The following is a 72,089-nucleotide window of genomic DNA, read 5'->3' on the forward strand; positions in this document are numbered from 1 at the left end:
TACAATTCTTAATGAAGAATTATCTATAAATAATATAATAAGTAACGAAAACAGAAATACGGATTATTTCACAAAAACTCCATATTTCAAACCTACATTCAACATAAGTAACTACACAGAGGACCAACAGAAATTTTTAACAATGTTTAATTTCCAACATTCACAAATAACACAAGACGAATTCGAAAAGTTAGCCAAACAGCTAATTAAATATTCATCAGTCTATGCGACATCAAAATTCGATGTTGGAAAAATCAGTTCATCACTACATCTCCCGTTAAAACCCGACGCAGTTTTCAAAAAACAGAGAGCAAGTAAAGTACCAATTCACTTACATGATAAAGTGAACAGATTACTTGACATTTTAGAACAATACAACATTATATCACCAGTTAATAAAGAAGAACAACCAAAAGGGAACACATTCATCAACCCCGTTATCATTCTAGCTAAAGGAGAATCATTAAAAATCGTTCTCGATGCTAGATACCTCAATTCACTTATAGATGAATCAAAATGTAATTGGCCCATTGAACCAATACAAGTTATTTTAACAAAAATAAACGGCAAATACTTTACAACCGCCGATATGAATAGTGCATACAATCAAATGCCACTAGATGAACAATCACGACGTTTAACACAATTTGTTATCGGAAACCAACAATATGAATTCAACCGCTTATTCTATGGAATATCCATAGGACCAGCAGCATTTTCAGCTTTTATGAGCAAAATTTTTAGACCACTAATACTCAAGAAAAACGCAATCACCTATTTAGACGATGTTTTTATGCAATCACAAACAAAAGACGAAATGTTCAATGTTTTAGAAAAATATCACCAAATACTTCAGAACGAAAATCTGAAGGCCGCCCCCGATAAATCACACTTCTTTTTGACAAAAGTTAAATTCTTAGGACATAATATAGAAAGAAAAACAATCACTCCATTGAAATCACGCATTGACGCTATTCAAAAACTTCAACCACCAACAAATAAAAAGAAAATCCAAGAATTTCTTGGAATGTTAAATTTTTTAAGTAAATATGTTTATAAAATGCAATTATATCTACGACCATTTTATAACATCCTTAGACAACAAAATAATTTTGAATGGAACACAGAACATCAAACACGATTTGAAGAAATAAAGATATTAAAGGACCAATTTCACCCTCATCCGAAGGAAACTCCTATATTATGGTAATTGTTGACGCATTTACACATTATGTAGCACTTAACCCAGTACCACATTGTAACGCTTATTACGCTTACACAACACTCTATGAACACTGGATAGCAAAATTCGGACTACCAGAAATTTTAGTCACAGACAACGGTACAGAATTCATAAATAATGAAATTATCACACTATGTCATTTATATAACATTAAACACAAACCACGTACATCTCATGCACCTTGGACAAACGGCTTAGTCGAAGGTATGAACCGTTCATTACAAGAATATCTTAGATGTATCATCAACGGAAATGATACAAAATATACCGAATGGTCAGCAGATGTAAAATTATTTCCCTTAGCGTATAATTCACAAATTACGACAACTTTAGGAATGTCACCATACGAAATGGTTTTTAACCAAAAGCCACGCAAACCAATAATGTTTACAGCAAATTCTCATAAAAACGCACAAGGTTATTGTCAACCAAATAAAGACTCAATTTGTTATAACCTACCTTTACATACACACGATGAAGATCATTTTCATCACCCACAAATTCTTAAACTAGCCTCCGGTACACACACCGAATGGATTCTAAATAGAGATAAAAAACACAATGAAATTTATCAAAAAATAACAAAAAAGTTATTACAAAGACAAAACATTAATGAACAAATCAATTCACGTTTTACACCAGCCTCCGAATTAAAAATTGGAACATTTGTTTTAATACCTAATTTTAATACTCAAAAAGGAATTTCTAAAAAATTACAACCCCTTCGAAAAGGACCATACCAAATAATTGCAAAACCCACTGATGTCACATATAAAATTACCGACTCAAACAAAAAAGAAATCGTTCAACATCGAAACAACCTATTACCTTATTACCCAAAAGAATACGCACTCCGCGAATTAACTCAATTATATTCTTTCACAGGATTAAAAATCATTCAAAATGAATCACATCTGAAAAACACAGAACAAAATGATAACCCCACCGAAAATCAAAACACAAAACCAATCGCCACCAAAAACAATACACAAAACCATAAAGAATCCCCAAAACAAAGAAAAAATAGAAAAATGACCGAACAAATAATACCCCAAGAACAAATCGACAAATCAGAAAAAAGAAAAACAACAAGACTCCGAAATCAACCACGTAAAAACTATAAAATATTCATCCCCCAATCTAAAATTTTAAAGAAAGTGGAATTTCAAAAGTAATTTTAACATTATACTTCATATTCTTGAAACCTCCGAAACATTTTTCATTTACATTTTTCAAAATAACATGCTGACAAGTACGCAATAATTCTAGTTCAAAATAGACCAATAGGATTCATCCAATCCGTCACTTTCTCTAACTCAAACTAAGACCAATTAGACGAATCATATAGAACTCCAGGCACATCTATAACTATAACTTTACGACCTCCAGGTCAAAAATAAGCAAACCACTCCAACTTGACAACTAAAATAAATATCACCATAATACCGTACCCCTCCCTTATCTAATAACCCAAAGATCAACAATATTTCCCCAACTCAGACCACGAATACCCCCAAAACAAATTTGTTAACTTAGCCTAAAGTAACAAAATGAACATTGTAATTAGCCTAAAGTATAAAAATCTCACCATACCCCGGATCATTTGACAAACAAAAATAAAGAAAAAGACGACCTCCCAATCACCATGAAAATTGCCTCCAACAATTTTTTACAAAACTCAACCCACTTGTCAAAAAACTAATAAATAATCCGACCACACTAGAAAATCGCCTCGAACAGCAAAAAATATTCGACCAAGAGATCATTTCTTAAATGCTCTTCTCTCAATCAGTTACTCAAATACTCATAAATTTTAAACATTTTTTTACAATACTTGAAACCTTTATAATATTTCTTTTTGATATAATTGAATCTTTTCTAATAATCCTAATCATTTTTGGTAACATTTTTTAAATTTTCTACACTATACTCGAACTATTCCTCCAACTTTCCAAAACCCTTGATTATATCCACAGGTACGATTTATATAACTTGTCTAAATGATACGAACAATTTTCAGTAGAACTGATATTTTTTTATTGTTTGTAATTTTCATAGCATTCTTATCATCCCTCATTTTGACCATATGTAAATGTATAAAGAAAGCAATCTTCACATTTGCCCTAGCAACAATCCTCCTAATTCTTTTTTTGGAAGAATATTATAATAAACATAAACCTTCCCACTAAAGTAACAATTCAAAAACCCATCAAAAATTGCTACCCAACAGTCACAGAATCAGTCTTCACCGACATCATCCCAAGATAACCCAACACCACCTTCAACTACTCAAAATCCTCAAACATCTACACGAATTTCTTTTCAAGACAATCCATACACTTTTGAAGAACGACATGCTCGTTTATCAGAACCACTAGAACCAGTTCAACGACAAGCACCTCTAAGCGAACCAACATATAACCTATACCCAACACTACCACAAGAACTAAGTAGAATAAGAAATCCTAGTCAAAACCAAAATACAGTCGAAATTAATAGACAAATTATACATCCTCGACGAAACAGAAATTTTCAAACTCCCCGAGTTCATTTTGATATACCTCAATCCCCATCACAAAACACTCCAGAAAACCCCATTGGTATTTTACCAGAAACCCCTACGCTTCTTTCACAACGTAGCACCTCAAGCCTACCATCAGATTACTTAGGTTCAACACCAACATCTGAGCAAATACGTGAAAATCCTTTCAACCCCACAAACCAAACATCACGATTTCCATATTGGACTACACATTCATTTACACAAGGTGAACCAAATTTAGTCAATGACCCCATAGATATTTCTACGGATACAACAACATCCTCATCACTACCAGAAACATTATCACTACCATCAACACCATCAATAAGCCAGATTTCACCACCACCTTTTAACTTAAATTTTCCAAATAATCTCGACGCCAGATATCGAGAACAATCATCAATAAATATTCCTTTAAGACTAGATTGGAATACATTTACAGCACCTCCACCATTATTTGGACAACATCAAGAAAGTAACCGCCTTCATAACTGGGCACTTAATAGATTACAATATCGCCAAGATATTCACAACGATATCCGTGATCACAATATTCAAATACTCCAACAAAACAGTTTACAATTAAAGTTTGAAATCACAGTTAAGTTAAACAATATTACCCAACATCCCTACCCATTAAACCCACCAAACATAACAGCTCAATCACTACCACCACCGTTTATAACTACTGAAGTAATATACAAATACGACAGATATACCAAAAACACAATTGGCTACATTACATTTTATAATCCATACTCAGGATTAACATACACATGTATATTCTAAAATTATTAATTTTTCTCCAACTCCTTTTTCTAGTAATCTCAAATCAAAACATAAACCCTTCCCCTCGTACAGGACCACAAGATTTATTAGTAACACATTACGATTGTGAAGAAAATGAACAAAAAACACTACACAAATATGCAATATATCAAGTATCACAATGTGAAACAGAACCACAAGCTATAGAAACCACAAATGTAATAGCAACACTCTATTCAAAAGCCCGAGCAACAACAGTTACAGGTTATAAATTCACAGCAACATTTTCCGAAAAGAAAGTACATTGTTCACAAGTCTCGAACGGAAACAAAAACCGACTTGACCATGAATCATTCTATCAGAGTAATATAGAACGTCTTTTACATCTCAATCCCGACGATTGTAAAAATGAATTACTTAGACTAAACATCACACAAAATAAAAACTCCGAAAGAAGGTTAGTTAATTTTCAAGTTTTTTCAGACTCTGTACATCAATCACAACTTGAAAGACACCAAGGACATATAAAACTAGACGAAAAATACCCGTATAACGGCGCACACGGACGATTAACCTATGACATACACGATAAACATTGGATACCACACATTGGTATAAATGACCCATCAAACTGCAAAGCAGACACAAAAAATAAAGGATACCAAGAAATAATGTTTTTCGATTGGAAAATACAACTCGAAAAAATACAACTAACACGAGATTTATCAGATAATACAATGATCTATCAAGGAATCCGATTACCTTGTAAAAATGATCAAGGTTATTGCGATCCTACAACGAGAACACAAGCAACAATTGTTTGGTTCCCCGAAGACACATGTTCAACATTTCAAGTAGCAAAAATACACGCTCGTATGATAAAATTTCACGAAAAATATTTTATACAATCAATTCCATATGAACAAGTCCATCCATCACGAAAACTAAGTTCTAATTTTAGAAACATAGACAATATAGAAAATAAATTGACACGTTTTCAAATATACCAAGAAACAGAACTTGCATGTAAATACAGAAACCCACTTCACAAAACACAATACTCCGAGATATTAGTTGAATACGAAAAAGGATTCGACATGACCACTGGAAAAGTAAAAATCGACCCATATGCCACAGGTCATCCTCCAAACGAAGGAACATCCTATATACCAGTTAATTTTGAAAAAAGCAACGGACAACCTGGTGGACATCTAAAACCCCATGACACCAGAAGCACACGCTTACAAGAATTATCACTAATGAATACTACATATTTCGGTAACATCCACTATGATATTCATTTAGATATGAAACTAGATTATACAATTAGCCGAATTTTTCAAGAAATGTCACTCTCCGAATTAGAAACACTACACCAACTATGCGAATTAGAACGAACACAAATATTACAATCACTTGCACTAGCAGTATTAAAAATACCCTATGCAGGATACTTATTATCTGGAAATAGATCAAATTTTTTAGACTATGAAGGAAACATCTTATGGTTTTATACTTGTACTAAAAAAGTATCACCACTATACGTTTTTGAAGATAAACGATGTTATAAAAGAATCCCTATCTTTTATAAGAATAAAGTACATTTCGTGGATACACTTTCACGAAGAACCTATTTCTGGGATACCGCAGTCCCATGTGGATCAGAAAACAGCCACAATGTAGTACAACTAAACCCTGATGAAAATAAATATTATCTTCTCACTCCATATCCCACATTAATGCAATCACTCAAAAAATTTTCACCAGAAAGCATTCGCGCTATTGCTCGAAACCCAAATATAGACTTACAATCAATAGGAATCTATTCAAAATCAGATATTCAACATCACATTAGAACACAACAATTCCAAGAATTATTAACACAAATGGACACTATACAAAGACAATCAATAGACCAAAATTTACGCAAACTTGCAGAAACCGCAGGATTTGCCGATATCTACACGCAAGACTATAGCGGATATTTTAAGGACATTAAAGATTATATATATCTAAACGGTGAAAAATACCGTCCCCAAGATATATCACCAATTAACATTTTTAGCTTTGTTACACTCAAAAATGAGATCCTCGACTTTCTAGGATGGCCCTACTACATCTTAGAAAAATTGACTATTTTATACGCAATGTTTAACTTTATTGGATTTCTTTTCTCACTTTTAAAAGGAATCTACAACACATGTGCTATACACACACAAGTAAACAGACAAGCAAGCGTAGCACGCATACTCTTTGCAGGATTTTTTGGAATCTTTTCTACATCTATAAACAAAATTCTTTTAGACGCACAAATAAAAGAATATAACACAAAAATAGCAACACGACAAAATACATACGACGAAGAACATAACAATGTAGACATAACGCCAACGGCACCACAATTACCACCCCTACCAAATAACCATCCACTATCCCTAGTCCCACGAAATTTTCGAAATTTAGCCATCACACATAATCCAAATTTTCGACTCACCACATCACAAAGTCCCATCCAACATATAATGACACACCAGTCACAAGATGATAATACTTATGAACAAATTATTGAACAACCCCATACCACCGCTTTTCAGTCTCAAAATAATCATTTTTTTAGCCCACGATGAGCCGCCAACTTGGATCACTACACCGATCAAATTCCCACCCAACCAATCTTACCTCTACAATCCCAATAATACCACTTTTTGCTTTTCCGCCACCCGATTTTCCATCTAGTAATGTAACATCAGGCATGAATTCCGACACTAATTCACACATCTCAGTTTTATATTCCATCTCACAACTCAATAACCCGAATATTGAAACCCCCGATGAATTTGCCGACTCAGAACCATCCCCATCCAATAATTTTCATAACTCTTCTAATTTTTCTCAACCCCCTTTTCAACCCATATTATCCAATAACCCTGACCCCATTACTCCCACACCCTCTTATGCTTCCCAAGTTACCCCAACCTACTCCTCATACCATTCTGACCAATCATCTCATTCTCCAGACACCCCCCGAATCTCCCCAGAGCTAGATAATTTTATTACCCTTCAACAACAACCCTACCACCTCCATACCCCAACCATAAACCAAATCTCCTCCACTATAAATTCATCCAACCCCCCTACCCCTACACCCTCTTCAAATTATACTGAATCATTAGCACCATCATCCACATCAACTGAATCTTCACTCAACACTAATAGAGCTTACCGCACTTTTAAAAGAAAGTTCCCCAACCATCCTTTCCCAGCAAAACCAGGAACAGCCCGTGAATACATCAACCACCCCAAGCATACTAACACAAAAGAATTTTTAGCCATCACCTTACCCTCATTCTCACAATACACCTTAAACACCCCCCACGACACTAACGAAACACGCAACTTTGTAGATGAATACGTTTTAATGCCCACTCTCTCTTGGACCTCATATTATCATTTTACTAACCCTCTTTGCTTACCTTTATCTAACACTCACATCGATATAGAGCGAAATACGGACATGCTATATCGACTCACTACACCACTAACCGCTAGACAATTTACTTACGTTGGATATAAAAAATCACTAAAAACACACACTGCACCTAGAGCTAACGAATATACACTCGAATACTATGATCACAACATCATCAGAGCTAACCAAGATCAATTCTTAGACGACGATCGCTTCGCTAATCCACAAATTACCGAGAAATTTTTCATCAAGACACCATATATATTTACACTAAACATCTTCGACCGAAAGTTTGATCACATTATTTCAGAAGCACTAACAGACACACAAGCATACGAAAGTTTTAAAGAACGCTTCCAAATATTTTCACTAACCTTTCATTTCCTTGCACCACACGAAAGAGATCTGCACTGCTCACACGATATTATGTTGCGCACTAAACAAACCCACACATATAGTTATTATCGCTTCATCCAAAATCACTTTGACCTACACACACCCTCTAGACAACCACACCATCGCTTTCAATTCATTAATTCCAAATACACTTCACCATTTTTCCTAAATTTCACATATTGTATTAAAGACACTAACCTCCATGGTATTCTTCGTAATTATGACCCCATAACCCAAATGTACATCTTCTGTCCCATCACCAAGACCTTCAACGCCGAAGAATCCCGACCCTTCCTTATCCCGCAAGAGTTTGTACAACCCATAGAAATCCCAATTTTAGAATTCATCCACAACACTAAATTCAATCACAAATTATATAATCTAATCCAAAACACACCTTATGAGTTTGCAGTTGGCACTGAAGAACTAACCACTATTAAGGCACTTCAATTGCTTTGGCCACTGCTTCAGACTAAAAATATCATCCGCATCTTAGCTAAACTACTAACAACTTCAGAACTAATTCACGACATCTTCCCCCACGGTTTTTTCCCCGACGACTAACAGGTAAGTATGAATTAAATGAATATTACTAACTAATTAAAATATTAAAAAACTCACCATACTTTATCCATGTTTTCTTTAGATTTTTAGCCTTCATCCGACGATCACCTACAAAAACCACAAAAAAACAAATAAAAATCGCAAATTTCATCAAACAGATTTCAAATATTCTATTAATCTCTTACATGAATTTATAAATTTAATACCAATGCAGTAAATTCATTTCTAAAATTTCCCCCACAAGCAGTAAATCTAATAATGATGAAAATTTGTAACTTAAAAATTCCCCCATAACTAGCAGTAAATTTCCAAATTCTATGCAGTAAATTAATAAAATGCAAATGCAGTACTAACCTTTTGATATTCTCATTTATTCGCACAGAAATTCTATCCACACTCGCACAGCTCGCCCACGAAGAATTGTTTAAAATAATGAATTTCAGTTTCAAGTTTTCACACTCAACAACTCTAACATATAATAACATGTTTCAAACTTTCCTTTAACCCGGTTGGAAAGGAATCATATACTAAACAAAACTAACCAACTCAGCTTACTAAATACCACAAATCATAGAATAACAGCATGACTAAGAAAAGGAAACCAACGGTACCCAAACCGGATTAACCCAGTTTAAAACTGGATAATTTATTCTTTTGAAGACTATTATAAAGTCTAAGAAAGAAATAATAAAACACAAAAAAGTCGAAAGACAAACCCATACCACGAACAATTTGATTTTTGAAAAAAGGACACAACCAACAAAACATAAGAAAAACCACAACAAACCCAACATAAAACGTTGTCACATAACAGGACCCCTCACAAAAACCGCATGAAATCATACTGCCACTCCTGGCCTAACCCACCAGGAAGGACGTCCTGAGCATGCTCTATAGCCGGCCTAACCCACCGCGCTACATCCACGCTTTGTGACCACACCTCTATTTTTAATAAGAGCTACTCAAGTGTGAGTAACTCTTCAAAATAACCGAACTAAAACAAAAAGCTTTTGTGAAAACAACTAACTAAAATCATAATTAAAAAATATTAAACTAATAAATGTTTTATAAAATGTAAATTACATTATGCAATACATAGATCAGAATACAACACCAAGGACGAACATCTAAAGACAAAACGACCCCACTACACTCGAGAGAGAATGACCAACCACAATCGATATGCCACTCACAATCACAACTCAAAGGATTTAGAGTACGACTTGACTTCGCAGAAAAGGACTTCATTGAACTAGACCAATGACCACCTCGATGTTCAAGTATACGTACAGATCCGAGTAACCAGGCATCCCCTCCACGCACAATCTCCACGCCATTCCCAAACTAGATCAGACACAAAAGAAGTTCTCCACGCAGAACAGAAAAACCTGACATAGCAAACCATTCTGAAATCAGATTTGAGTTTGTTGCAAAGACTTAGTCGTTGTCACTAGAAGACACAACGTCTTATGTCTCTAACTCCAGCTTCCTGGAACTTCTTTAACAAAGAGGAAACAGAAGAAATATGATGTTCGCCAAACACCAACGTCCATCATCCATCCTTCGAATTGCAGAAGAACTATTCTAAAAAACTCTGTAAAACCCGGATGGGTGGAACCTGATCTAGACTACATTTTATGATTGGATAATTTAGATATTTTACCAATGTAAAGTATTTAATATTAACCAATCATGATCCATCTAACTAACAACCCACTTATTTGTAAGTGCTGAAGTTACTTGTAATTTCAGCACCAGAGAGATTTGAATTTAACTTAGAAATTAGTTGGACTCTCCCGAGCACTTCAGCAGCCGCAATAAACCAGTATACCCTAGATCTATTGAGCCTAGCAGAGACTAGTTAAACAACCTGAGACTAGATAGTATAAGAGTAAGATTAGGATCGGTATTAGACTAAGAAGTTGCACGAATCTATCCGGCCGAAAATAAGATAGCGTGACGAGCAGACGGTGTACCCTATCCGAAATTACTCTATGAGTTAACCAACTCGGTCCTAACTCAAATTATCACTTTTGAAAATTATCAAAAAAAGGTCAGAGAAAGTAAAAGGCGTTAAGCAGTCAAATTTGAAGCTCAGATAAAAAAAATTGAGAGAACCATGAGAGCATAACCCTATAATATTGAGTATTTGAAACTTTGCAACGATCTTGAGTAGATCTATTTGTTTGAAAAAATTGGAAAAGCATAAACGGCATATCTCGGAAACTAAGTTGATTTGAGCAATTAATCTTCCAAGCAAGATCTACAAGCTCTTAGAGTACACTGAGACCACCCCCATAGAGTTGGGAAATTTATTTTTTAGAAGTTCGCCTTTCATTCATTTTTTTAAAACTTTGAAAAATATTGAAAAAACGTCATATCTAGGAAAACAAAAGCAATTGAGCAACCCCCGAGAAAACCTCGACAGCACCTGACTACAGGGTTGAGAACTTCAAAATTTGTGAAACTTTTTAAATCTATGTTTACTGGAAAAAAATTTCAGCAGTCATATTTTGAGGCAAGAGTTGCAACCCCTGAAAGTACCCTGGCAGCACCCAACTTAAGGGTTCAGTGTTTCAACGTTTGTCAACAATTTATATCTAGGTTCTTTGAAAAATTTTGAGAGAGAGAGAGAGAGAGAGAGAGAAATTGAATAATGTCTTGACTGGACAATATTAAACAAACATATCTACAAAGCAAAAGCAATGAATAGAATAGACATTAGAGAACACATAGTTCACTGAGTTTGGTGTATCATGTGTGGGTTATGGTAGAGTTGTAGCACTTTGTCCCGTTCCGTTCTAGTTTGTATGTCATAACAAGTGAGTAGGTCAAATTTCCCGAAGATCGGATTGTCGCAAAGTTTACAGATGCAAATGCTTGGCTCCTCGGGACTATAGCAGCCTTCTGTGCGGCTTATCAGCTGATGTAACCCGTAGGCATAAAAAAGAGCAAATGGCCGTCTGTTGCCGGGTTTTGCACCCTGAATGTTTAGTAAATCGTCTTCGTATAGGTGCTTTAAGAGCTGTCTGTTGGTGTATAACTTGGAGATATTGGCACAACGCTTCCAGTATCGACCAATGACGCTTCTATAGTGGGTTTCAACAGATTCCTGGTTGTCCGATGAGGAAAAAACAGAGATGCCATAGTTTGCCACGGGCTTGATAACTGCTTCCAGCAGCCTGTATGCACTTCGAAAATAGATCTTATTGAAATCGACCTTAGACCTCAATGAATTGGTAGCTTTTATGCATTTAAATTTTAGATGGTTCAAGTGCGAGTTGAGGTTCCAGGGTATACAAACTGGTTTACATGTTCTATGGGCTGGCCTGCATAACTGACTTTCTCTGTTTCGTTCAGGCGTCCCCCTTGTCGGAATTTCATGAATTTCGTCTTAACAGTGTTAACTTCAAGGACATTTTCGGCACAGTAAACGGACAGACTAACCATTGCTTCGTGTCTTAAGTCAATAACGCGAGCTCCTATAACAAGGTGATGAAACATGTCATATCGCGCAAAATAAAAGGATTTGAGCATTCATATTTGGAGGCAAGATTTGCAAGCCCTGAGACAGCGCCCAATTACAGGGATAAAAATTTCAAGTTTTGTGGAACTTAATGAAGAAAAATCGTCGAATCTTGTAAACTGAAAATGTTTGCGTGTTTAAAAGTGGGGGCCAAATTCGAAACCCTGGCAACATCAAATACTCACTGAAATCAAACTGGAAAATCGAAAAAGAATTTTTAACCGCTGCAATATACGATTTATCTTAAATGTGAAAAAAAATAGTTCGTGTAACATGCAAAAACAGTATGTTAAAAAGCCCTCAACATGGCGAGATGATGTAGCCCGCATTTAAATATATAATAGATGTGAAAAATTGAACATGAACTGAACAAATTCCAAACGGTGGCACGAAAAATTATGCAAAGCAGCCTAATCGTCTGGTAATCGAACAAGGAGTAATTTATTCTAAGACGATACAGGTCAAAATGAACATAAACAACACTGTTTGCCAAAACATATCTGGAGGGAAATTAGAAGTCCACTTTACAACTGATAAACATACAGGAAAGATCAAAATATTAGAAGACTTCAGGAAACGCTTCTACGTTCATGGTCTCAGTGAGTTTCTAGCAAACTCTACAAAGTCACCAGTGAAGAAATTCGTTCTCACTGGAATTGATGTATTCTCGAAATACCGTTTGCAGCACCGTTGACGAAAGCCAGCGCAGCTACTGTTGCACGGAAGCTCGCAATTTTTTTTATTGCACAGTTACATCTCGAAAAAGATATTGTTGCAGATCTTGGAAAGACAGTCACGACAGATCGTATGCATGAACTGACAATTATTTTGGAACTTCTAGTCAACCATGCGACGCTGAAGCAACCACGGACAATTAGTCTCGTTGAGCGATCTGATGGATACTGAAACTGAGCAGCGATCAAGAACGGTCAGATTGGCACAAATAAGTCCCATTGGCAACATTTAATCGCAACACATAATACTCTTTATCAATTGGATGCTGTCTCAGCTCAATTTTCCACGGAAGAGAGCCAACAATTCTTCTTGGTCTATATTTGATAGAAGCAATAGAAGCAGTAACACTAGAATCAGACTTTGCTAGTTCAATCTGAGATGCGATGCTGCATAATTGCAAAGAAACAATGAATTCAATGTCATCTTCCAAAGAAATCGAAACTTCTATGGTCAGAAAGCATTCGCATAGCCAATCAAATTTGATTCATTCTGTCTTTTACTGAACTCTCTGTTATTTAACCAATCAGACTTTGGAAGTAAACCGATGCAACTTTGGATACCATTGCATAGATTTCAAAAAGCATTGATAAATTCGAACTACATCATTTAAAAAATTGGAACTAGTAACGCGCAGTGCTTACATCGTCCACGTCTCAGATCCGTTGATCCACAGCATCAACAAGATGATATCGTGGTAATTGACCCACTAAAGTTTGTAATGGATCCATCGCTAGAAAAAAATTGGAGCGAAACGGGGCTGTTTGACTATTACGTACTAAAGCTTCTAGATGATATTCAACCCCAAAGTTTTAAAGAAAAAAATAATCCAGATGCACCAGCCAGAATTCGACTCAATACCTTCCGTAGGACCAGCAGCAGCACCAATTGTGGCATCAGTACCACCAATTGTGGCATCAGTACCAGTACCAGCACCAATTCTTGCACTAGCTCGAGCACCGATTCCACCACCATTGCAGCAGATGCTCTAATGCCTGAAACCAAACAGATACCATTGATACTGACGTTAGCACAAGACGGAGCGTCAGTATACATGCACATACCATCTCAAAACAAATCAGTCATCAATTCAATTACAAAACCAAAATTTGCTGATAAACCGACTTACAATTTGCCGTGAAGATTCAACTGCATTAATAAACTGCTTCTATAAAACCGGATAACGCAATTTGCGATACAATTCTGTTTCGACAAATTAAAAAAGTAGAGTTTTCAGCGCATTTAGCGAAGTTTTCGAGAAAACTAACAACAACATCTTTATTTACGTGTAACTCACAAACGACGATGATGTTTAAGAAAACTCCAGCATGCATTTGACGACAATTATGTTACAAAAGCAGTCAAAACCCGTTTTTCGAAAAAAATATTAAAAATCAAGATTTTATAATATCAATTTGCCCAGAAAAAGTCACTGCCGAGACTTCTCACTGACTTTACACCCAAGGCAAGCAATCTGGACTTGCTATTCGATCAGCACTTAAATTAAAATTAAAGTCGCTACAAAAACACCTGAAAAATCAAATTTCCATCCGCCATAACTTTTAAAGCAAAAACTTCGCAGAAGACAAGATTAGCTTGTCGATCCTTTCGTGTCTGTCTATACCTGTTTGGCTGTATGATTATCACATTTTTTAATGTACCCCAGTACAGACCACTTTCTAAAACCGAAGAACAATATTCGATAGGTTCCATAAAACATGGCTCGCTCTGAACCCTAACTATCCCAAGTTGCCCTAGAGCTATGGTAAGGTATACCACACAGTTTGTTGCATAAAATAGTAAGCACTCATGAAAAAACGGAAAAAAATATATGGCCACAGAAAAAACGATCGCAAAAGTCTGCAAAAATAAATGAAAACCGTTAGTTGACTAGTACCCAGCAACCCTATTGCTCGGAAAAGCTATCAATCACAGTGACAATAAAAAAAGCTCTTACAGCAAAATAAAAAAATTGAAGAAAGGCAAAATGAGCGAAAAAAAAAGAAGTAGGAAGTTTTCCTGTTGAGAAATTTTTTTATGGCAAAATCTACATTTACGATTCTTTTATCAGGCGTCAATCTCTTTTCAGAGCTCATGAAGAACCCATTATTACTGGAGAAAGCGTCATAACTAAAGTTAGCGTAACAAAAAACCTTTAAGATAAAATGTACAAAAAAAAGAAAACAACCTTCCTCATAGCGATCAAAAGCTATTCGGAAACTGGTTCAATGGGCGTTCAATTAGAGCTTTGAAGAAGCTGCAGAACTATCTGACTGTCAATCAAACGAAGCTAAGCCAAAGGAGGCTGCGAAATTTGTTTTTGATACTCAAAAATATCAAAACGACAATTAAAGTGGAGTGAACGACATGATGTTCCGTAGTCATCTGAAAGTTATCGGCTCATATAAATTCAAATACCTTTCTATCAGAAGCTTGCGCAATTGCGAACAAACAGCCAACATCGCCAATACTACATGAGTCTGCTCTCACAATTGAGAGTCCCACAAAAAATGTTTTGCAGAAACACGCAAAAATATATATATAAAAATGTAGATCTCTAACTCATTGAAACCCGGAGCCGAAGTGCTCTTTCAGCAAGTAAGGCTCGAATGAGGCGCGAAATGCAAATTACAAATTGCTTTTACAGAAGAAAAAAAAACTGGTTACTTGCGGCAAAAACAAATTGCGCTAAATTCGGCTAAAACATTACAAAATTAATTTGTTGGAAACAAATTTGCTAGCAAATGAAGATACTACCTCGATAAATACGCCTCACTGAGGAACAAAACTCCAAAACACAGAAACAATTAAGGAAAATGATCTGCTACAAAAACAGGACAAAGAAGCTCGGGTAGCTTTTAATAACGACTTTTTGCTGAGCAAGTTAAGTTACACTTGCTAATATAATTTCATCATAATCCCTTTTGATGCCATAAAGCTAACATTAAAACATGATTTCATCATTAATCGCTTTTTTCCATAACACAAATCAAAGTGGCTTAACAAAAACTTCTCCTATGAACCATTACGATGCATGCGATTCTTTTTGCTCGAAGATGTTTCTATAAACTTGCTTCAAAAATTATAGCCCTGAACCCTAGTGTCAGTATACTATGAAAAAGGCAGTAAACTTTATCAAATTTGATTTTTTTTTTTACCTGAATCATTGTAATTTTATTCAGTTGAAAAACTCAAGATGAGAGGTTGTATGACGTCCCTGCCTCACGTCATGCATTCAAAATTAGCTATTTCAATTAAAAAAATGATATTGTAATTCACCTTAGCATTAAACTGGAGCTTTAACTTACAGTTACGTTACTATGTAAACATAGTTAATTGATTCTACCACCCTCTGAAAGATTAAACCGATCTGTATTACAACCGGTCAAAAATCGAGAAAAACAAATATTCCGATTATTTTTTGACTAGCTCCGATCGATCACATAAAATGTAGAGGAAAAGGTCCGATTCAAGCATCCCTCAGTTTAAGATATGCCTTACCGCTCGAAACATATTAAATCAAAAATAAACACTGATAGCTTGTAGCTTTGATAAATAAAATAACAGCTAAGGAACAGCCTACAGGGGAAACTATATCAGAGAGAAACTTTCCCCATAGAAAAAAATCACTGATAATCACAATGAATTGTGAACTATCTACGTAAACAACCTCATATATTGACGAAAATTAAAATAATTGATCAGATAGCTGGAAAAGAGAACTTAGCAAACCGCCACTTTTTTGAACACTGTTCAACTATTGTACTCGACAGGAAAAACCGCATTCTTCTTAAACTCCTTAAAAGGTGAAAAATACAAATATACATTTTTCGGTTTCCGGCTTTTCATTGAGCTTCCGTGAAATGAAAGTGTTGCCTCAATTCTTTTGTTTTCATGAAGTTATGGATTATATCCGAATCAATGGCGCAAAAATGATTCAAACTTTCTATCGAAAACGTTTTTGAAAGGATTGGTCTCATGAAAGGAAGGGCGTTAATACGATACCTACAATCTAAGATTTGAACCCGAGCTGTTTTGTTTTCTGAAGCACTTTTAAAGCAGAACTCGTTCGAAAAAAAAGCTGATAGGCATGACATGGAAGCAAAAATCAAACTATTTTAAAAACTATAGAAAATGGAGATTAACAAATCCGCGCGCCTAAATTCCCTATATCATTGTTCTAGTAATTTCGCAAAGAAAAAAATATGAACAGGTCAATTAAGTGAGTATTTTGCAGTTTCCGATGCGCAGGCTTTGCACAAATTTGCGAGCTGTCAGAACCATAAAACTTACGCTCGACACAGCGGACATTATAATACACTACGCTTCGGTAGAGCAGCCACGACTTGATCCAGCAACTCAATCGGATAAAAATTCAGGAAAAAATTTCTCGGCTGAAGTACGAAAACAGCAATTGAACATAACTTTTGTCTATAACTAGCAAGTTTTTCTCCAGTAATCAATCAGCTCGCAAAAAATAGTTGCTGTTCTGATCAAGCTACAAAACTTCGAAATCTCAAGCTGAGCCAGATCGTAAATCGGTTTGAAAACTTTACGTATCATAGAACGAATCAGTTCTCAAAAAAAGAAACTTAATCTGAGCAAGCTACGAAACCTTAAATAATTCAACTTAATTTCGTGAAGCGAATCGGAGTCCAAAAAGTTTTTCTAAGCAAGCTGTGCAAGTTATCAAAAATCAAAATTTCAAGTAATTTCATGGGTTGAATTGGTTGGCAAAAACACTCCCGCTATACTGAAGCAAGTTAATGAAGCTATAAACAATTGAAAAATTTCGAATTGTTTAGATCAAAACTTTTTAGGAAAAATTAGTTTTTTTTAAGCGCGCTAATGGAGCGAGCTAATAGAGCGAATCAGTTCGAAAAATAAATCAAAATTCACTTAATCAAGCTATTGTAGCTAAAAAATGATATATTTACAAGTTATTTATTAGAAGGAAACGTCTTGCGAAAATAAGTTTTTCTGCGCGAGCTACTCCTGTGCGAGAAAAAGTCCAAGCGGTTCGTAGACCGAATAGTTTCACCAAAAGTTACTTTTCTAAGCAAGCTTTTGAAGCTACGAAACTTTGAAATATTTCAATTTAGTTCATAGAATGAATCAGTTCATGAAACAATTAAGTTCTTCTAGGCAAACTTTCTCAGCTCGAAATTTTGATATAATTCAACTTTTCTATAGACCGAATCAGTTTACGAAAAGCTTAAAGTTTTCTAAGCAAGCTATGAAGCTTTGAAAATTTTGAAGTTATTCCGTGAACCGAAGCGGTACGCGAAAAGTTTCAGTTTTTCTAAGCAAGCTTTATAGTTATAAAACTTTGAATGATAAAGCTATGAAACTTTGAAATGTTTATATTTATTTCATGGACCGCATCGGTTTTCGAAAAAAAAAGGTTTTTTTTTCAGCATGGAGGTTGCTGTCTTCAGTTTATTCGTTTCAGAATGAATTAGTAAACGAAAAATTTTGGACAAAAATAGGCAAGTACTGCCTAGCCTTGAAGTAGGATCGAGTTCATCTTTCTCTGATGGTTGCTTTGAATGATTATTAAACGTTCTGCTCGATAGAAAAGTTAAAACGTTGCGTCCATAGCGCATTAAGACTTTCATTTAAAATATAAGAGTATTCTCTGAAAACCAATACTCAAGGATAAATTATAAAATGATTATTTAACAGCATGAGCAGTGTCACAAGAGCAATAACAAACATAAATTTATAACACCAAAACATTTCTAAGTATATTTCTCATTTATTCAAAATCAAAATCAACGGTTTTTATTGCACAGCACAGAACAAGTCTTTTTCGGAATTTATTTTTTCAATCAGAAGCGTACTTAACAGCGAACACTTCGAACTCATGCGTCCTGCGCAAGTTCATATTCTCTCTCTCCAGAGCGTTTTGCGGTGCAACGAAAACGTCAAGGCCTCGATCCAGCGAGACCTTCCATTTGCGTCCGAACCGAATCCAGGGCTTCTTGTTCAGGTCTAGATTGACGCAGAAGAACTCAAATTTGATGCCAAGAGGTTTCACTCCCCTCTGCAATGCCGCTAAATCGTGCAGCACTTGGGATTTGGTCACCGTTCTTGGACTCGTTTCTAAGATGGCCTTCTTGATTTTGGTCCTGTTGTGCAGTAAGTTGATGAAGCGGGCGAGGTTGTGCGTATGATGGGGAAAGATAAAGTTCGGGTCATAAATGTAGACAAAATCCATCTGCGGGTAAATGAACTCCTTGAACAAGTTTCTGTAAGCCAAGTTGGTACTTCCGGCTGAAATTTCAAATCCGCATTTAAAGCTTGGCGAATTAATTGTTATTGCTTCTAAGGACAGTACAACAACCCGTAATAATTATTGCTTCTAGGCCAGTACAAAAACAATCCGTATTAATTATTGCTTCAAGGACAACAATCATCCGTATTAATTATTGCTCCAGTACAACAACCCGTAATAATTATTGCTTCTAGGCCAGTACAAAAAAATCCGTAATAATTATTGCTTCTCAGCCAGTAAAAAAACAATCCGTAATAACTACTGATAACGATCTGCCAATAATAACCCTGTTTCACTAAAGCCTTATATACTTGGCGACTTGGTCACACATTAATGAATATCATAATCTTCTGGGAAAACTTAGGGTTTCTAAGACATTAAAAACTCGAATTACTCACACTTGATCTTGTACTCGACATACTCATCGACCTCGTAGAAATCATTCTCAGCATCCTCCGCTGTGAACTCACACTTAGCCTTTAATTCATAATAGTCGATGTCTGAGGGTCCCATTGACATCTCATCTGCCAGTCGCTTAAAGCCGCGATGATTCTCCATTGCACTGCCATACTGCCCACGAATATCACCAAGCTTCGCATGAACTCCGGAACCGGAATACATTTCTGCCGACGACTGCAGGTATCCCGTTGTCAAATCTTTGGCGAATTGCCGTTTTGGGATCACAGTGCCCGACATCAAAGTCGGTGAAATTCCTGAGTGCTCCGAGCGATGTTCAAACTCCGCTCCCAGTCCGTAACGCGTGTCAATGTACGGTGGCAAGGAAGATTCCAAGAGCAGATTGTTGCGCATTTTCAGCATTCGCAGTTCTTCCAAATCACGCAGTTGTTGCAAGTTATTGTCAACCTCTTTAAACTTGCGGTTCACTACGAGCTTCTCGCGCGCATCAATTGTTCCCGATAAATCGCTGTTCAAGCTCCCATGAGAACTGTAAGCCGAGCCACTTTCCGATTTAGGAAGACGGTGTTTCAGCTTCCTTGTGCTCAAAAATTTGCCACTCATATTTAACTTCAAATTAAAAATAGTTCCAAGAATGAGAAAACAAATTGATTAATGTTAACTAAACTTTTAAGGATCTTTTCTTGATTTTTCAATGATCTTCCAGTGATAATTACAACGCAACTTTCAATGACTAAAGGTGTATAAAATTCAAGAAAGAAAATAATATAAATTGAGCTGTGGTTTCTAAAAAAAATTCAGGCAATAATTAGGAATTAGGTCAATTTCGAAAAAATATGCAACCGAACTATGGCAGATCCTGATATAATTAGTAGCAAAAAGTTCGGACAGACAGAATTAATTAAAATGAGCAAACAGTGCTTTTCGACGTTTTTTTGCATGCAAAATCTGAAGCCGGACAACCTTGAATTTTTTGTCAGACCAAATTCGAAATGCGAGATTGTCGGTTATCCGATGATTATGCTAGCCTAATTATTGAATACTGCGATGAACAACCAGATTTTACTATAAAACAGCTCGACGCTTCGGATGCAATTGCCCGCCGTGGTTATAGATTTTGAGCGAAACTCGGATCTACTTAACAATCTCCTCCCCTTTCTTGAAAGTGGGGATTGTTAAGTAGATCCCGTAATTCTGCTTTATGAACTTTCGATGTTATGTTTATTTCAGTTTTAATTTCAGTTGATGTCTAGACAGTTGCTCTTTTTAATTATTTCTGTCTGTCCGAACTTTTTGCAACTCTCTATACAACAAAATGAACAATGAGCAAAATATCGAGATAATTATCAGCACTTTATGCGCGACCTTGACATTTGTTCAGAGCCTCTTGCAGTAACTTGTCATTATCGGTGACCTTGGACGCATTCAACCATTATATTCAATGCCAAAATGTTGGAAAATCCTTTTAGGCCACCGAATCGTGAGCGAATTAACTAAACTAAAAATGCTCATTTTGTCGTCTGAAATCAATGTTCTAATCACTTCAACCGTAAAACAGTGTAAAAAACATTTAAAAACCTATAACAACCGTTTTTGAAGGTTTAAATTGCTCAAGGTCACCGACAGTGCAAACAACTTGCCCTTAAATATAATTCAAGTTAGCGTAAAGTTTGATCTAGAGCTGCAAAATGTTGCAGCAGAAAAAGAATAATTAAAAAGAGCAATATATATATAATTAGTAGCAAAAAAATCCGACAGACAAAAATAATTAAAAAGAGCAGCAAATGACCCTTTTCAGACAATTCTTGCATGCAAACGCTAATTTTTTAGACAAACTATAATTATAGAGAGTTGCAAAAAGTTCGGACAGACAGAAATAATTAAAAAGAGCAATCGTACCATTTTGACAGATTTTTGCATGCAATTTCGTTTTTCATACAACCTTGAGACACAAAATCGGACTGAAAAATTAGATTTTGCATGCAAAATATTTCCAAAATAGGTCAATTGCTCTTTTTAATTAATTTTGTCTGTCCGAACTTTTTGCTACTAATTATAGTAGCAAAAAGTTCGGACAGACAGAATTAAGTAAAATGAGCATTCAGTGCTTTTCGACGTTTTTGTTCATGCAAAATCTGAAGCCGAGCAATCTTGATTTTTTTTGTCAGACCAAGTTCAAAATGCGAGATCGTCGATTATTCGAGGATTATGCTAGCCTAATTTTTAAATACTGCGATAAACATCCAGATTTTACTAAAAATTAGTTGGCAAAATTAGTTGAAAAAACGAAATCTAGAGTTATTTTCAACAAAAAAAAACAGACTAGGCTGCCCCAAAAAAAACTAATGGCAGTGAAGATGATCAAATCATTCAAAAATTGGAAACTAATCGCAGAAAAACATTAGCCACTCTGATCAATAATTTTCTTGTTTCGAGGTTTACTGTTCGACGCTTCGGATGCAATTGCCCGACATAGTTATAAGTTTCGAGCAAAACTCTGCTTTATGAACTTTCGACGTTATGTTTTTTTTTTTCAATTTTATATTCCGTTGATCTCAAGACAGTTGCTCTTTTTAATTTATTCTCTCTGTCCGAACTTTTTGCAACTCTCTATATGTCTCAATGTGGGGGCTAGTCTCATGCGCGAAGGACCGAATGGGCAAAAAAACTTGAAGGCCAAGGACCGAAGACAAAATTAGCCGAAAGTCAATTTTTAAACAGAAACAATCGCCATTCAATTAAAATGAATTAAATGAAGCAATATTTTGCTTCTTTCATAACGAAACCCTAGAAATATAAAATTTGTCCCAATTTTGCGGCGGTCAATGACAATTTGACAATTTTGCATATTTCTGCAGTTTTTATATTCGGCCAATATCAATACTCCAGTCCCTGGAAATGTTTACTTTCTTTCCAAAATTTAGATTACTGAAATCTGATTGGCTAGTTTTTGTTTTCGCGCATTTGGTCCTTCGCGTATGAGGGATTCCACCTCTCAATGTCACCTAAAAATTCAAATTTGCATGCAAAAAATGCTCAAAACTGGCAGATTGCTCTTTTTAAATATTTTTGTCTGTCCGAACTTTTTGCAACTCTCTGTAGAGAGTTGCAAAAAGTTCGTACAGACAGAATTAATTAAAAAGAGCAACTGTCTAGACATCAACGGAAATTGGAACTGAAATAAACATAACATCGAAAGTTCATAAAGCAGAATTTCGGGATCTATTTAACAATTCCCACTTTCAAGTAAGTGGAGGAGATTGTTAATTTAGATTACTTGCAGCGAACTTTCGACCAATCAGAATGCAGGAAAATTCGAATTTACATTCAATGCTCTAATGCGGTATTTATGCTAAAATTTACACGGGTCTCAATGTGGGGGCTAGTCTCATGCGCGAAGGACCGAATGGGCAAAAAAACTTGAAGGCCAAGGACCGAAGACAAAATTAGCCGAAAGTCAATTTTTAAACAGAAACAATCGCCATTCAATTAAAATGAATTATATGAAGCAATATTTTGCTTCTTTCATAACGAAACCCTAGAAATATAAAATTTGTCCCAATTTTGCGGCGGTCAATGACAATTTGAAAATTTTGCATATTTCTGCAGTTTTTATATTCGGCCAATATCAATACTCCAGTCCCTGGAAATGTTTACTTTCTTTCCAAAATTTAGATTACTGAAATCTGATTGGCTAGTTTTTGTTTTCGCGCATTTGGTCCTTCGCGTATGAGGGATTCCACCTCTCAATGTCACCTAAAAATTCAAATTTGCATGCAAAAAATGCTCAAAACTGGCAGATTGCTCTTTTTAAATATTTTTGTCTGTCCGAACTTTTTGCAACTCTCTATAGAGAAGTGCAAAAAGTTCGTACAGACAGAATTAATTAAAAAGAGCAACTGTCTAGACATCAACGGAAATTGGAACTGAAATAAACATAACATCGAAAGTTCATAAAGCAGAATTTCGGGATCTATTTAACAATTCCCACTTTCAAGTAAGTGGAGGAGATTTTTAATTAGATTACTTGCAGCGAACTTTCGACCAATCAGAATGCAGGAAAATTCGAACTTACATACAATGCTCTAATGCGGTATTTATGCTAAAATTTACACGGGTGGATTTATTCAGTAAATACAACAGGGCGGAGGAGATTGTTAAGTAGATCCGGGTTTCGCTCAAAAACTATAACCACGGCGGGCAATTGCATCCAAAGCATCGAACTGTTTTATAGTAAAATCTGGATGTTCATCGCAAAATTTAAAAATTAGGCTCGCATAATCAGATAATCGACTATTTCGCATTTTGAATTCGGTCTGACAAAAAATTCAAGGTTGTTCGGCTTCAGATTTTGCATGCAAAAAGCGTCGAAATTAATTGATTGCTCACTTTGATTAAATCTGTCTGTCCGAACTTTTTGCTATTAATTATATATAATGAGCATGGAATTTCTATGTTTGAGACAACCTTGAGACTCAAATTCAGTCTTAAAAGTTAGACTTTGCATGCAAAATGTTGGCAAATTGCCATTTTAACTAATTCTGTGTCCGATTTCGCCTAAAAGTTCATTATTGCACGCTAAAGTAGCTCAAAAAAACGGTAGATTGCTCATTTGAATTATTTCTGTCTGTTCCAACGTTTTGCAATTTATTATACCGAGTTTCAACAAAATTTGCATGCAAATTTGAATTTTAAGGCGCCTTGAATCAACTTGTCCAAAAAATTAGCTTCAGCATATAATGAAAAGACTGCTCGTATCAGAGCGAAGCCCTGAATTTTCCGACTGCCTTTTAAGATCTATGGAGCAGTAAAAACATGAAAAAATTAAATGATGTAAGACAAAAAAAGGTTTTTTTTTTAATTGACTTTTTTGTGAAAACCATCCCCCCACCCGCCATACAAAGTAATAGATTTAGCTCTTAGTAACAAATCAATTAAGGCAAATAAGCTTCCTTCAACCAACTTAGAACGATTTCTAAGACGGATTAAATCTCCGCTTACGCGTTCATAGCGCGAAATATATATCGCGTGTTATTTGTCCCTAATTGGCCAAACTGGCAATGTTTAAAGACCCATTACTTTACAAAAAATTATAACAGGTGAAATATCTTTTCAAATCTAGGCTCAGGACATCAATAACATGCGAATGACAAAAAAAAATCGTCAAAAATGGCTAGTTACAAAGTCTTTTTTTTGTAATTTGTCTGAAGAAAAAAACCACCCCGACCACAAATATTCCGTTACTTTCGTTTCGAAAGTCGGAACAATAAGATGCAACAAGACTGCTCGTATATCAAGCCAAAGCCCTGAATGTTCCGATTGTCACCTTAATTGATATGGAATAGTTTTTAGGAAAAGAAAAGAATGAAAACCTATAAATTTTAGACAACATCAAAGTGTGAAACTTTGAGTCGTACGAAATTAATACGACTGATTAGCTAGTCTCAATTCAATTTGGAAGTCTCAATTCAATTTGGAACAATTTTGTTGTCCGGGATAGTTTGCCACGCGTAAAAAATTTGCGGGACGCTCTCAGCAGAATGAATAAACTTTTCAAAATGCGCATAATTTACTCCAGAACATGGCCAGTGCGGCAATTTTCAAACCCCAGAACTTTCTAAACAATAATCGGAGGTATAATATTTTTATTAAAGTTGAACTCAAGAAATCGATATCTTCAATGGGGTAAAAAAAAATTTTTGTTGAAAACAAATATTTCCATCGGCGAAAATTGACCGAATAAAAAAACCACACCGAGCCTAGATATGTCGTTTTCTGCGAATCACCGTCATTAGGTTGAGAAATTCAAATTTGATGAAACAAATAGTGAAACAAAAATATTGAAAGCTAGCGTTGCGAAAATAGGAAAAATGAAGCACTTGCGCTCAAACCGATTTTAAAACGTCGACTTGAGTTAAAATTTTAACCTTTGCAATGTTTTGACCTTTTAAAAGGTCAACATAGGGACTTCTTAAACATGTCCCAAGTGAAACGCTCGTTCAATAATGTATCGATATAGATCATAGAACCCCATATACACATTAAATTACACTGCCCTCTTCCCAACCCAATCTGGCATCATAGCTACAGCCTTTCAATTGGTCTAGCATTAAGCATAGCCAGCTGACAATTGGAAAAGAGTAATGAGCGCAAGTAAACGGAAAAAAAACCGACTTTGTTGAAAAATCGATTTTTCGAAACTCAAAGAGAAAATAGATGCCCCTTAAGCTCTTTGAATTTCTAGAAAAACTTATGATTGGCGCTTTTTTGCTAATATTAACCAACCCAATTTGAGAAAACTGGATCAATAAGTAACGTTTTTATTCCGCTGAAAATCTGAAATTAAATTCAACTTTCAGAACTAGAATTCTTTCACATTTTTTCGCAACTGATTGGTTTTTCGAAAAACACAGAGAAAAATTCATGACAATGAAGCTCTTTTAAATTCATTAATTGTTTCTGTTTACACTTTTTCTGAAAACTAACCCATTTAGAGGGATCATAGCGTAATTTTTTAATCGGCTGGAAATTCAAAAAAATTGAAGTCTGGTTTGAAATTAGAAGTGATTCACGTTTTTCGAGCTCTTAACAACAAATAATTCTTAACAAAAAAAACCATCACGACCTATCAAGTGTCTTCACTACCCTCATTTACACTTAATAATGAAAAGCAACTTTTGAAACTTTAGTAAATCTGTATTTTTCAGAACATTTGCTTTTTTGTTGTTGGAAAGCGATTTTTGGCTTCCATTTATCAACTTTCGAACAAAAGTCAAAATTCACACCGTTAAAGGAAGACGTGCGCGTGAACAATTTTTATTAATTCACTTGATAAACTTTACCTAAAAAATAATTACCACTTAATTTCATTCATTGAAACTTCATAATTATTGATTTATTTTACATTGTACCATTTGGCATAATATTAATCCCACTTCTTTCATAATTTCAACACACATATTCTTTAGTCTAGTATTGATATTTATTTCCATCTTTCAGAGTAACTTTTCTCTTTAGCCTGCAAAAACCTCCAGCCTGCACAAAAAAATAAACTTGCGTAGAAAATTTAAGCTATAATTTGTTTAAAATATTCCACAAGCGAGGCGGAGCTTCATGCCACTTGCAATACATCACAACTAGCCGGCAACAAAATGAGACGAAAGCCGCATGAGTAGATGAATGGAAAAATTATTACCAATACAATGAGTACACATTCAAGACAACCTGTAGTTAGTTATTACTAATAGTGACCAGTAGTTCAATTTTAATGTTCCAGAAATTGAGTATGTTGGTACAAATAAAAGTTGTTTGTCAGAAAAAGTCTTTGTACCGATTTGGCAACGCCTGCTAGCTGCAAGCATAAATAAGCATTTGAATTTTTACATCTGTTTAAATGATAGATCATTTCAGTATATATTTATCTCAACTAATCATAATAACTTTCCGCGACAAAGATTGATCAGGGTATCATTCCTAACTTTCGCGTCTTTACGCCGTCATGTTTTTACGGTTTGACTATTACCATTCTAATTTCCCGTTCTGTATCCCAGAAGATCGCAAAATTGACAGTTGACTGGACATACATTTTTCTCGGATCTCCAGTTGTAAAATATAGCAATCCTGAGTGCTATAGACTGGTTTTTTCGAGTCTGATGAATAAACTTGGAACGTGACAAGTATCAGTCAGTACACGTACTATCCATGACATCTATTGTGCTAATGAGTACGACTGTTACATATGTCCATTGTATATATGGAGGATATGGGGGTGGTGATTAGTTAGAGGGTTAGTTGTGAGCACAGGCAGTCGGGTCCACAGAGGGGACAGTGTCCATTCTGGCCCTGTTCGGAGGAGAACCACTGCTGCATGTGGCTGTGGTGTCCCCCATGGCCACACTTGAAGCACACACAGAACAGACCTTTCACCTGTGACACACAACAAAACACTATGAACTGCAATTGATTTTGTGTGATAAAAAGTTTCATTTGGACAAATGAAGAGATTTATTTTCAACTAGCCCATGACTCGCACCTACCGTAATACTAATAGGTCAACGATTTATAAGTCAACTTTTAAGTTATTTTTCAGCAACTCAAAAACAGGAGCCTAGAAAGGCCGCAAGCATACAACTGCACTTTTCATTGTTATTTAAGAAAATTCAAATATCATAGAGTTTAGAATTTCAAATTGTAAGATTCTGACGCCAGACTTCCAACCTTTAATTGTACCCTAAAAGCACCCCACCATAATGTTGCGATTTTCAAGTTTTTTTTCCAGTCTAAGTTTCTTGGAAAAAAAGACAAAACCAAAAACGCCAAATCTCGAATGCCACCCTGACAATCTCTTAGACCACCCTGACAGTACCCCAATATAGGCTTGGAACCTTCAAATTTTGTGAAAATTTTCAACCTGTTTTAAGATAACTTTCGAAAAAACTCAAAATCGGCATATCTCGGTAACTACACGGATTTTGACATTCATTATTGGAGGCCATATTCACAGACCGAGGGAGGCAAATCACCGTCATTAGGTTGAGAAATTCAAATTTGATGAAACAAATAGTGAAACAAAAATATTGAAAGCTAGCGTTGCGAAAATAGGAAAAATGAAGCACTTGCGCTCAAACCGATTTTAAAACTTCGACTTGAGTAAAAAGTTTAACCTTTGCAATGTTTTGACTTTTTAACAGGTCAACATGGGACTTCTTAGACATGTCCCAAGTGAAACGCTCGTTCAATAATGTATCGATATAGATCATAGAATCCCATATACACATTAAATTACACTGCCCTCTTCCCAACCCAATCTGGCATCATAGCTACAGCCTTTCAATTGGTCTAGCATTAAGCATAGCCAGCTGACAATTGGAAAAGAGTAATGAGCGCAAGTAAACGGAAAAAAAACCGACTTTGTTGAAAAATCGATTTTTCGAAATTCAAAGAGAAAATAGATGCCCCTTAAGCTCTTTGAATTTCTAGAAAAACTTATGATTGGCGCTTTTTTGCTAATATTAACCAACCCAATTTGAGAAAACTGGATCAATAAGTAACGTTTTTATTCCGCTGAAAATCTGAAATTAAATTCAACTTTCAGAACTAGAATTCTTTCACATTTTTTCGCGCCATTTTCACATTAGTATTTGGAGAGTTCTATTTACTTCCAGCAGATCAATTTCAATTGAACTCAAAAAATGCATATATAACATAAAGGCATTAATATCTATGAAAGCACATCTGTAGTTATTTGAGTACTTTAAGACTTTTCCTGAAAAAAAAAATACACCAAGACCTATATAAGAGTCTTCATTTCGGTCATTACTCTTGGTGAACTGGAAAACCGACAAAATAAACAAGCATAAAATCTATCGTTAAACATGCAAAATTATTACGCTGAAAAAAATTAACCATGTCAACACAGGGACATCTTAAACATGTCACGTGGAACATCAAATAAAAAGTAGATAGATGACGTATATTTCTCATCTTCCTCGCGCTAAATTTCTTTTAGGGTACCGACGAGAGATTTTAAAAATATACGGAGTAGAAAGACGATAAGGGTTGGGATACTTTTTTGAGCAGCCAAACCATGTTACCTTTCTTTGATTCACAAATACAAAAGATTTGCAGTGCGAGTCAATAGACAGGAAGAATTTGTTCTTTCAGGCAGAAATTACGATCTCGCATTCCTCTCGCCGTCAATCAAATGATCTAATTTTTCAATAAAAAATTTCTCTATTTCGCCCTATTCCTGTAAGTATATACTCAACAAGTTTTAGCTTTGAAACAATTTTACTTGCCTCCCTCCGACAAATCACACACTGAAAGTCACTGTTCATAGTTCTCTTGGGCGAATCCAAGACAGTGATGCTGGGCGACTTCGGTACATCCGCACTTTCACACTTCGTCAAGTACCTATTTGAAACACGAGGAACCGTACTCAAATTAACTGCCATTGAGTTTCTGTTGGGCACTATGACATTCGGTTCACTTCCGCGGTACCTAGCAGCTGCTGTTTGGTTGAACGTCTCTAACATGTGCTTTGAATGTATTAAACTGGCGTCGTTAAACGAGGGAGACTGGAAAACACCTCCTGCTTTTTTCGTCACCTGACTTTTAGTGTCTGCTATGGTTTGTGGTGCGTCACATACTTTAAACTCGACCTTGAATAGATCTGTGTAATCGACTTCATTTGAAACAAGCGGGCCTGACATCACTGGTTTTGTGAAAACTGATCCGCGGTTGGCGACTTTCGAATGCGTTCTCATGGTCTTGACCAACTCACTTCTCTGAACGTAAAACTCCCATCGGTAGAGAATGTCGGCATACATGCCTTTGAAGATGTCATATCTAGACTGCTGCTTGGAGTCCAAACAAGTTGTGTCCAACTCGTAAGGCGGATCTGTAACAACGTCGACTTCATAAGCATTCACGTTGGCGTGTTTGTGTTCACTTTTCGTAGTGTTAAGATGAGAATAGGGCAAGGTGTCTCCGATGTCAAACGTGATCGACTTTGAGCTTTTAGAGACTGCTGATTGTTTCCGCCTCTCTTCCTTTCTACTTTGATAATCGTGAAATCTCCTATCATCTGGCGATTCACATAACCTGCCAAGAAAAACCAAAATTGCTTTCCGCATAAATTTTATCGTATAGTGGTCCCAATTGTCATTTAGCCTAGTCTTAGGACAGACACCTGTACAGAATGATTTAAGTAAAATCAGGGAATGAATTGACTAATTTAAACTCAACCCAGTGGCATGCGCAGAAATTTTTCTGGAGGGGCGTGATGAGGGAGCGGTTTTTCAAAAAAAAAACTGTTGTGTGTCGAGCTAACGGAAACTACTACAAGGACCGTAATTTGTGAAAAATTTTCGCGCCGCAGGCAAATTTTTGAAAAACAGGCTAATTAAGTTCTGAGCACTTTAGAAAAAATTGACCGAAAAATTATGTTTATTCAGCGCGGGCTTCCCCCTCAAATTTAGTTATATTGGCGCCAAAAATGGATCTTGTAAAATTATTTCAGAGGGGGACTCTTTGGAAACATTTGGCAACCAGAATTGAGGGGGAGTACTGATTCCGCAACTTGGTATACAGTAAAATATGCCAGTATTAAGGCGTAAAAAACCTTGAATTACTTTTAATTTTCAAATTACAAAATTGGCACCTTCCAGCTAATCTTGAGAAATTTAATTCAGGCAAAAATTATTGCGTAAAAATGAAATCAGTTTTTTTAACAATTTTTGCAATCAGATAGAAAACAGTTGTTAAACTGTCAATGAACTCAATGAGACTGAAAAGTTAAATAATTGAAGAATCATATATGGCTGAACTTTTATTTGATAATATCAAGAATCATTTATGATTTTGATTTTAAAACTAAAACATGCTAAGTTGGGAAAACTAAATAAGTAACTGTAATGTAGCTGAATAGATCATATAATGTAATATACTTCGACATCGAAACTTTCCTATCTATAATTGAAGAGTTCAAGTTATGTTAAATATTTGCAGATGACGCATCTATTAACTGCACATTGAAGTAAACCACTTCGGCCGAGTCCACCAAAAGATCAAGTGCTACAATTAAAAAGATAAATTTGGTATTTTCTACCTGAATTTTAGTACAAAAAGAACAATGCAAGAGCCTTACCGCAAAGCTATCTGATAATAGCTATGTTTTAATTCCGCTGCGATTATTTAAAATAGAGGCGAAGAGGAGCTTCGCACCACTTGCGATTTAACACAAACAGAAAAACATTAGTCGAAAAAATGAATAACGTTGAAAATAGCGCCGATCATCTTTGAGCAGACACCTGTTGAGCCGAAAAACTAACTGATTTAATAAAAAGTTTCGAGTCTATCTCCCTGAATCAACAAAGAACAACGCGCACTTGCATTGAAAGTTGCCTACAAGATAAACAAGATTTGTGATGTGGCAACCGAGCCCACAAAAGTTTAGCAGACTAAGGAACCCAACAATTCAATTTTTACCGCAGTTTTTTTTTCAATTGCATGCATACTGCAAAAAAAACAAGGTCAATCCGAGATTAGAAGTGGGAAGACCACGTGGGAAGAAACCTGGAGACTGCAAAGTTCAATAAAAAAAAGTTGAAGAAAAGTTGAAACGTAAAAAAGCTGAAAGGTAGGAATTTTTTTTACGTTTCAACTTTTCTTCAACTTGTTTTTTATTGAACCTTGCAATTTCCTCACAACAACGCAATATAAGTTCATTATGTCATGAAATATTAGCTGAAACCGCTTAATAAATTTTTTTTTACGTTTCAACTTTTCTTCAACTTGTTTTTTATTGAACCTTGCATTTCCCTCACAACAAGGCAATATAAGTTCATTATGTCATGAAATATTAGCTGAAACCGCTTACTAAAAAAACTACAAATCCGAAAAAAAAACATTTTTCAGGAAAATTATTTGAAAACAAATTAACGCCGGAAACTGACTACCGCTGTTTATTACTTAAAGGAAGGTAGTATTATTTGACTTTTCAAGAAACTGAGCATGTCTAAAATTTACCATTCCTTTACATCTGACCATTCTGTGCCTAAAGTTCCGTTATTTTCGTCTAATACCTGATTGAAATACACTTGCTTATCACAAGGATAAAAATTAAAATCCACTTCAAAACAAGAAGTCGTTCACATTTTTGCGTCATTTGCACTTTCGTTGCAGGAAGAAAAATTTGCCTACCTTTCAGCTTATACATTTGAATTTAACTTAAAATTGAAAAAATGAACATTATTGAGCATAAATAAACGTCTGTTTATATAAAGAAAACTTGAAGACATTTTTCTAGAAAAAATAACGACAAAAAAATAACACGAAACATATAAGTGTGTTCAGTAAGTTCATTGTTAATGAACTCAAGGAAACCGAACAAACTGAGGTAATAATTTTGAAAAAAAAAGAAAAAATACAACACGTTAAAGCTCTTTATGATTGACGCTTTTTTTCATAAAACTTGCCCAAAAAAGTTAAATAATTCAAAATGTAATTGTTTTATTTCACTGAAAATTCTAAGAATCAAAATCCACTAAAATCCACTTAAAAAATATTCACTTTTTTGCGCCATTACCAATGCTATAATTGTAGAGCGTAACTTGGCTTGTTCCAGCAAATGAACTTGAATAAAACTTGAATTTGAACTGAACTTGATTTTGTTTATTTGATTTTGCTGCAATTGGATAGCTTAATTTGCTTTTTTTAGCAAATGAATTTGATTTCAACTTAAAAAGAACTCAACAAGTGAACCTTCGGAAACAAATTTGAACAAATTTCAAGATTTCTTCCTGATAAAAAACGACTTGACCTCATGTTGAGTGCCTTGATTTCATTCATTGACACTCTATAACCGTTTGTGGACAAGTTCTGACTTATTTATCTGATTTATCTCGTGGCAACTGATAAGCGTGCTGAAATAGCTTAGGCACAGAAGCGCCAGTCACAGGTGGCCTTGCATAATTCACCTCTATTAGTACCAGACTAAAGTGAGGAGCAAATGATGAGTAATTACAGAGACTAGCATTGAGAAAGCACTTAAGTGTGAGGACAAAATAAATGCCTCCAAACTGATACAGTAGCAAATTTACCTCTATAATTAGGTAATAACATGTGATTTGTATGGATCTCTTTTGTAATAAACCTCTAAAGTTTACCGTTACCATTAACATATTATTCCTCACAACAGTATCAACAGTTTGAATGCCAATTTTGATTGAGCCAGCAAATAGTCTGTTTCAAGCAATAAAAACAACTGCGAATTTAAGAATTTTTGCCGTTTAATCCACTTCCGTTTTTAACCATTTCATTTATGTTTCGAAAAAAAATTCTAAGAAGCTAACCAGGCGAACAAACAAAAACTAACTGAGATAGCTCGAAATGCTCTCCCACAGTCAGATCGTCCCTTTTGAACTGTTCCGGGAACTCCACACTACACACGGACACTTTCGGCTGTTTCTTCTTGAGAGACGGCGATGACATCGAGGTTTCCAACTCCAGCTCTGGACTTCCCGTTTTAACTTCACTCATGTCTGGTTTAATATATGTTACAGTTTCAGAAACCAAGTGATCCGATGATGACTGACGACACGACTGCTCTGTTTTCTTATCAAATTTTGTCTCAAAAAGAACACTTACTATCATTGCCACTGTTTGTATATCACAAACTTTGAGATAATACTCGACGTAGTGCTCTACAAGTGGTCTTCCAAGAGGAAACGTCGACATCAAAAACGCGTCTTGTACTCCCGTTTCAAACTGATGCATTAGATTGCTCACACTCGACAAAACATCCCACAAATTAGCCAGATCCATTTTCCCAAACTTGGAGCAGAGGTCTCGGTTGTACTCGCAAATTTCAGTTCTCGAGAGCTCTTCCGAGAACACTTTATAATCACGTGCAAGCACTGGGTCTACTGCAAACAACTGCGGAACTTCCTGACAAATGACTGAAATTTGGGTGAACTTGAGCGCTGAATTTCGAGAGTTGTAATAATCAGCTAGACTAGAGGGTGTCTTCTTGTCTGCAGTTGGTAAGATGTTGTACTGTTTCTGTTGCTGCACAGATTGGGTGAAGATAACTAATCTACCGGCAGAAAAACGCCCACCTAAACCGAATGATGTAATTACAAATAATAAACATTTTGACGGAAATTGTTCCTTTATTTCATGGAGAGCTGTGAATAATTAACAACCATTTCAAAAACAATCAAATGGACATTAAATCTCTTTTGATACAGAACATCGATGATTTACGACATAAAAAAAACTACATCTCCGTTTACGAAAGAACCAAAGCCTACCAATTTTTTTCGCCTCAAGCTTAAGCTTATATCTAAAAGCAAACATATCAACGCTACAGCGAAGTTTTATTTTTCATGCACAACTAAATTAAGGTGTAAAAAACCTACAGATGAAATCCGGCTACGAGTGAAAGAAATGAGATGACATGCTTGTATCTAGTCACAAAAGTACATCACCATAACTAACTATTAGATTCCTATGGGGTTTAGATCTAGTGAAGGTCAGTCTAACCACGACATTCACTCTCACATTTCTGCTTGGACGACGGACATCTAACATTATGCATATGAACTGCATCGATAGGTCAAAACAATTCGCGCACAAGCAAAAAGATTAACCATGCAAAGACTGGTTAAGTTAAAAAAATAATATAAAAACAAAAAGCAGCCGGTTACTGTTTTGATAGGAACAAAATATTCCCATCACAGTATCTAGGACACTGTTTACCCCGATTTTTCGATGCATTTTTGGTTCTTTCAATAAATTTTGTTTCTGCAAGCCTTTATAGTAAACATGAACGTCAGCGAAAGGATAAACATGTTATTTATGTCGTGAAATACAATGGAGTTACATTTGCATTAGCCCATTGGATATTCTTTCCGCATTTCCACTGAGGAGCTCCTGATACTATGCTTTTCGGCAATGGTTCTTTGTGTTTTTTTTTGCATCTTTTCCCGATCTCCGATGTCTTCAACTTTTGTCGTCCTCTATAGGGTTCATATTGGCTCCTTCCTAGTCCCCTCGTAAAATTAAAAAAAAAGATTATAATCTCGCCATCAAACTATAACTGCAAAAATTTCAAATCTTAACATGGATTCTAGTTTTCAATTCAAATACTGATCTCGTGTTCTTTGCTGCAATAAACCAAATACGAGACTGCTCGTATTAGGGCAAAGCCCAGAATGTTCCGACTGCCCTCAAATTGGTCTATTTAACTATGGAGTTAATAAACCCAATTAGCTGCCTCAATTCAACTTCAAACGATTTTGTAGTGCGGGATACAAAACAAACAGTTTAAGACATACTCATGGCAGGTTAATATAGTGGTGTGCACATTCGGCTGGCCCCATGCAGATCAAGAGATCGATTCTTGAGGGACCAGAGGTTTAGAAAGGCTCTGAAAAAAAAACACCCCGAGCATTAATTTTCCTCACTTTCTTCGAAAATCGTAAGAATAATATGTCTTTACAGTATTGATTTAAATTACCCGGACGAAACGCTTTAAGCTAGAAAATTAGAATGCATTTTTATCAAATTGGGTTGACTTTAGTTTAAAAAATGATGAAGAAAAAACTTGCATAGAATTTCAGCTGAATTAATATGGAGCAAAATGTCTCTACAGAATTGATTTAAATTATCCGTACGACACGCTTTAAACTAGAAATTTAGAATGCATTTTTCTCAAATTGGGTTGATTTTAGGTTAAAAAAATTTAAAAAAAACTTAACAGCTGAATTAATATGGTACAATTTGTTTTGCGAAACTCGGGCCCAAAATTTTACCACAAAAATGGGTCATTTTTGTCTTTTTTAGTCAATCAAAACATAGACCAAAACTACTTAGGCCAATCACTGACAAATTTATATCAAAAAGAGCCTCTAACGTAACCCAACAATCTTTTAAAAAGGTATAATCTCCAAAAAATTGCGCAAATACTTTAAAAGTGATTTTAAAATTTAAAAAATTGGTGTTTTATATAGTAAAAAGAACCTAGTTTGTCTATCAAATAAAAATTAGTTAATTTATACAATGGTTTGGAGATTATGCCTTTTTAAAATTTTTTTGAGTTACGTTGGAGGCTCACTTTGATACACAAAGGCGAAACGGAGCTTCGCACCACTTGAGATACGACACAAACAAAAAAGCTCCGAAAAAAAAATTGAAATATTGAAAAAACTAAGTGAACCAAAATGTCTCGACAAAAAATAACTAGGGGCCCAGTTAAAGCTGGATGCTTGTGTTCGATATTAAATGAATTACTGATGCGGCACGAAAAATGAGATGAAAAAAATTGGACAAAATTTCTGTTTCAACAAGTTAAGAAATCGTAGGAACAATTATCGCAACCGCTTTTCAATTGAACTTTTCATCTCAGATTTGATTGAGTAAACTTTAAGAAAACTCAAACCTTTCTAAAAAACGGTTTACAGTTCTAAAAAATGGTCAGAAGATTTTCCAAAAACCATATTTTTTTCTTCAAAAAGCAGGATGTGGCCGCTTAAGCAGAGAGGATTCCCAAAACCGGGTTTCTCGATTGAACACAACCTGCGAATTGGCACGGTAGTTATCGCGTAAAGTCAAATAGTTTCCAAAAAATTGCCAAAGCTTCCTATTGTAGAAAAACGTAAGCAAAATGGGCATAGCCAATTATAAAGGAAGGCTTTCAACAGCTTGTTGTTTCGATTAAACCTAAGATAACAGATTTGACAGAATAAATAGCGAGAAAAGTGCAAAAAACGGTCAACAAATCAAAAGTTTTACAATTCCGAGAATCATAACTTTTTGTGTGAAAAAATAGGGAGTAGCCGCTTACGCAGAAGGGATTCACGCAACCTGTAATTTCGATGGAAATCAAAATCTCAGATTTGGGAGGGTGTTCTCGAGAAAAGTCAGAAACTTCGAAAAACGGCGAAGAAATCAAAACTTTGATTTTTCTGAGTGCCATAACTTTCGGTGTCAGAAAAATTTGAACGCAGTCGCATAAACAAATTAGCTTACCGCATTCCGTTATTTGAATCGAACCCAAATCTCACATAAGGCAGGGTAGTTCCGAGAATAATCAACAAGTTTACGAAACGGTCAAAAAATCAAATAATTGACTATTCCGAGGGCCATAAATATTGAGTGTTGAGAAAACTTGGGCTAGCCGCTTATGCAGTGAGTTTGTCAAAAATGTTCTATTCATTGAAACCAAAAACTCCGATTGAGAGGGGTAATTTTTGAGAAAACAATTATTTTCCATAACAACAAAAAAAGAAACTACCACCATACTACCAAATTGAAAATTGCGGAGGGGAGTGGTAAAAATGTCTTTCCCTAAAGACGACCCAAAATTAAGCCATTAAGACGAAAAAATTTGGGTCGAGGAACTTTTTTCGGGAAACAAATAAATAAAAGAAGGAAATATGAAGTCAAGGAAAGAAAAAGTACAAATTGTAGGAGTAAATCAAACAATGAAAGCAACATTTAAAAAAATGCTCGCAGCAAAACAAAAACGGTTCTTCCAAGATGTAACAACCAAGCCGACAACAGGTAAGCAGACAAATAATTGGCCGACAAATTTATTTGAAACAGAATTTTCCAGTTTGAAAAAAAGTCCCTGGACAGATTCGAACCCAGGACCTTTGCCGTCTCAGGCATACTCGTTATCTCCAGGCTAAGTTGGCTGTGAACGGATAGAAGTTTGAATTTTTTATGTAACAAGATATAAGTGATTCAAGTGATTCTGTTAAACATGTTAATAACCCGAAAAAAGTCTACATTCCAGTTTGATAATGTCGGTAATCTACCCAATGGTTTTGGCGTACTTTTTGATTGACAAAAAAAGCCAAAATATATTCACTTTTGGGGTGAAATTTAGCTCCCGAATTTCGCGAAAAAAAATGCACCATATTAAATCTGCTGAAATTCTAAGCACGTTTTTTCTTCATTTTTTCCTGAAGTCAACCCAACTTGATAGAAAAGCGCCTTTTAATATTTTAGTTTAAAGCGTTTTGTCCTAATATTTTAAATCAGCACTGTATTTTAATACTAAAGTGTAGCAGAGCTTCACACTTTGCTTTACAACTATTAGGATGGAGCAAAACTATCATAGTTAAGAACCACTTAGACAGAGGCGGGGATGCACTTCTCAAGCACATGCACAACATTGGTAAAGGGAGATTTCAAATGGCAAAATTCAAAGTAAATCTATTAAATCTGAAAAAGGAATCAGCCGACCACAGGATTCAAAACAAGGACCGATGTTCTATAATGTATTCGTTATCGTGACTGTGCTAATTGTCCAAGCTGCCTTATAAAATTTATAAATGTTCGACCAAGAAATCAGTTTTCTAGCATCCAAATTACAAGACTGCTCGTATCAGGGCGAAGCCCTGAATGTTCCGACTGCCTTTTAATGTTTAATGAAATGTAATAAAATGGAGAAAAAAATTCTAAAATTTGAAATTTTTTTATGAAAATCATCCCCCCACACGCCATATAAAGTACAAAAGGATAGATTTCGCTCCTTGTAACAAATCAATTATAGTAAATAAGCTTCTTCCAACTAATTTGGAACGATTTCTATGACGGATTAAATCTCCGCTTACGCTCACATTGCAAACTATTCCTTGCTTTCCAACAAATTTTTGAAGCTTGGAACAATGATAGCCTTTAGAAACAACGTTATAACACAAAGCTTGTTAGCACGCATTAGAGATAACACTATTAGGCAAACCATGTTTTAGAAGTTTACTAACAAAACTTCAGAAAACTCCAAAAACAACTTTGTAATCACAGAAAGCTACCAACATAGAAAACGGTTAACCACTAATGAATGAACTAATAAGCAATGCCACCAGTCAGTTGGAAAAAAACTATTAAATCAAAGTCAAAACAAGTTATCAATGAATTGAAACTCTCACAAAAGAAAAGAAATTATGGCCTACAGCTCTTTGAATTTCAGAAATCTTTAACAATTGACCCGTTAAGTTTTTTATTGCGCTGGAAAATTGGTAAAATTGTAAACGAATTTCGAAGTTGAAAGTCAATCATCTTTTTGTTAGTCAAATCCATTTCCGTAATTGGAGAGCATGATTTTCTTTTGTGAGCAATTTTTTTTCTCAATTGTTATTTAAAAACAGTAGTCAAACCGCGAAAAATCAAAGTTGTGCATGATCGGTTTTACAGAGGTGAAGCGAAGCTGAGCGCCACTTCGGATAATCAAACCTAGTATTGCAAGCTAGCAGAAAAAATGTCGAGAACTTCAATTACACAAATTTATTATTTTGTCGCAACTGATTAAAATGGACCCTTCCTACATGAGACGGTCCGTGCACAGGTTGGATAGGGCTATACCAACGCTATATAAATACATCGACAAAATTTTATGAATAAATCAAGTCGATTTTAAAGCATCCAGAGAATTGTCAATTAAAATCTACCCTCCTCGATTATAGAAGTTGACAAAATCTACCCTCTAGTTGACAATACCCTCCACTGATGGAACTGTCAAGGTTGGATGTAATTTTAAGTTTTTTGCACCCCTTGAGGCAGAAGATTGCAATCCTCAGAAGCGCAAAACTTATTTTGGTTCTTATGAAGTTTATTGTGTCCGAGTATGATTCGTTCCGTTTTTCGCTTAATTTCTCTGCTACTTTTTGGACAATTTTTGCTGAGCCTGGTGCTGCTCCTCCAGTACACACAAAAAGTAATGGAACAAAGGTATTTTAATGTTTTGACACTCTCATGATATTTGAAGGCGTCAGATAAAGTTTTAGGGCAGGATTTAGCATGGGGGTTGAAAACTTTTACATCGAAAAAGGTTCGGCTGAATTGGCCTCGCCAGAGTCCATTTGCCTGGATGCCAAGTCGAGAGTCATCTTCAGTAGTGTTTGTTTTGTTTTGAAAGCTTTCGACTTCCAGTAACCGAAGTTTCGGCTCAATTTCAACATCATGGCATACTTCGTCCAGGAGTGTCGCAAAAGGTATCACGAATTTCATTATGTCATAGGTGAGTGTATTCACATTTGGGACAGTGTAGAGAGTGGATCAGTGTGAACGGTTGTCCACATGGGCATGTATGTTGAGTGTTTGGGGGTTCCCATCCGTATATCAGATGTAAACCATCTTTCAACTCTGATTTGTTGAGGGAAAGATTGTACTTTATTACAGGTAGCACGCTTTGCCAATTCGATGCTCCTTTCTGTGATGCTAGATTTATTGTTAGTTTTTTTCTGATGGGCTATTTTCCTTAATTTTAGCCTTTTTTGAGAGTGTGATGTTCTGTCTCTCAGTTGTGATGTTTCTATTTATCAGAGTTTGTCCCGTTTCAGCTATTTCTGGATCGTTGTTTTCTAGCGGATCATACACGGCTCGTGATACTGAAGAGGTCTTATCCTCTCATTTTTAGTGGTAGTGCAAAAAGGCTGCGGTCTTCATCGGTTTTATGCTTTTTACCAGTAATACTAGGAAGTAGCTGCTGTCTAACGTTTTTCTCAAATTCACCCATTTCCTTAAATGCTTCCGGAGTTATTCTGGTTAGAAAGCTTAATTTCTTTTGAACTCTTTTTATGTAGCAAGAGTACGCATTTTGTGATGTTTCAGCTATTTTGGAAAGCTTTTTTTGTTAGGGTAGTTGTCTTTTCAATTTCGATTTCCATGTATTTATCGCATGCTGATGATGTTCCGATAACCGATCACAGAACAAAGTGTCAATTTATCAGAGTTTATTCCGCTAAGACATGGGGGTTGTTCCGTTGAGATATGTTTTTCTCAGATTATCAATTTGAGAAAAACACGTCCAGTAATACAATCGCCGGCGTGAAATACTTGTACAATAATCTTTATCGAGTGGTAACTGCGCCGACACAATTAGGATACACTCCCGTTGAGCCAAAAACAAAACTAGGGGAGACTCCCGTTAAACCGAAACCTTTTAGGTCGTCTCAAGCAGAAAAATGGAAATATAGGATATCAGGGCTAGTAAAACAAAACAACTTGCAAACAGATTGATTTACATCACAACTATTTTACAGCCAACAGACAGTTGGAAAACAATCAATGAATGCAAGAAAAAACAATGAATTTCAAAAAAAAAGTATATGTCTCATTCAATTTGAAAAACAGTTTATGAAGGATACTTTTTTTTTGAAAAACTTCAACAAATTTGAGAAAACTGGATAAATAGGCAATTTTTTCTTCCGCTGGGAAATCTGGGGAAAACAAACACCACTTAAGAAACTATAGTCGATCACGTTTTTTGTGACCCTCACTTTTTCGCTGTTCGATAGTGCAGTTTACCTTCCTTTTAAAAAGGAAACGAGCTGACCTTAAGAAAATCAAAAGACAAACCGCGAAAAAGTAACTTGAACCTGAACAACTTTAAAACTTTTTCTGAAAAAAGACAAAAATGATCAGCACCTATATAATATTTTGATTTATGTCATCGACTCTTATGCAAACAAAAGCACTAATACCTATATAAAAAACTTTACTACGTATATCGACTCTGAAAACTACGGCAAATTGATGAGGCAAATGAACAGATAATTTATGATCAGACAAACGATTCGCAGAAAAATTTTTAGAAGGGAAAGTTTGTAAAAAAAAACTGATTCCGCCCTGATTTGAGCATAGCACCTTGGCCGTCCGTAGCCGTTATCTCTATTTCAAAATTGCCATAAGCAACGAAATTTTACTTTGTTTGAACCCAGCTATCAAGTGATGCTGTTAAATTATTTCATAAGTTGCAAAAATCTATAATCCGGTTTGATAAACCTGGCTGATAGCAAGCTCTAAGAATTTTTCAAGAAAAAAGTTAATCTCTTTCCATTGACAGAAAATAAGTGAGAAAATTATAAGCTCAGCAATAAAAAAAAACTATGTTGATTATTGAAACTTGCTGGCGTATCCGGTTGTGATGTGCCGAGCAACCATATGACTGCGATTTCAAATCGCACGTGAGCTTCAATTTGCAATGTGAGCGCTAGCCATAGCTCAAAGGGTTCATCATGATTAAGTGAGCTCTACTTCAACCCTAAATAAATACTAGCGCATGACTCGCAACCCTAGAGCAGTCAAATTTAAGGGGCAGATTTGCAACGCCAAGTGTGTGACGCCACATCTCGGAAACCAAAAAATTTTGAGCAGTCACAATTGGAGAATGAACTGCAACCCCTGAGTGTACCCTGACTCCACCCCACCATAGGGTTGAGAATTTCAACTTCCATTAATTTTTTTTATATCAAAGTTTTTTGACAATCAATAAACCCAAGAAATCATAAAACGCCATACTCGAAAACCAAAAATATTTGAGCAGACATACTGGGAGTCCAGATTTGCAACCCTTGAATTTAAACTGATAGCACCCCACTATAGGGCTGAGAAACTCAAGTTCGATTAGTTGTTTTTTATATCTAAGTTTTTGAAAAAAAAAATCATTAAAAACGCCATATCTAGAAAACCATAGGGAAATGAGCAACCATTTTTGAATGCTAGATGTTCAGCTTTTGAGTGTACCCTGATTGCACCCCACCATAGGAATCAGAATTTCAAATTCTATAATTTTTTTTAATATCTGAGTTAATTGAAAAAAAAATGAAATATATTTAAAAAACACCATACCTCTTAAAACAAAAGATTTGAGCAGTCAAACTTGAACTCTAGATTTTCAGCTCTTTTAGTGTACCCTGATTGCACCCCACCATAGGGTTGAGAAACTCAAGTTCGGTAATTTTTTTTTAAATCTAAGTTTCTTGAAAAAAAAAAATTAAAAAATCATTAAAACGCCATATCTCGAAAACCATAGGGATGTGAGCAGTCAAACTTGAACGCTAGATTCCCAGCTCTTGAGTGTACCCTGGTAGCACCCCACAATAGAAATGAGTATTTCAAGTTCCATTAATTTTTTTATATCTAAGTTATTTGAAAAAAAAATCATAAAAAACGCTATATCCCGAAAACCAAAAGGATTTGAGCCGTCATACTTGAAAGCCATACTTGCCACTCCTGGGTGCACCCTGGCAGCACCCCACTACAGAATTGAGAATTTCAAGTTCGGTTAGTTTTTTTATATCTAAGTTTCTTGAAAAAAAAATGAAAAAATCAAAGAATATCTCGAAAAGCAGAAGAATGTGAGCCGTCAAACTGGGACGCTAGATTTGCAAGCCCTGAGTGTATCCTGATAGCTTTCCACTATAGGATTGAGAAAATTAAGTTCGGTTAGTTTTTTATATCCGAACTTTTTGAAAAAACAAATGAAAAAAAGATTTAAAAAACGCTATATCTCGAAAGCCATACAGATTTGAGCAGTCATACTTGGACGCTAAGTTTGCAATCCCTGAGTGTACCCTAGTAGCTTCCCACTCTAGGGTTGAGAACTTCACGTTCGGTTAGTTTTTTATATCTAAATTTTTTGAAAAAAAAAAAGAAAAAATCATAAAAAAACGCCATATCTCCAAAACCAAAAGGATTTGAGCCGTTATGTTTAGACGCTAGATTTGCAGCACTTGAATAGTCTCTGATAGCACCCCACTATAGGATTGTGAAATTCAAAGTTACTTAAGTAAATTGTGAAACAAAAACTTTGAGAGTTTTACATTAAAAATAAAGGAAAAAATGTAAGAGTTAAAGCATTCGAGCTCCAACAGATTTTGAAACGCTGCCTTTTAACAGACCAACATAGGGACTTCTTAAACCTGTGCTAAATGAAATTTCTTCAGCGTTTTAATAAACGATATAGCTTAAACCTGCAAAAAACTCTTTCGTTAAACATGCAAAAAATAATACGTTGAAAAAGTTTAAACATGCAAACATAGAGTTCTCTTAAACATGTCAACATAGGGACCTCTTTAACATGTGTCCTATGAAACGCCAACTAAATAATAGATAGATTTTACCCGAGGTTTTTCGTGACCGTTCTACTGTTGCTGTTCGATAGTGGAGTTTGCCTAGAAATCACTTAAAATTAGTCTTAAATTTAATATATCAGCAACTGTGGAAATACAGCTGAGTGAAATACTTCATAAAAGACAAGTCATTTTGTTGATCGAAAAACCATTTCAAGAAACATTTGGAAACCAAAAGATAGGCTTGAAACAAAGCTATTATATAATAATAGATCAATAAAACCCAACACAAAGTAATACAGCAAACAGTAAAAAAAACAATTGAAAATATTCTATTCAATCATCAAAAGAGCTGTGACAGATTTCGTCCCATGACAGATCTCGTCCCATTTTAATTTCAACAGATTTCGTCCTATTTCAAAGCGTACACAAATTCGTCTTACAAATTTGGATATGGGATGATAGGATGTTGGATATGGGACGAAATCTGTATGGGACGAAATCGTTAATTAAATAATAGGAAGAAATCTGTAAAAGGACGAAACCTGTGCCAATCGTCAAATCTTGTTGATGAGTATTTAACTCGGGAGTGGATCTTTACTGCTGTTTATGATTAGTCCCAGCAAAATCCCAACTAGAAGAAAAAAGACGTTGCACGGATGTTTCTCTCAGCCACGTTGATTTCAGGAAAAAAGCTAGAGCAACAAAATTGCAAGAGGAGCTGCATTTGCACATAAAAGAAGAAAAAAGGAAAATAGACCTCTAAAAGGAAAAAAAATTGCTGTACATTTACTGTAAAAAAAGCTACATAACGGTATTCAAACTAGTTTGAAGTACTTCCACGCAAGCTTTATTCATAGATATCAGGCAGGAAAGACTGTGCTTGCTTTGCTATAGCTAGATCATACGTAAATTTGCTATAGCGAAATTAACCTGTAAGCTTTGCCCTAAAAGGAGGGTGATGTCTTTGGGTACGAAAAAGTAGATTGACCGTATAAAATTGCACACGCGAGCTCGCTTGTGTAATGAAACCAATGACATGGCATCAAACTTTCCCTGATAATTAATTGTAAGGTAAAGTTGCTCAATTTTTTTTAATGTTCATTAGTTGTTTCGAAAAAAAATCACAAGTGAATTGAAAACGCTGTTGCTGATCCTTGTTGTCCAATTAGTTCACTCAAACTTTTTCAGATAAATCGATTTTATGCCATTCACCGTAAGAACTTTGCAGTAATCTTAGTAATGGATCAAAACATTTGTAATGGATTCACATTTAGAAGCTTAAAATTTTAGATATGGAAGGCAGAAAAATTAGTGCAATAATTGAAGTGTTGTCCTTAGTTTAAAATAAACACATAAGACCATACAATGCAAATCAGACAGAGGGATAGTTAAGCATAACTGTCAAACATGTCTACCTGAGAAAGCGAAACGAGCACCTGAAATGCAAATTCACACATGCAGTAATGCAAAATGACACACGCAACCCAATGAATCGAAATCTATGGTCAAAAATATCGTTAAAAGCGAATCTAACCTATCCGGGGATAAGCTAACGTTACATTCCAGTCAATTCGAAAATGAAAAGTGCGATAATGCAGTTCCGTTCACCAGCAGATGGGGGGGTTGGTGGGGGTAGGGCGGACGTTTTCCTTAGGAATTCGACTCCCTGCCGACCCAAAGGGTCCCCGTCCACTTTGTACTAAATTGTGACATTCATTTTCGGCTGACGGACCCTAATTATTTTAAAAGTGCCTTTGGCGCCTAAATTTATTAAATTTAAGGTGGAAGCGCGAAAAGTTGGCCTTCGTTGGCCTTTTTTTTTTTACAAAGTTTGGATAAAACGGTTTTTTTCGTGCTTAGCCAACCTAAAAACAAGATCGACAAAATTGTTGATAAAGGGTTTTATTTTGTCTACTTCGCTTTGCTTTCTCTGCGATGCCAAGCTCAATTTATGAGCTAGCTGTGGCTGTACAGCTAATAAAGGCGTTTTTTAAAGTGAAGGCGTTTTTTAAAGTGTGCAAAAAACGCCTTCGTTGGCCTTTTTTTTTTTTTACAAAGTTTGGATAAAACGTTTTTTTTCGTGCTTAGCCAACCTAAAAACAAGATCGACAAAATTGTAGACAATTAATTGAACCCCCCCCCCCCCCCTAGTGAAAATCCTAGATCCGGCTGTGGTTGGGTTACATTCATAATCGGTGATATATTACAATAGGTGGTAGGTCCAATTTCAATAGCTGGATCGCTTTTTGTTATACTTCACTCATTATTTAAAAATTAATTCAAAAGCCAAATTTTTAGGCAAAAGAAGTGTAAAAAGAGAATTTTTGAATAGCATTTCATTTGGCAGAGAAATTCATTTACAAAAACTATCTTAGTGTTAAAACAAGCGATTCAAGATGAAATGACTATATTATGCATTATAGATCTCAAATTTATTACTTGCCCTATAGTCAAAATTACCACCTATTGTAATATATGACCTCATAATCATCAAAAGCACTCATTTGGAAACTATCTGGTTGAACAGTTCGTAAGTTAAAAAAAAATTGCGAAATCCCAAAAACTTAACTCCAACTCGAAATGCAGAAGACGAACTTACCGGATGTCTTAGGATATGGGATATTCTTCCAGTCCTGGTCCCTCTGTTGTCCCCCAAGACTCTTCGTGAACAAGCTGCATGCAGACATTACTGCGTCCGCAATCAACACTCCCAGATTTTGAGAATTATATTCGAAATCTTCAATCTTCAGCAAATCTTTTTCCGATTTGAACACTTTGATTATGTTGTCTTTTATAAAGGGTTTTATTTTGTCTACTTCGCTTTGCTTTCTCTGCGATGCCAAGCTCAATTTATGAGCTAGCTGTGGCTGTACAGGTTCGAAGTCGCAATCTATCTCATTATTTATATCTATTGACAGCGAAAAGGCGACAGAATAGGAGAGACAGCTTTGGACTGTCACTAGAATTGATCGGTTGCTTTTCCGACATTCAAGGAACAGTTTTATCCTGCCATTCGGCGATTGGTACGTGTGGTAATCGGAACAATGCAAGAAACCCTCGCTGTCCTTTCTCTCGTCTTGAAGAGTCGGGGATATCTAAAGAGGTTTATTTGACAACTTATTACCAGGGATGAATTGTCTTTGATGATGGGGGAGGGTATTTCATATTACAACCTCTGGGCACCAAACAGAACCAATGTCACAAAAAATCCAATTTTAAAGGAATTGTGTACTCGATGTGAACAGGCTATAAAGTCTTACTTTACCGTAACGTAACTTCTACTACAAAGCAATTCTTTCCCAAGCTGAGATCTTTTAAAGCTTCGGGAGAGATTGGAAAATTAGCTTTGCTGACTTTAAAAAGGTAATGTTGAAATGTTTTTTTGGAAACCATATCAACCATGTGGTGACTATGGTTTTTCAGAATAAGCAAAAAAAGTTCCGGAAGCAGATTTAAAAAGTGCTACGCAAACAATAGTCCAACCGGTAGGTTTTCACTGAAGCGCTTATCCTTTCTGAACGACAGATCCATCGAACTCGCCTTTCCAGCAGCAGTATTCACAGGTGAAGAGCTGCTAATTGAAGACCCGTCGCCATACAAGCTAGGTGGAATAATCGCAGTGGCTGGAATCCCCACATTGTTAACATAACCATCTTCAGGCATTTTTATGTCATCGTCAAAAACAAGTTCATCGCCATCGAACCCATTTCGTGCATTCACATTTAGAGAGTCCAGTAAATCTCTGGATGGTGTCCAACACCTGACTTTTTTGTCCGAGCTGAAACTAAATAGTTGATACTTTTGTTGATGTGAGATCCACTCGAAATCAACAATTTTCCCAGATTCCGCGTCAAACTTTTGCAAAGCGTACTGATCAACATCTTCATAACTGTAGAGTCTGATCACATTTTCGTATTTATCGCAAGTTGTGAACGTTCTAGCGAAAGGGGTGAATTTGGCCTTCATAACTGGGTTTTTATCGAATACTAATTTAGGCTCGACAGCGTGAGCAGAGTTCATTTTCTTAGCCAGTCTGAGTGCCTCACTGAACGACTCAGATTGAGGTTGAGCCACTGATGCTACTGTATAGTTCTCACAAGATAGATGGGAGGTGAGGTCGATTATTTTGACAGAGAAGTCTTCGTTTCCTGACACAAGAATCGTGTTCTCAAGAGAAGACCAATTGAGAATATGTATGCTGGTCGTTTGAACTGCTGTCAATTCCTGCAAACGCGTAAAATATTCATGTCATACATTTTGTTTGCATTTGCTTTCTAACTGATATACAATAAACAGGAGTACATCTAGGATCCCCTTTCACCCGCCTCTGACATATATCAAAATTTCACAATCCTGAAAGCTTGCGAGACAAAAGATAACGAGAAGCGATTTTTTAGGAACCCATTTGACCACTTTTCAAATAGATACTAAATTTTCGACTCGAATAAAAAACCAAACGTAACATAATTTTCTACATAAATTGAACACTCACAAACAGGTGTTGGTTTAGATTTCTGAAGTCCCACAGTTTTATATCATTGCCCTGGGCAGCTGCCAGCACATTTGAGTCCAGGCGACACCACTTCAGCTGGGAGACACCTGCCAATGTCCCTGGAAGTCCCTTCACCTGGACTACCTTGTCTCCTCTGACATCCCAGAAACCGATCTCGTTTCTGGACCCCGTTGCAAACAGATTCCGGTTGCTGTAGTTCCAATCTATGTCGTTTATGTATCGGTTGTGTGCATTTTTGTTGCAGTAGATTAGATCTAAACTGCTGTCGGTTATCTGGTAGAGATCTACACCCAGATTGGCCGTGATCAGAAACTGGTTAAAATTGAGGGGGTTGAATTTCGCAATAGACACCTAAAGAGAAATAATGCAAATTTCATTAATTTCATTTGAACAACTTAAAAGATGAATCAAAATCCATTTAAGACCGAAACACAACACAATTTTGATTTATAAGAACTAAAACTAAATGCTGAAATCTCTAACTAAATACACTTGCGCGAAAGTTTCGTCAATTTCGAAGGGAATATCATAGGATATGTATATTCATTCAGTGCATCAATTTTGATTGCAAATATAACTTCAATCGAAAGAAGATCTCACGTCGAAACTGAGATGTTTCCTGGGAAAGGATTGTGTGGCATTCTGTCCGTCTAGCAGATTTTGCAGACAGATGACACTCTTGCAAGCCACCAGTGCCTTAGACCCGTCCGGGCACACACAGAACGCAGCTGCAGTATGTGGGGGCACCTGAAAAGAACAATTTGATAATTTTATTTTTTTCCAGGGCTGCGAAATGTTTCCCTGCCCCCTAGCTAACAAGAATCTCGAAAGTTAACGACTATTTTACGCCCAAACCAATTTAATCAAAAACTCCTATGTTCAGATCAGGTAATGTATATAACGTTTACCTTCGGAATGGGGATTGTGTAGTCTGGCAGTAGTTGGTTTGTGAGGTTGGATGATCTAGACACTCTACCTCGGTAGTTGGTGGGAGTGGACAGATGGGGGTTGGGAGTTAGCAACATTTTTGGAAAGACTGCGATCACAGCATTTTGAGCAGCTATCGTCTTCTAGAGACGATGCATATTGTTCTGAAAGTTAATCAAGTAATAGAGCTATTTAAGAAGGTAACTGAACCTTATGGCGAGCTTAATTTTTGAAATAACTCAGAAAAACTCACTTAAATAATGTTGCAACTTACTTAGAAAAAAAAACGAAAATTTTTTCCAAACATTTTTTTCCAAACATTTCAAATAATCTATCGAATCTTTGAAGAACATACATTTCTCTGTTAGGCTTTCTCTCTGTTAGAACTTTTCTCGAACATTTCTGTCAGTTAGAACTTTTCTGCGAGCCTTTCAAACATCCTTTTCCTGAGCTGAAGTAACACACCCTGCCACCGTTACGAATTTTTTGAGCTGCAAGCCTTACACCGATATGCAACTTCAAATAAAGCAAACAGACACTTTAAAAGGGTGAACTAACTCTCGAATTTCATACAGCAATAACATAAACAGAACTTCATTAACATAGAAGTTACATCATCTTGAATTTCTCCGAATTTCTTTATGATTGGCTCTTCGAAAAAACTGCATAAAAACTGCCCGATTACTTTCCCGTGGCAAATCTAAAAATTGAGATACAACTGCTAATATATCGCGTTGCATTTTTGGGACAGTTTCACTTGTTATTGGTGAGCTCAACTTTCCTTCCATTTGTTAAACGAAATCGAATTAAACTTAACACACAAAAGCCGAGCGAAGCTTCGCACAACTTGGGATGCAGAAACAGTACAAACATCAAAAAAAAATTCAAGGAAACCAAAACCCAAAAATTGTTTGTATTAAATAAAGCCATAAAAACTAGCCTATCTTCACTTTCAAATCTGAAAACTTCGATAAAAAGAAGAAGACAGACTTTAAAGAAAAGCAGAGTCCATGAAAACCAATGAGATAAATAAAAACTTGTGAGAAGGGGAAATCAAGAATGAAAATGATAACGCAATCCATAGGCTTGAGCCGCAGACAAAATCAATTAGCTAGACTCATGCGACACTTGCCATACATCTTACGCATAACCTTGCAAGCTAGAAAATAAGACGAAATACACTGGTCGAAAATGAATTTGAAAAACTACATCACCAAAATGTGTACAAAAAATTCGTGTGATTATATTGACTGATGTTCGTTTGCACGTTTGCAGGAAAACACAGTCGCAAAACAATATCATCATCATTAACTCAGCATTTTGTATTGTTTTCCGAGCAGCCACCGAGTCAAACATTTTTTGGGAAGAAAACAGCTCAGCCGGAAAAAAAATCCGTCATGAACATCGCCAACATATTGTTGGTAAAAAAGTCGAGGGAACCAAAAATAGAACTCATTTATTTTCAGAGAAAAGTCCAACTTTCGAAATCAAAGAATAAAATAGATGCTTTAAGCTCTTAAATTTCAAGAACATTTTTTGATTGACACTTTTTTGGACAAATAGCCCAATTTGAGAAAAAAGGATCAATCGTATATTTTTTCTTTTCTCGAAAAAATTACAAGCGACAACAAATTAGAAATTAGATGACTGGAACTCTAGAGCTGAATAAGGATATTAATAAAAAGGTGAACAGAACAGACATAAGATTGCAAGGAAAATGCAATAACCGAAATAGTCGAACACTTAGGGTGCGATAAAAATGAAATAATGTCCTTTCAAAGATTTAGAAATTTTGACTTTCTTCAATTACAAAAAAGATCGAACTAGCCGCCAATACAATGCTTTTGAGAGAGCTCACCAATTGACGAATTTCATGAACCACTCTGAAAATCCTTGAAAAGTATATCTCAGAAAATGATTGAACAAGGAAGAAAACAAGATCGTCAAAACTACACAAGAAATGATGAATTCTGAAGCATCTCAAGACAAACTTAAAATAAAAACTTCTACCTTTTTTATGATAGGAAGAAAGTAGACCTGGAAACTTGTCTAAATTCATTCAGTCTATGAGATCAAACTATTACAACTTAACACCAGAAACATTTGGAGATTAAGTCGCCGGAAAGCCTCATCAAACTTCACGAATAAGAAAAGTTTTGATATTTTATGTTTATGGGAAACTCGGTTAACGAACAACTTTGCGGACGAAGAATTGTTTTCAAGTTCCTTTAATTTAATTAGATCAGAAATAATTGCAAAAATAGGCTAATCAGCTCATGTAGTTTGCCTTACAGCTGTTAGTAAAAGCAAAAACACCTTTTCAATCGAGACACCGCTAGAGTTAAAAGGCCTTTTCTGTGCTTGTACAGTTTATTTTGAGGCGAGAAAACTACTACAAACTACTAATTCCTTTATTGTCCCTTTTTCCTATTGTGGCGGGATTGGACATTCGGAAAGTGCGGAAGCAATGGTTCAGATGAGTAGAATTCAAGCTATTTGATGGAGCATAACACGTTTTTCAATGCCATTCGATCAAGGCAGTGGATTTGAGGCCTTAAGTATTCAGGTCTCGTTTGACTCAATCGATCCAGTGTTTTTCATACCTGCCTGTTGGTTTTTGCCCTGGGAGTGACACATGGTCTGTTGATTTAAGCGCATGGTCATTTTTTCTTCGTTGAAGACCAATGCATTCCAAGATCAGAGCACACAGATCAATGCATTCAAGGCGAACCGTTAATCGGACCAATCTCTCTCCTTGGATAAAATCTTGGACCTCAAATCTAACTAAATCGGTTCAAAACGGCAAGAAAAAAATCACAACTAGCTTTTCTTGAATTGGAAGTAAAAAATTTTAATCAGAGAACAAAGAGACTTTTGAAGAAATCTTGGCATCTGTAAGAAACACTGACGCTTTTTAAATTTATGTATGATCATCTTGTATGACTATTTATACTTTATCAGACTTTACAAATCAGAGAGCTCCACTCTGCGCGTTGGAAATACAAACCTGACAGCTACTGCAAAAAGATCTTCGGTTGATGCATAATAGGAATCTAACCTGGGTTGATCATTTTAAACAAAAATTATCAAGGTTTCAAGGTGTTTTCTATGGCAGAGCGAAATTCTGAGGCAATTTCATTCCGCTTATAACTCACTCTGCACGAAAGTATGATTTTACCAGTGTCAGTTTATTCATCGATAGCTGCTTTTAACCATCGATAGCTGCTTCTAAACGTCGAATCTAGAAGTCTCAGAAACGGTCCAAAAATGCGCATGCAAATGGATATTGAATGAGCATGACTACAAGAAATCACTTCGCCTAAATCTACGTCCACTTCCAATGTTTCTTTGCTGTTCTTTTCAAAGCTAATGAATCAAACCAGAAACTTTTACTTCGAAAGTAACCTTGGTAACCCTTCATGATCTGCAATGCTAGCAGTGGAGTTCCTCAGGGGCCTAATTTGTCACCCTTTTTAACTAAAATTTTCAAAAATGATCTGCCTGATTAAGCCAAAAATTCGCTGCCTATTTGATTCACAGATGATCCCAAGTTCTTGAGCTTACAAAAATTAAAAACGCTTCAACCCACGTTCGATGAAATTTTCAACGACTCAGGAAAATAGAATGTTTTAATGTAGACAAACATATCTTGTTAAATTTAACAAATCAGAGAGCTCCACTTTGAGCTTTGGAAATGAATACCTGACAACTGTTGACTCTCACAAAGATCTTGGATTGATTATTATTAGGAAGCTAAATTGGGTCAATCATTTTATGCAAAGTCATCCAGATGTTTTCTTTGATGAAGCGAAACTCTCCCACAATTTCATTCCGTTGAAAGCTCAATTTGCACAAAAATATGATTTCACCAAGATCAATTTATTCATCAGTAGCTGCTTCTCTGAATATCGATTCTATGAGAGTCTAGAATCGGCCCCAAAACGGGTATGCAAATAGATATTGAATGAGCATGACTAGAAGAAATCCCTTCTTCAGTTGAATTTACTTCCAATTCCATTTTTCTAGAGAAAATCGAGTATTTGACTGTCCACGTCCAAGTTTGGCAATTGCTGAACGAAACCTCTGATTAAGAGTACAAAGCCCAGCAAAGCAACTGCCTTATTGGATGGATATTCGGGATCTAAAACTCCTGAAAGAAAATTTTATTAGATGGATAAAGAACTATTTTGAAAAATTTTACAATGAGTCAAATACTAGCACGTGGCGGATGAAATGTGACTTTGCTGCGAAAATGTAGACTTCTAAAAAAATATTGAATAAAGAAAAAATGGGGAATAACCCTTGAGATTTAAGATTCCTGGGCAATCACGTTACTACTATACCAACTAGAGGCTAGCTAAAGCTGGAAATACCTGTTTGATACCTTTTAAATTTTTTGTTCTGATGCGAAAGGAAAGGGTAATTTCAAAAGTATACCTTTAACAATAAATAGATCCCCATTTAATGACTTTAAAATCTGTTAATTTCATCATTTACTTCATTTTTCGTAATTTTTGAAATAATTAACAGAACTTGTTAGGTTGAAAGATGCTTAAAACGTTGCTCATTAGATTTGGGTGCGTAGTTTTCGAGAAAAGTCAGTTTTAAAAAACCAAAAAAATAACTTGTGAGAAAAATTTATGCATCGGAGCTTCCTACAACCCGTTCTACTCGTTGGAACCAAAACCTTAGATTTGAGAGGACAGTTTTCGTTTAAGTTTCAAAAAAACGATCAAAAAAATCGAAATTTTGACTTTTCCGAGGGCCATAACTTTTTGTGTTAAAATATTTGGGCGTAATCGCTTCTGCAGGGGAGCTCCCCACAACCCGTCCTTTCGACTGAAATTAAAATCTCAGATTTACTAGTGAAGTTTTCGAGCAAATGTAAAAAACCAAAAACATGGGTGAAATTTTCGAAGCCTGTAGAAAATGAGGTAAGGTCGAAAGAGATTAGTGGAGTATGCAGACACACAAGGGATTGGGCGGACTTCCCATTGGTACTTTTTTTTGAAAATCGGTATAGATTAGTTTTTGAGAAAAGCTAAATTTTTGAAAAAAAGTGAAACATTTTTCCAAAGCGTCTCAAAAAAACTGATCCCATACATTTTCATAATACCTGTTTTTATCAAATAGGAATTGAGAAGTCACATCGAAAGTGTTGAGGTTCCATGGTAAAGGAAAACGATTTTCGTAGAAAATTATAAGAAAACGTTTCCACGTGAAAAGTCTGGTTCTTGACTAGAAGTGACTTACTCTCCCAAGTGAACCAATATTTAAGTTCTCAGCAAAAGGCCATTTTTTTCAAAAAACTAATTTTCGATATGAAACTTCAGGCTCGACAAATCATAATATATTAAATTGGTTACGGGTCAAACTGCAGGGTAGACATTAACCACACCAATATTAACAATACCGGTATTTGACAAAAAAAAACATTGTACTATCAGATTGCGCAAAAAATCATGAACTCAATTAAATGCAGCGAAATGTAACATGAAAAACATCCGGATGAGCAGAACGTTTCGACGGAAGTAACAAAAAAAAGTGTCGAATGAACTCACCGACTAAAGTTACTACCTGTTTTAAAATAAATCATCAAAGAGGGTCTGTTTGATTTAATTTGCCCTTTCATCGACTAACTTACTGTGAGATCACAATCAAGCTCAAAAAATTTCACTTGTAATTAAGCAAAAAAATTAGGTAAATCAGCCGAGATAAATGACATTTCCCCCAATAAGCAAAAAAAAATATCAAAAATTTTGGTAACATTCATGAGTCGAGTTACAGCTGGATAAGAACTGAAGGAAGAGAAAGTAAGAAACGGATTCAATGACTGTGTTAGACTATTGTTTACCCGAAAAATCTTAACTTCAATCAGATAAAATGCTTGCTAATTTTGAGGCTTTCCCGAACAAATAGCACGTCCAAATCGGTTGAAATCATTTTAATCATTATGACTTCAAAAAATAAAAATTTTCATCATGTATTCTTTCTATGGTTTTCTATTTAACTACTCCCTCAGTTCTCTTTTCCAAGTTTCCCAGGATCATCTAGCAAACGTATCATAATCTCTTCGGTCAATTTTTCAAGTAATACTGTTTTCTTACCACCGATAAATAAACTAAATCACGCTGCCATAACTATGATTTGATTTTAAAAAGCTGCTTAGAAGCTTTTGGGCCAACTTTTTAACCTCGCAAGTGTGAGGGGCTACATATTGGATGTCAATCGAATTAGTTGTTGTAATAATTCATGAGAGTTTGACTTAACACTGCAAAGTGTTAACAGGCATCTGTCTGTCAATCAATGACTAATTATGTCTGCCTTACTCTGACCTCTAAATCAGTGTCAGGATTTGCAACAAGAAATAGGGTTGAATTGAAGATATCAACAGCTGGGAGGAACCCCTTGGAATTGTGGAGTTTTGGCGACCGAATCAAGCGGACCCGCAACTGCTATAGGAACATTGGCAACAACTGTTCCATTGGCAATGGTGGCGAAACACGGAATCGTTTCGTCAGAGTAATATTTCGATGCTGCCTTAACGGCGGCACAAATCAATTCCTTAACAGGGAATGTCAACGAGAAGCCAAGTGAGGAAGTAGAAAGGACACTCTTCTAGGACTAATCTTCTAGGAAACAAAGGGAAACGCGCAGCAACACCTGGACATGGAAACTGTCCGATATCCGCGGTTTCTAGACACCTGTGCAAAGATCTTCAAAACGGAAAGAAACGAGACATATGAAATGTATCAGATGCTGTCCAGACAGCAGAAGGAAGGGGAAAGTCTGAAATACTTTTATGCTGAGAGGGAACTATCCAATCAACCTAACCAGAGAGCAACAGATTGACACAAACCAGGGGAAAAATGTCTAGAGGAGCAAGAGTTGGGGACAAAGTGATCATATTTCAGAGGACAACAAGCAAATCACTCAAACGGTATAGATTACTTAAACCCAAAAAAAATCTCTGAATCCAAACATACTATAAAGCTAAATAACAGGTCTGTATTTAGAAAAAGTGCCGTGGCTACAAAACCGAAGTCACCATCTTCGTCGAAAAAGATAAAACATGCGACTCCGGACGAAATGTTAGCGAGCGCACAGCGGGCCATTAAAGACGAGCCCGAGTCAAAACGGCTAAAAATAAAACAGCCGCCAATAATCATCGAACAAACTGAACCAGCAGATGAAAGAGATAGTGACGACACGCGAACTTCGGAGTCCATTCCACTGCGACTAACAGTGGAGATAACGGTGCGGGCAGAGGCCGTAGCATCCGGCCAAGAAACGAGCGGCGAGACAAAAAAGGGGGCCAAGCAAAATCGAAGGCGCAGGAAGCCAGTCGACAAGTTGGGGGAGTCATGGATCGACACGATCACAAAAGACCTTTCACGGGAACCAGCTCAAAAGAATAATGCATGGGGGATAAAAACAAAAACTCATATCCCAGGGAGAGGGATGGCAATTAGCCTAAAAATCAGACCCTTTATCGAAACGTTGCTACTCCATCTAAAATAAATTTATTTACTATGTATTTAAATTTTACATCCATAAGGAAAGCTATATATTGGCTGTCAGTCAATTTAGTTGTTGTTATAATTCATGAGAGTTTGATTTAACACTGCAAAGTGCTAACAGGTATCTGTCTGTCAATCAATGATTAATTATGTCTGCCTTACTCTGACATCAAAATCGGTGTCAGGTTTTGCAACAGGAAAAACAGTTGAATTAAAGATATCAAACTCTGACGTTTTCTCATCCCTAGGGGCGGATTTAGGTTTTTCTCGAGGAGGGGACAAATTTTCAAAAAATTCGAATATTCTGTCGACCTTTTTTAGGTCAACCAAATAAATTTTCTGAGCTTATAAAAGAGCTAACAATAAATCTGAGCTAATAAAAATAGGCCAAAAATGCTGTATTTGGGCACTTTTGCAAAAATTTGACATAAAAATGCCTTTTTTCGATACGCGCTCTCCTTCCAAAGTTAGCATATATTGGCGCCGAAGGCTCCCTAGAAAAACTTTGAGGTTGGTCGACCAAAAACGGATGTCATGGTGCATTGATGTCATCAAAATTGCCGACGAGGGACCCTTTGATTGGTGAGGGGGTCGAATCACAGAGTGAAGTGTCCCCCCCCCCTAAATCCGCCCCTGGTTTAAATTTATTGCTTCGCGCCAATCCGCAAACACAAGCGAAACAGCAGGCTTGTGAAAAACAATAGATGATTTGACAAGGGGAAAAAAGCTGCTAATAACATATTTACTTACCCGCTTGTCTTAGTTAAGGTAGAAGTTATCAGTCATGAGATTTGATACAAGCAAAGCGATCAAAAACTAACGAAAAATTTTCATATGCCTGAAACAATACTTGTAGTTAGTTGATGTTTTTGGAACTCGACCTCCACATTCACGCATCTGTTAAATAAAAAAGGCGCCTTTTTTCCTCCATCTCCCAACTCACATGAGCATCAATTTTATGGTGCATTGAGTGGTTTTACAAGGTTGATTATGAAAACCAAACATGTTTGTCATGGCCTAATTAGTCCAAATGTCAATTTTCATTACAATCGGTTGGTGGGAGCAGTAATTTTATTTGTGCAATGTTCATAGTAAAGTAGGCATATTCGAAAAGTTTTCAAAAAAATGACTAATAACCTAAAAAAATATTTAAAAAATTTCAATTTTCTGGAACACAAAAGATTCAAAGCTTCGAATGCACTTGCTCAGAATGCAAACTTATGGCATAAAAATTTAATAGGTAAAAAAAAATAACAACAGTGATTCATATTTGGCGAAAACAAATTAACCAGACAAAAAAATAAATTCGATTAACTTTTTCTTCGATATAGTCGTAATTGAAAAAAGACTACTTCGAACAAGTAAAACAAAGGATGTCTCTCTGCTTTTAATGTGTGTTTTGCTCGAAGTCAATTTCAATGAAAGTTTAATATATTTTGCGCTAAATCTGGCAATATTTGAATCAATTGGTTGGACTTATTGCATTTTGGAATATTTTGTGTAGGATTTATTCACAGCCTACTGCACGCTCAAATAGAAAAATGGATATTTAATTGCTGAGATTTAGAAAATTCCGGTTAACTTTAATGTGACGACATCATTATACTTCAGATGTCATCCCAAAACTTAGAAAAGAATTTTGAGCACATAAGTCCAAAGTTGGCTGAAGAAATAGATGACGAAATAGATAGAAGAAACTGTTCAATCATTTCCTCAAATGCCAGAGAACGAAAATTAGCTAGCATATGATCATTAGCTGAAAAATTATGAACACATTACACTTTACTAGAAAACATAGGTAGGATTGCTGAGACAAAAACTAGTAAATTAGGCCGACACAGTAAACTATCACTAAGTCAATTAAAAAAATTGAAAAATGTCGAAAAAAACTACATCTACTGAAATTTCATACATTTGTCTTCAAATACGGCCAAAAAGCTACTCTCCGCGTGATAACAGCGTGCACATAGATAAGGGCAATAGAACATTAATAATGCGAACTTCAAGATGCGGACCAGCACCATCATCTACTGGCGTCGCAGTTCTCCCTTAACACTTTTTTGTCATCACTATCCCAAACCCCCACGGAAAATCCGCTCTTCAATGCTAAATGTATACGCCCCTGAAATTGACAATATCCATTTCAAAACTAATACTCTTACGCCTTTCAACAATTTTAGTGAACGTAGTTCTTTCACCCTTAACAATTTTAAATTGTTTCAAAAGCAAATACAGAGTTAGACAGGACATCTCAGAAGCACGACCTCCAAAAACTCTGCTCCTTCGACCACCTAAAATCTCCGCCGTCGAAGAATCCCTCCCTCGTTCTACTAGGAGAACCCTTTCCCAGTTGAGATCCGGGTACATCCTCTTCCTGAATACGTGCCTCAACCGAATAGACCCGTACGTACCCCCAAACTGCCCATACTGTCCTTCGACCACATACCACTCTTCATCTTTTTAACTGTCCAAGAACACCACTCTTTTAACCCGAATGTACGCAAACCAAGCGACGTTTCTGGGGCTTGGTTTGAGCATGCCGGACGCGCCCCCTCGGCGCTAAAACAACAACAACAAGAAAGACTAACAAACCTGAGCAGAAATCTTTGTTTATAAAAAAAAAATTCACATATGAGCACAAAAACTTGCTTTGCTCATCTAACGACAAAATATAAGGCCAGCAAGCCGACATTAAATTCTCAAAACTTGTCCGTTGCAATTGAGTTACAACAGAGATGAGTTGTGCGATGCTTCACTCCAGGAGACAAGTTTTGTGACTAAAGTTATTTACGCCGAAAAAGTCCTTAGCCATTGCAAGATTAAAAAATACCTTTGCAATTTTTACGCATCTCCTTCAAGAGCGCAACATTTATTGACTAAGCCGATATAATAAGAGTTTAAAAAATGGTACAAAAAACGAGGCTAGTAGACTTACCAACCACAGTAATAAAAAAACAAGAGGAAAAATTGCTTTCATCGTGAAGAAATTCTGCACTGTGGCAACTCAGCCGAAAAAAAAGTAAGCACACAAATAAAATGCAGACAACTTTTTTCAAACTCAAAACATTTTTAGGTAGCAAAAAAAAACAGGTCCTGGCCGGATTCAAACTCACGGCCTTGGTTGTACTGGTCATTGGCGTTACCGGAAGACCATTTAAGCTAAAGAACATAAGAAATTTGAATTTATAGTACACTAAGCATTCGAAAGGAGTCTGATAGACGAGTTGTTTACCAGGAAAAAGTGTATAATACGATTTGATAAGGCTCGCTGATCGTAAGTGTGAAATGTAACTAGGAGAAAAATTGTAAAGTATGAGAGCGAACTTGTAGAAGTGAGTAACGAGTATTAACTGATATTTTACTGGTCTGATATTCAACCACTGCCGTAACAAATCAAGCTTGCTATAGCTACCCTAGACATCATCCTAAGATTTTCCACGACATTGAAACAAAAGATAATTATGAAATTTTTGCGTTTAATTAAACAAAACCAGACCTCTTTTAATTAAGATATATTTTCGCAAGAGTAATTCAGCTTGTATTTTATCAGTTATGACCTGCTTTCTCCACAAGAAACGAATTGAACAAGATTTTATTGTGCTTTATATATCATAAGATCCAGGAGCCATTGGATCTATTAAAAAAGTAATTTTTAAACTGTCTTTTGTCAACAGTTCAGCCTCTTTTTGATCTTCTGAGTTTTCTCTTCTTTCTGATATGAGCTTATCTTCATCATCGTCATCATCTTCCAAGCGATCTCCTTCGATGCCTGAATCTTTATCCTCCGTATCATCTTTCACATTTTCATTTTGCTCTTCGCTGTTATAAGTGTCCAAAAGGATTTTTTCAACGATCGAGTCAACCTTAGGCAGCAAATGTGAAGAGAACTCACTTAAGTCCTTCGAAATGAATTTATTTAGCTTCAAAGAAGCTAACTTGTCGGATAAAGAGGAGCCAAGGTTATCTATATCACGAAGTGATACAGTTGATTCCTTTGCAGTATCAAAATCGGATGAGTGTAAAAGCGAGAAAGGCTCTTTTGTCCGAGATGAGCTCAAAATGAGAAAACGAGAGTTGTCGCTCACAAAAACTAGTGAATGATTCTTCATCCAACAAACATATTTGCCAAAGTCTTCGTTTTCAAGATCGCTTTCAACGCTGTTTTCTATCAACAGTGGAACACCATTTGTAACGGACGGCCCAATTTCAAAAAATTGACAAGTAAACTTTAAACTTGTTAAGACGTTTGCCAACTTTCCGGTAATGACAGCTACTGCTCGATTCTCAGCCGACAAACCTATAAACACTGGAAACTTTTCAACCGCCGAAACATTCGACAACCCCGATAAATCCTTAAAACAGAATTTTCCTTGCGTTAGATCTCTTATTTCAAAACTGTTTTTGTAGCTGACCAAACAGTATTTAGCAGTTAAGGAGTGTCTTCCAAAAACACCTGAAATGCACTTTTCTGGTAGCTGAAGATGATTTATCGGCTTGGGTTTTTGCATCTCGCCCCATAGCTGCACAAAGTTTTGGTGACATGAGAGCATAATTGAACCATCTAAGGAAAAATTCAACCCGTATGGAAGTGGGTTCCCTTTGGCAATAATCAGATTCATTTGGAATTTGCTTTCATTCAGTCTCCAAATTGATAGACAGTCTGTCAAGACTATAAAATCATCGTAGCTCAATCGGTTGATGATTTCCGGCTGATTCTTTCCCAGATTTATTCCAGATATAGATTGCATCATATTAAACTGCGTGGACTCAAACTTCCAGAATTTCAGTGCCGTTTGAGTTGAATTATTTGCTGTGCAGCTTTCCAGAGTACAAAGATAGCCGGTTCGACTAAGGTCGAAAGCTACAATATTCCATTGCAGCTCAGATTTCGTACGAGAAACGTAGTTGAAATTACACACATCAAGTTCCATAAGAACTTTTCCACTCGGGCCATGGCAAAACTGTAGCATTCCAGCGTGTGAATTCGCCACGACCATGTTTCCCGAAGTTTTAACGGTCCGATAATTTGCCAGAGCTCTTTCCGAAAGAAGAGGATCTTTAATGAACAATTGTATATGATTTTTCTTGAAACCTGAATAAGACATGACACTCAATGAGTTGTCCTTGAAGAAGCATATTATATTTTCTGAATTTTGAATCGTGAATATTCCGCATATATTTGAGGGCAACCTCGACAGAAACGTTTTGGACTGTAGATCATTCATAGGCCACATTACTAGGACGTTTTCTGTACCTCCACTGAACAGAACAGTGCCCTCCTGGTTGAAATGAAGAGCACCAACAACTTCACTGTGCCAGTGGCAAATTGATACTATCCACTCATCAGGACTTCTGTTAATCTCTTTTAGCACGTATATCCGACCATTTGCACAACCTATTGCTACTATTTTGGCCTTTCGACAGGACTCGAGCATGATAAATTTATCGGCTTTATTAAAAGTTTTCATCGCAACGTATTTTGTTTTAAAGTTGCAAATCACCGCTTGATAACTATTTACTATCAGAAAAGACTTTTTCTCGTTGACTCGCGTACATTTCAAAGACAATTTCAAGAAACTGAATTCAACGGGCAATTCAAGCTCTATGTTTTCCACAATTGAAACTTGTTCATTCTCAAGTTTCAGTCTCATAAATGCAGCTGAACTATTCTGAGCACTGATAGCAATAACTTCATTTTTTATGCTATCGCTTTCAAACAACAATATTTCTTTATCTTCATTAATAGGCAAAGGTGTAGTCCAAGTTACTTGAGCTGTAATGAGATCCCAAACAACTACCTTCCAACCATCAGCCGATCTTCTGAGAGCATTTACGTGCATAGATGAATGATTTGATAAGGCGAATAAGCAATATTCATTCTGTATCGAGGATCCAGGTTTTAAATCAGGTATAAGGCGACCTATGCTTTGTCCAGTGTTATAAGACACAATATCAATACTGTTTTCTCCGATAACAATGAACGCTGCGAGAGAATCGATCACAGAAACAACTGGTTGAAACTTTCGTTCATAGAAACTAAGCATTGTATTGTCTGAAAATGTATTTTAGAACGTGTAGAAAATTTTTAACAGTTGTGTTTTTCTATCTTTCAAGGACAAATTAAAATTATTTGTAACATTCGCCCAAATATCACACAGCGACGGAGCGTAGAAAAAGTACCTATTAACGACTGGCAGGCGTCAGTTACCTTAATTCTACTCGTTTTTTACCGTCTCGACCTTGCCAGTTGATTTTCTGGTCTGTCTAGGGCAAAGTAAAAAGTTACCATTTTTAGGCCATCAGTCAAACGACTTTTGATCAGCTTTCGTTTACATGCGAACACAACCACATAGCTGAGTCTCGGATCCTCAGACTACGTGATTGTCATTAAAAACACGGCTCGAACAACCTATTTTTATATGTTTTTGTGTGAGTTTTATATTAAATCCATTGGAGATGGATTGACCCTTTCCCTTTTCTAGCTACTCATGCTCTGAAATATTAAATAATAACGGTGTTAATTAATATCTATGACATTATAGCAGCTATATAGTCAGTCTACACAGTCCCTTCACATAGACAGTCTCTGGGGGACCAAGCCTCCGCTCCCGTAATATTCTTAAGATAACACCCTTATCTCTTATATTTCGTGTCCCGGGAGGGTCCCGTGGTATATTTCTTCCCCCACTGAAGCCTCCTTCTCCACAAATATCCGTCGCTAAGGTTCTTATCGTGTGTTATTGCCACGATAAGAGGCCTTGTAATTTTCTTGTCTCTGATACGACTGTTCTTCACAATCTATGGCGTCGTTCTGTTTTTCGTCTTTTTATTCAAAATGGCCGTCTTTTCTCTATTTCTCAGAAATGTTCTTTTTCCAATCGAAATTTTAAAAATAAAAATTCTAGAACATTCTGACCCTCCGTCGCAACACTTTTTTGTTCATAAGGCCTTTAGTCACTCTTTTTTATGTCGCCGGAAGGTTGTGCTGTGTCATCTGGCATAACACCATATTATCGTCAAGTAGTTATCCAGTTTTCTGTAATCAATCTTACAAATCGCATAAGAAAATGAAATTTATCACTACGTGTTCACCTCAACTCACTACGTGTTCACAAATGGCATCGTACTACATCTCACTGCCTTTCAACATTTTCACAAAATTTGCACCATGAGGAGTGTCCTAGATAAAACTTCCTTTCTGACTACTCACGTCGTCTTGCCATAAAACTTCTTTTCGCTCTTTGTGATTAAAAAGTGGGACGTGGCACGGCAACGCACCCGTTAAAATTAACTTAACATTACTCACCAAGTACAATCAGTCATTTATGCGGTCCTTTCAATATTAAAACTAAGAAACTCTGTGGCTAGGAAAGTTCTTGAGTTACCCACCCTTCTCGAGCGAGTTTACTCAAACTTACCATGTCGCCACACAGTGAATTTGTGTCTTACACAGGTTAAAAACTTCAGTCGTGAATAAATAGGCAAATATACTCACCTATGTTCCTTATATACATACATAGATAGTAGTAACTAAAATCAATAATTTCAACAATTTTAACAATTGCAACATTTTCAAAGTCTGGTCTGACCAAACTAGATCAAAACAAAAAGTTTAACAAGTTCAATAATCAAAACTTGGTTGATTGGTTTAAGTTTTAGCACACAAATACAATCAAGTTTTTCTCTCCTTCTCTTCTCTTCTTTGGTCATCTTCACTCCATCATTTCTCCATCCTGATGTTCAGCGTCACTGTCTTCCAGGACTTTCTCTAACATGTCCAGAGAGTTGCGGGCCGTGCCCCAACCCTCCTGTTCCAGCAGCCTCGGTTTGCAACAAGGTAGCAAGTCCACATTCACCTTCTGCCCCCGGTTCCTGCAAAAGCTGTTGTGAAGACATAGACTCACGTTTCGTTCTAGGTCAGCTCTTAAGACCTCTTTCTTCTCATCTTCAGTAACACAAGGCGTTCCAGCTACCCGCTTCACCGCTGTGGTGACCGCGTTTCTGTGCGTCAAGAATGCTCGTTTATAGGCTCCTGGTCCTATATCTAGCTGGAAAGATTGATAGGCTTCCGTGTTCCTTGACATGTGACGCTTCGCGCGTTCATACATCCAAGATGTCATCACTGCACGGAACCAAGGCATCAATCTTTGCCTTGACCATATTCTTTCAATGGCTTTAGGTATCCTCAGAACCTTGCAGGTGGTTCTGAAAAGATCCAATTCACGACTCATTTTAACGTTGCTCAACTGTTCAGGAGTCGGCACGGCCGTCTCCTGCTCACTTGTGTCCGCATTAGCCTCCAACCATCTCACTGCTAGCATGGCGCTAACCACCACGATTGACACTAGTTGATTCTGATCGGGCAACCCCGTGGAGTACAACTCCTCCACGTCCCATACTAGGATCAGATTCCCGCGTTTGGGGTACCACAACGTCTGCGCCAAGCAGTGGCAAGGATACTCCCCATGGGTTCTCACTATGTTCCTCGGGTCCGATACCCTGAGGCTCCCAGCAACGGTTCCACTTCCATCAGAATTCTATGTAAATCGTCTTTCTCTTCTATGGTGGGGAATTCAGAAGGTAACGCTCCACTCGCTTTCTGTTTCTGGAACTCACTCACGTTACCTTCGTTCAGTCTCATGAACTCTTCACCCACAACGTCTTGCAACTCGCTTTCGGATCTCTTCGGGACTGCCCGAAAAATCTTTGCCAACAAGTCATATGACCTTTCTGACATTCTGGCCAACCTCACGCACTTTGGCACAGAGAAAAGTTGGTCAACCAACACTTGTTGCGTCCTCGCATCCATCACCACCATGTGCGTAGGATACTTGCTATTACAATATGGTGCGGAGCATGAACCCACCATATATTTTGAACCAGTATAGGCTTCACTATCCTTCAGATTCATTTCGTTTTCTAGAGCTTCTCGCCAGCCTCCAATCTTCTGCTCTGTCTGTAATGCTCCAGGGAATATTTCCACGCTGAGGGACGTCACTAGCTCATGGGCACGCTCCAGGCGCTCGAGTGATTCTATCGAACTCGTCATGCTACAAAATCCCAAGGCTGTGATCAGGTTTACGTCTGTCACCCCATGGCAGTCCGCGACCAACTCCATGGCACTCTTATCTGACATGCTCAATCTTCCATACAATCGTGCCAGTTGTCGATGCTGCTCGCTCAGCGTAATCAGGCAGTGTCCCAGGTTACAAACATGTCCTTCCATCCCGCTGTGTTGAGCCAAGCATGTGCCTTGCTTCAACCAATTACTCGGTGTACCTTCCTCGGACAGCTCCGTGGACGGGTTGCTCTTCCTCTTCGTCAATCTCATGGCCAGCAGGTGATGCATCATGGCCAGATCATGTAAACTCGCATCATCATCCCGGTCTAACATGATATCCGCGGTCATGTCCCAGATTAAGCCTGCGTTAGGATGGGGACACCAAGAAGGCTTCATGAGATCCCACATCACTACTAGACTGGTTTTCAAGGGACCGTCCCAAGAATCACAATCAAAACTCACTTGCCCTTTTAGCTCGGGAATCGAGGGTTCGACCACTCGTTCTTCCAAAATAATTCCCAGCTTGGGTTGTTCCACCATCAGCATTCCGATTTCCTTAATTCGTTCAACCCAGAAATTGAGCACTGTGACTTGCTCATAGTCGAAGTACGCTTCCCTGGCTTCTTCATTCACGAAGGGATTATACGCCATCCCTGGTATGCCAGACACATATTGGAACGACTTCAGTTTCCCTAGTGTAGCAAACTCTTTTTGTCCTCTGACCGCTTCAATCAACTCTCGGCTCACTTTCAATTCTTTGTTGGAGTATCTTCTCACCTCTTCCAACTTGCGATAGCTTTCCATGTCATTCGACTCCTTGTTTGGTACAGTCAACGGCATGTCCTGATATAGTTCTAGGAGTGCCCTAAGGAAGTTCCTTTCGCAATCAACTCCCTTTTGCCGAATGATCTTTATACATTCTCCCAACACAGGAGTGGGGATACGATCCACCACGAACCTGACAAAGCAAAGGGCATCCTTTCGTTTAGCCCATGCTATCGCTGAATCGTCTTTTGAGATCAATGCTCGCAGAGCTTCCATCAATTCTAGCTCCTGTTCTCGTGATCTCGAATCATTACTGGCTTCATACTCCGCCTTTTTGATGCCCATCAAGCACCAAGCCAACCGTACTTGCAGATCAGTTCTCACGCATGGATGAGCCAGGTATGCTGCTACCGTCGCAGGTGCATTCATCGTCTCATCGAAGTATTTCTGGAGGGCCGCCCTCCAAGAAATCTCTAGCAGTTTTTCCAATCCAATTTCATTCGCTTCTGATGACATTACTGTGCCATACTCTTTTTGATTGAAGTTAGAGTTCTCCGTAAGCCCTTTCAGATATTCTTGCATGGCCCGCTTTTCACTCCAAGCCATCAGGTGCCCTCTCGCGGAGTTCCTCGCTTTCAACATCTCCACATAACCCCCTGCCGGATCTCCCATGTGGACCGATTCCGGCACAGTTATTCGACTGTACTCGACCACGTCGAGTTGTCCTTCCAGTTTCAACTTGGCCATGTTGATTCGCGAGGGCCTATAATCTTCAAGTCCTCCAGATCCACATTGACTGATGATTTCCATTTCTAACTTAGTGTCTGCCAGGGTTCGCGCCGTCTTCTTCGATCTTGTGGCGGTTACGGTCAGACCTGCCAAGAGCATAGGGGGTATCAGATTCTCTTTTTCTCCCCCTGTCAGCGTTGCGCTATCTCCTTGCCCGCTCTCGCCTGAACGACCTGCGCTCGTTAAAGAGGTCACCACTGCGCTGGCTCTCGACTTCACCACTCTCGGGTTCATGGCTCGACTTCCTGTTTTCCCTTTTAGTCGCTTCAGCCCTTTCCTGGCTCGTCTGACAGGTAATTTCTTTGCAACATGCTGATCATCGGCACTGTCTTCTGTTACTGACTCGGTCAGAACATCCGACTCCATGGAGCTCACTATTTTCTCCAGGACCTCACGCATGATGGGTTGGTTCAATCCCACCTTCATTATGGACTGCGTCCCATATCGCCTTATCACGTCCCATGATTTCTCCATGAAGTTCACTCGGCTCCAGATTGCTCCTGTCTTGCCTTCCAGCTCCATTTGATATCTTTCCCATTCCTCTTCTGGTAACGTACTGAGGAACGATATCTTCATCGACTCTTCGATTTTCCTCCTCCTCGGTGATTCATGAAGCAGTTTCTGCGGATCCCTGCTTCGGCACTCTCTAGCCTGGCTTATTGGGTCTATCGGAGATAGATCGGCCGACGCCTCCTTTGTAGGAGACATGAAGGATGATGGTGCCATCAACAATAAACTCCCATCTACTTCCCCATCGTCGTCTTCACTGAACCGGTACTCTAGCAAGTCCCTTTCAAACGCTCCTAGATCGGTCTCTCCCGGTTTCTCCGTCTTACTTCCGGTCCCATCATCGTTATCGTCCTGATCCATCAATTCATCGTCGTCCGCATCAGGTTTCGGCCTAGGTCCCGAGGGTCCTTGTCGCGCGTCTGTGCCCGAATCCGGCCGAGCCGGTACGGCCATGTCTCCTGCGTGATAAAACAATTCATCATCGACCAGGAATTCTACCAACTCCTCGCCATGTGGGGCCAGGTCTTCTATCGTTATATATGAGCCTCCTCTGCTCTCCCTTGCCACCTCCAGCATCACTACTTTCGCTTCTCCTGACCACCTCAGTCTCGATAAGTCATCCGCGGAAGAATACACTTCGTTCCACGTTTCAGCCGAGACCTCTGGTCTCCTGGAGGGTAGTGCCTTGATCTTTTTCCTGCTCCAGGCATCGGGGAATGAGAAGTCAAACGTATGAGCAGCGGCAGCGTTCCAGCTGATGAAGCGCGGCTCCATCCCTCCACTCCACTTCAGCATTCTCTTCTCTGCGTCACGAGCTGCTCCGATACGAGGGGCAATGATGGGAGATGTGACTCCCAACAACATCCTCCTTATCGGTGGATATCGAGGGCATTTGTCCGGCAGCGGCCTGGACCCAGGAAGCCATGTTTGTTGATTCTCTTTCGCGTGGGCGTAGGCTCGTGGCAATTGAGGTACTCCCACAGCCTCTCCTGTATCTTTCACCACTGATCTCAAATTCCAAAGTTTTGGGTTAAACTGGATGTGGGATAGATCCTCACGGCCCATTCGGCATTTGAAGTGGTTGTTGAAGTCCATCAACACCCAGCCTGGCTCTGCTATTCTTCCGAACAGCCTGTCGTCGCTAGCCAGCTTTCTCAGTTCACTCTGCTCTACCCAATTCAGCACGGAACAATCCACGACTGAGACCAGGTTGACGTACAACACTGAATTCCTGTACGCTTTAACTTGCACATCCGGGAACGCAAAAGACATCACCGGTCCATACACCACTGTGACGAATTCCCTCAGTCCGTGGACCAGAGCCAACGGATCAATCCGCATCATGACAGCTAAGTCTGTTAGTAAGGGCATGCCACAATACTGCTTGCATTCGCCTGCGTTCGTCGCCACCTTGTCTTCTCCCGTGACGCTTCTGTTCTGTTGCAAGAGGTATTGAAGCATGAGAGTCCTCCAGTCTTTCATCTTCTTGAGCGAGGCGGTTTCCAACTGTGCATTGAACTCACGACTGGGTCCCTGTAGTTGTTCAGGGTAACGCAACAGCACAAGCAAGTCTCCCAGTCGACCGTAGGTCATGGCAATCAGAGTCAGGAGTCCATCCAATCTCAAATCTGCCAACGCTTGGGTAAAGAGGTTTGCCGGTCCTTTCACAAAGTTTTCATGACCAAATGTCACGTATAAGGCTAGCACCAGGCCAATCGACAACTTCCTGATGTCTTTGACGAAACTCGCGATCAGGTTCCTAGATGCCTTCGGATAGCATGTCGATAGGAAAGATGGCGTCCATCCCACTCCCATTCCACCCAAGATAGCATCTGATCGTTCATACTGTGCCTTCGTGGCCAGCACGTCAGCTTGGAACTTGTCCAGCGACATCGTGTTTACGTCTTGCATCAGTTTCAACATCTTGCCTCCAGCCAACTCCCGGGCATTAAATAGATTCTTCAGATACACGTGTATCTCTTTAATTATTGCCGGCGCATGCTCAAACGCGTCCTCACCCAAGGTGCACAGCCTAGGTGACAGATACAACCATATGTTGTTGTGCGGCTTCGTACGCAAAGCCATTGCCATGAGGTCCTCCTCCGCTGACGTCATGTTCTTTCTGATCATCCTACCCTGCTCATTCTCTGCATGATCCATCTGTCTGAACCAGAGATCATCAGCCACCTGTTGTACTAACAGATGATCGTCATCTACCCCTGGTCTTAACTTCAGTAATCTGGCGAAGTTGGACAGCTCCAACCCCAGAACTTCATCTAGCACCAACCGAGTTGTGCTACAATCTCTGAGCCCCTGTATGGCATTCGAAATGTCAGCCCAAACGGCGGGAAGCTCAGATCGGGACGGATAGTAATTGTCCGGGTCCACTACTCTGTTTGGGGCGGGAATTATCACGTTGAATATCCCCTCTGCTATCGTTGTGACCATTGTGTACACAAATTGAAGGGCTTCTGGCAACGCAGCGTAGCCTGGTGACAATACAAAGATCACCTTCACCACATTCATGGTGAAGCGTTGTCTTGCTGCTGCCTCTACCTCGGCCATCGCCGAGAACAGTGTCATTATCGCCTCCCCTATAACCTCGTTACTCGGGATCGATCCATCCGTCAAACGTGACAATAAGCCTCTGCTTTGTAGATGATCATTTGAGCCTGCAACCACTATTACCTGCGGCTCCATGCTGACCACTCTCCGTACACTTATCATCATGCCTATCGCCTGCCCCCAGTCCAATTTAGGCGCCGTCAAGAAAATCACATCGGGCCAGAATAGAGAACGGGGCGTGTAGAGATAATCGGAGCCGGCCACAACCAGATACTTGGCAGCCTTCATGTCCAAGGGATCATAAGCTGCAAAAAGGCCATCGCCTATCGGGGCCTTCAGGTTCCCGTATCTCTTATCGTCTCCAACCACTGTTGTCGTTCGGGGGTAGTCCCTCGAATACTCGCCAGGCGTCTGACCGGGTGGTTTAGCGAATTGTCTGTACATCTTGTGATGTTTGTTATTGGGCTTGTTCTCCGTCTGGAATTTGCCCTTGCGAGCAGGTGGTGTCCTTTCCCGGGTCCTATCTCGAACGTCGGTGAGCGACCGGGTGTTTAGAGGTCCAAAGGTATTGTCATGAGGCAATCCATCCAGGTCTACATGTCGGAGTGAGGTCGAGGAGCTGAATTTCTCCTGCTCTGCTAGCAGCCAATCCACGCCCGGTATCCGATAAAGTCGCGACACTGTGGGATTTTCTCCGCCAGTCATTCTCATTGCATCCTCCCGACACGTCAAAGTATTCATATTCAACTTCGCCGACATGTCCGTCTTATACTGACCCCAATGACTAGGATCTGATCTATTCCAAAGCAGCCTGCTGCCTGATTCGATTCCCTCCGCTGGCACGGTACTTGTAAACGGTCCTGCTGTCGAAGCAGGATTTGTCGTGGCAGGCGAATCGTTTCTCCTAGACGCGGTCTGGGAGTTATTCCTGTTGTTCTGCTCCACCGATCTGCCGAGTCGGCTTCCAATCGATTGCGGCCTGGGAGGAGGAGCAGTCCCTAGCCTGTCTCTCACGTTTGAGCTCGGAGCAACGGTTACGGCTCCAACCGTCTCCGTTGCCAAGGGCCCTAGACGGTTGGCGAGGGATTCGGGCACGGTTGCCCTGATTCTACTCCCTCCGGTCAAATTGGTCCGAGCCAA

At 37.4% G+C, this 72,089-nt stretch overlaps 2 protein-coding genes across 3 annotated transcripts; both read right to left on the reverse strand.

Annotated features, from left to right (window-relative positions):
- Nucleotides 1–18,934: 18,934 nt before the first annotated feature.
- On the reverse strand, nucleotides 18,935–20,614 carry LOC134840188 (uncharacterized). Its single transcript, XM_063855904.1, has 2 exons — nucleotides 19,916–20,614; nucleotides 18,935–19,516 (listed from the first exon to the last, which is right to left on the reverse strand). The coding sequence occupies exons 1-2, from the start codon at nucleotides 20,535–20,537 to the stop codon at nucleotides 19,068–19,070; spliced, it is 1,071 nt and encodes a 356-aa protein (XP_063711974.1). The 5' UTR covers nucleotides 20,538–20,614; the 3' UTR covers nucleotides 18,935–19,067.
- A 6,053-nt stretch (nucleotides 20,615–26,667) lies between these two features.
- Nucleotides 26,668–49,899, reverse strand: LOC134839594 (GATOR2 complex protein WDR59-like). Of its 2 annotated transcripts, XM_063855198.1 has the most exons (9): nucleotides 49,721–49,899; nucleotides 49,413–49,559; nucleotides 48,792–49,163; nucleotides 47,783–48,523; nucleotides 46,899–47,394; nucleotides 45,715–45,735; nucleotides 33,811–34,552; nucleotides 29,732–30,536; nucleotides 26,668–27,860 (listed from the first exon to the last, which is right to left on the reverse strand). In XM_063855198.1, the coding sequence occupies exons 1-9, from the start codon at nucleotides 49,835–49,837 to the stop codon at nucleotides 27,714–27,716; spliced, it is 3,588 nt and encodes a 1,195-aa protein (XP_063711268.1). In that variant the 5' UTR covers nucleotides 49,838–49,899; the 3' UTR covers nucleotides 26,668–27,713. The 2 variants fall into 2 exon arrangements, with proteins under 2 accessions (XP_063711268.1, XP_063711269.1); XM_063855199.1 differs by lacking the exon at nucleotides 45,715–45,735.
- Between the last annotated feature and the right edge of the window lie 22,190 nt (nucleotides 49,900–72,089).

The sequence above is a fragment of the Symsagittifera roscoffensis genome, chromosome 2, assembly GCF_963678635.1.
Source record: "Symsagittifera roscoffensis chromosome 2, txSymRosc1.1, whole genome shotgun sequence".
NCBI lineage: Eukaryota > Metazoa > Xenacoelomorpha > Acoela > Convolutidae > Symsagittifera > Symsagittifera roscoffensis.

Bases quoted from the DNA above. Each gene is read 5' to 3' on its own strand.
- LOC134839594 (XM_063855198.1), bottom strand. From the start codon at position 49,837: ATGTTGCTAACTCCCAACCCCCATCTGTCCACTCCCACCAACTACCGA. The intron at 49,164-49,412 runs GTGAGATCTTCT...ATTTCTCTTTAG, and splicing joins GGAAACATCTCAGTTTCGAC to GTGTCTATTGCGAAATTCAA. The intron at 48,524-48,791 runs GTGAGTGTTCAA...ACGCGTTTGCAG, and splicing joins ATCTAAACCAACACCTGTTT to GAATTGACAGCAGTTCAAAC.
- LOC134840188 (XM_063855904.1), bottom strand. From the start codon at position 20,537: ATGAGTGGCAAATTTTTGAGCACAAGGAAGCTGAAACACCGTCTTCCT. The intron at 19,517-19,915 runs GTGAGTAATTCG...TTGAAATTTCAG, and splicing joins TGTCGAGTACAAGATCAAGT to CCGGAAGTACCAACTTGGCT.